The sequence below is a fragment of the Aquarana catesbeiana genome, linkage group LG13 (assembly GCF_042186555.1).
Source record: "Aquarana catesbeiana isolate 2022-GZ linkage group LG13, ASM4218655v1, whole genome shotgun sequence".
NCBI lineage: Eukaryota > Metazoa > Chordata > Amphibia > Anura > Ranidae > Aquarana > Aquarana catesbeiana.
This window is the reverse complement of record NC_133336.1, coordinates 145,665,843-145,737,931: the sequence shown is the minus strand read 5'-3', so window position 1 is coordinate 145,737,931 and position 72,089 is coordinate 145,665,843.

Sequence of the window (72,089 nt, the reverse complement as noted above, 5' to 3'; positions counted from 1 at the left end):
AGCTGCCCCAAGATTGTACCTTTTTGGATGGAGTCACAGCTCCTGCTATCCCGCTTTTTGGAAGTACAGGTCCCCTTGACCCCAAAACTATTTTTACTAGGGGTATCACCCTTTTGGATTTCCAAACCTTCCAAAAAATTGCTAAGACATATATTCTCACAGCTGCTCGATGCCTGGTCGCCCTCCACTGGAAACGGCACTCCCCCCTTCCCAAGAAGACCTGTACACTAGAATAAAAGATGTAGAACTCATGGAAAAGATGACATCCAGACTACAAGATAGGCTGGAAATGCATAATAAGGTCTGGGAGGAGTGGCACAGCTGGGAAGATCTGCCCTGAGCCGAGAGTCGAGCCTCTACCCCTACCCCCAATTCCCCCCCTCTTCTTAGTCCTTCCCCTTTATTCTCTTTCTAATTTGTCTATCCAGCTTCTTTTTACTCTTTCTTCTCTGTTCTTTTCTGGCCTTGTAATGGCCTGTGGCAGATTTCATTTCAGGGATGATATTTTATGCAGTGTGTCGGATATGATTATTCAGTTGAATGAAAAATGTAAAAACTCCACTGAATCCACTGCACTAGTAATTAAATTAATGAACCATGGCTGGTGCGTCTAATAAAGGGGATACCTCCTGTAATACCAATAGTTATGTGGAACTACAAAATGTTAAGACAGAGATGTCTCAAGAATGGTAAATAATCGGAGGGTCAGCTACAGTCTATGGTACAAATATATAAGATTTTATTGATGAAAAAAGGAAGATTGAAAGTGTGAGGTTCATCAGAGGTGACACAACTTAGGGCCTCAACACCGGTGAACCACACTATCACAATGTCAAAAAAACAATCAACTGAAACACAAAAGTCAGTAAAAACCACTGTGCTCGAATCACCTCCCCACACACTCCACAGACCAGATTCCCCCGTCACAGATGTGGGATATTCAATAGATGTTATGTGTTTGAAAAATATTCATTCAGGATAACTCATTGCTGTCCAGTAATGTGGTTTCAAAATAAATACTTGATGAACATATCATACAGAGCTAGTATTCCCATATAGCCATGAGTTGGCCACTAATATCTTGTGCACAGATCCTGATAGAATTATTTACTCCCTGCATTGATCAGTACAGATCATATATTTGAATGGAATGACTGCCCCACAGTCAGTCCCTATATTTTTTTGAGCGTGCTCCAACTTGCAGCTGAAAAGGAATTTAACCCCGTATCTTGTTATGTAGCTACATGATATCATGGAAGACAAGTCTTATAAGAATATAAGATTCCAGTCGTTTCCTTTTATCCTGGCACAAAGAGGCTGGTCGTCTGCTCAAAGTGTGGGCAATGGTGAATCACAAACAATATAGCAAAGCTGTATATGGACAATGTCTCTCAGTAAGCAAATATCCTTCCTCCGCCTCAATCAATTTTTGGATATGACAGGCGGGGTGTAGCAGTAGAGATTCATTGAATGAAAAGCAGAGCAGTATCCAGCCTAATCTTTGAATATCGCTATAATTAGTATAGAAGTATGAAAAGTTCACCTTGCAAAGGTGCTTACCCCTCCTTGGGTCATGCAGTTTGTTGCAGCGATTTCACAGGAAAAAGGCTCTGTATGGTCGCTCTGTGCGATTTCCCTTTCACAGCTGTTGTTAGAATGTTGGTGTTCAGTTGTAGGGAGATTGGCTGTATAGCTGACAAGAGCCCTTCCTTATAGTAATCAATCTCTATAAGGCTAGGTGCAGGGGCAAAGTGTCGCCATATCCCACAATGAAAAAACACAAGGAGTCACCTCATGGGTCAGTGAGGGGGGACTGGAAGAGAGAGCAGGGGTGAGCCGCCATCACCCGCGTCGACACTTGCGTTTCGTGCAGTTCACCTGCACTTCATCTGGACGCCACACTAGGGTTGCTGTAGACTATTTATAGGAGCTTGTGCCTAATCAAAGCTCACCTATGTGTTTAAAACTTTATACTGCCATCTTGTGGTGAATTAGATGTGTTACAAATACATTAATAAACTACCCAGACCAACAGAGTCATCCCATAGTGAAAAAGTCTAATATTTAACAATTTAAGAATGTCTTCTATTCATAATCTATTAACACACCCAGGTACATGGCTTTAGATGCTCAATATACACTGATTGATACGATCAATAAAAAAATGTTATTTGAAAAAAAAAAAGTTATTCACGTTAAGCTATATTTTACAATGCTAAAACATTTAATTGGGCGGTACAGTGGCGCAGTGGGTAGCACTCTCGCCTAGCAGTAAGAAGGGTCGCTGGTTCGAATCCCGACCACGACACTACCTGCCTGGAGTTTGCATGTTCTCCCTGTGTCTGCGTGGGTTTCCTCCGGGTACTCCGGTTTCCTCCCACACTCCAAAGACATGCTGGTAGGTTAATTGGATCCTGTAAATTGGCCCTAGTATAGGTATGAATGTGAGTTAGGGACCTTAGATTGTAAGCTCCTTGAGGGTATAGGGACTGATGTGAATGTATAATATATATATGTAAAGCGCTGCGTAAATTGACGGCGCTATATAAGTACCTGAAATAAATAAATAAATAAATAATGTGAAACTAGCTTAATGTAGCTTAATGCGCAATAAGGTGCCTAAACCTCAATCAAGTGCCCTGAAACTTTGCACAGCCTAAGATTTCAACTTCCCAACCCTATCCTATAAGTTTCATGCTATTAGGTGTTCCACAAGGCAAACTAGGGACATTAAGCTTGTTTCTCTTTCGTTCATTGATGGACACAGCACTCTAATCTTGACCTTAGGGTTATATCGCCACCTTTAGGAGAGGACTAGGCAGAACATAGCAAAAAAAGCAAAAACACAGCACCGCCTAGGGGGCGGTCCTACTGGCTATAACCCCTCACTCTGCTCCCAGCAGCTCAGTTTTTTTTCTGCCTAGTCTAGAAGGACCTGGCTCCCTATGGGGACCAGTGGTTCTTTGAAGATATTTTTCTTTTTGCTTCCTGTGATCTACAATCAACAGCCTACAATCTACAATCAATAACCCACTTAGCCTAGTATAGCTACCAGGGCCATACAGTGAGAAACACATTCAAAGCTGACTGGGAGGGATGCCTCCCGAGTACCAGTTGAGCCCAGCCATGGGACACAACAGACGGGTGATGTAAAATAAGATATTCATATTATCTGACAAGACCAGCCCACGACTGGGAGCAATTTGGGGAAGGGAGGACTAGGGGAAAGAGGAAGGGCGGGGGGGATAGGACTCCCCGCATGGTGGGGGGAAAGTGAGGGGAAGGCAAGAAGGTAGTGGGGTAGAGAGGTGAAGAGGGGGGGAGAAAGGAAGATGGAGACGGTGCCCCCCGACTAGGGAGTAACCCGAGCCCCAGGGATTATTTAGGCTGTGCAACCTCACGGAGGTATGCTTCAGTGTAGATGTAATGTTGCCATGGTTGCCATGTCTACCGGAAGGCCTCCTCCCTCCCGTACAAGGTGGCAGTGAGATCCTCCATGTTTCTTAGTTCATTCACCTTGGCAAACCACTGGGATTTCATTTGTGGAGTCTCCGATCTCCAACACAAAGGGATGCATGCCTTGGCGGCGTTTAATAACTGGATGGTAAGGGAGGCTTTGTATTTCTTGATGGGTCACTTAGAGAGGTGCAGCAAGCAATCCCCAGGATCCCCCTCCAGAGTGACATCAGTCAGGTGCTTGATCGTGCCTGCCACCTCCAGCCAGTAGAGTTTGATATTTGGGCTGTCCCAAAAGATGTGAAGCATCGTTCCCTCTCCCACACCACAACGCCAGCAAAGACTGGGGACCTGCGGGAAGAAATGGTGCAGAGTAGTAGGCATTCTATACCATTGGGTCATAATTTTATAGCATGTCTCTTGGACTCTGGTAGCTAAGGATGACTTCCGGGCAAAGTGCAGGATCTTCTCCCTCTGTGAGTCATTGAATCGAACTCCTAAATCCGCTTCCCACTTATAGAGGAAGGGGGGGACAAACCCTTCTGCTGGTGAAATCAGGGAGGAATAGATTAGAGATAGACAGTGGCGGATCGGTTCTCTGCAGTGGCAAATTTGTTCCAGTTCCGTGAGCTGGCGTGATATGCCTGGGGTCCATGCGCACCGGCGTAAGAAGTTACGCAGTTGGAGACCGCTCCAGAAGTCCAGTGGGTGGTCTGCAGCCGACATCCCTGCTTCTGCTGTGAGTTGGCCATCCAGGCCCAGAAAGTCGTGGAGGTGAAGCCGCCCCCGGAGTCAAACGCCTAAAAATAGGACCTTGACGTCCGGGTTACCGAAGATTGGCACCATAGGGGTGGGCATCGGGGATACTGAGGAGTGTCGGAAGGCATCTCTGGCCACCTGTATTGTGCTTCCTAACATGGGATGGTCAGTGATGTGCCTCAGCAGAGGGGTGGCGATCCACGGCCAGCTCTTGGCCATTCCGTCTGAGTCCTCCAACTCCATTGCCACCCACTGTTTTGCCTCTGCTTGGCAATGCCAGTCGACCACTCTAGTGAGATGTGCCGCCCTGTAGTAGGCCTTCATGTCTGGGAGGCCGACTCCGCTCCTGTGCTTTACCATATGGAGGAGTTGCAGTCTAATACGCGGTTTTCAATGCAACCAAAGTTGCGAAACATCAAGTCGATTTTGTTTAAAGAATGGAGGAGGGAGGCGGATGGGAAGGGCTTGTAGCAGGTAAAGCACCCTAGGCAGGGTGGTCATCTTAATGGCATTGCATCGTCCAAACCATATTAAAGTAAGGGAATGCCAGTGGTGAAGGTCCGTTTTGAGACGTAGGAGTAATGAGGCGACGTTCGCCTGATACAAGTCGGCAGGGTCAGGGGTAATGTTGACTCCCAGATAGGGAATAGTGTTGGTCACCCAGCGTAGCTGGTATTCTGAGTGCAGGCGGCGAACAATGTCTTTGCCCATTGTGATGTTAAGTAGGGAGGATTTGGTTAGGTTGATTTGAAACAGAGAGCCCCATACAACTGTATGGAATGAAGTAGGTTAGGGAGCGAGGTGAGTGGGTCTGTTAGGAAGAAGATGAGGTCATCCGCAAAGGTGGCTACTTTATGGGACCCAGAAGATTTGTGGTAACCGATAATGCCTGAATTTGCCCTTATCCTGCATAAGAGGGGTTCCAGTGAGAGTATGAAGATCAGCGGGGACAGGGGGCAGCCCTGTCGTGTACCGTTGCGAATGTTAAAGTAGCTGGACCTTGTCTCGTTGACCGTGACCGCAGCCGTAGGGTGGGAGTAAAGGGATAGGATCCAACTGAGCATCAACGAACTAAGTCCGATGTGCTCTAGGGTGGCCTGTATAAAAGACTAGTCTACACGGTCGAAAGCCTTCTCCGCGTCTGTTGACAGCAGGAGAAGGGGTCGCCCTGATGTCTTGGCAGCATGGATTCGGTGTACAACCCTGATGGTGTTATCACGGGGTTCCCATTGCGGTACGAAACCCGCTTGGTCCTTATGGATTAGGCTTGGTATATGTAAGAGTATCCTATTGGCCAGTATCTTGGCAAACAATTTTAGGTTGGTGTTCAAGAGAGCTATCGACCCACTGCAGTGGGTCCTTCCCTTCGGGATAAGAGATATGTAGGCTCTTAAGGTATCTATTGGAAAGGAATTGCCTTCTGTGATCTAGTTGAGGGCAGATACCAAAGTTTAAGAAAGCGTCTCAAAAAAGGCCTTGTAGTATGTTGGTGTGAAGCCGTCGGGACCTGGGGCTTTCTTTGGTTTCGAATTTGCCAGTGCTACACCCAGCTCCGCTGTTGTAATAGGTTCCTCCAGTTCTTCCTGAACCGCGATCGGGAGTGAGGGCATGCCAGATGTGGCTAGTTATCACCATGGGGTGAATCCCCCAGCGGAGTTAGGGTCATCAGGAGGTGGCCTGTCTAAATTATAGAGGCCTTCATAGAATAACCGTAACTCCGCTGCCATATACGATGATGTGGTCACTTTTTGGCCAGAGGACATCAGGATGTGGGAGATATAAGTTTTGGTGCGGAGACCTCGCAGTGCTCTGGCTAGCAACGTGCCGGGTTTATTTGAGAATTCATACATCGTATGGCGTGCCCATGCTAGTTTTTTTCGTTTTGTGAAATAGAAGTGCGTGAAGTTCTTTGCGTGCTTTGAGGAGTTCCTGGTGGGTAGAACGTGCAAGACTAGCTTTATGGGAGCACTCTAGAGTACAGATCTGAGTAAGGAGTTCGTCTGTGCGATGTGTTCTCTCCCGTTTAAGGCAGGCCCCTATTTTAATTAAGGTGCCCCTTATAACCATCTTGTGGGCCTCCCATACCATCAGGGGGTTGGTAACTGAGGCTTTGTTGATAGAGAAATACTCCTGCAACGTGGCCAGTACCTCTGAGCGGGTCTCCTCCGATTGTATCCGAGCCTCATTAAGTCTCCACGAAGGAGGAGTCCGGGTCACCGGGCCCAACTGAAGTGTCAGGTGTATTGGCGCATGGTCCGAGAAAGAGATGACATCAATGGATGTAGACACCACCCTAGATAAGTCTTTATGTGACAGCAGCAAATAGTCCAGTCTCAAATAGGAGTGATGGACTTGGGGAAAAAAATGAATAGTCCCGATCCTGGGGATGTAACAGTCACCCGGAGTCTATTAGACGCAAGGCGTGAAGATCTGTTTTCATCCTCTTAAGACGGGCATACGAGAGATGGGATGCACCGCGTGAGGCGTCCAATGATGGATCCATTGTAAAATTGAGATCCTCCCGAAGATGAGCATCCCCTCCGAGAACTCTAGCAGCTAAGGTAGCAGCTTCCGCAAGAATTGCGGGTGATCCACATTGGGGAAGTATACATTGGCAAAGGTGACCTGCACATCAAACACCCTCCCCTTCAGGAGAAGGAAGCGGCCCTGTGGATCTACCCACTGCACCTCAAAGGCGGCCCCTGTTCGGACGCTTCAGAGGCCAAGGACCATGACCCTTCAGACAGTGAAGAGGAATCTTCCGCGTCCATTTCAACGCATGAAAAAGCGCTAGTGGGGGGCACTTATCACAGCAGTGCGAGATACCCTAAAGATAGAGGAGGTGGCTGTGACATCTGCACAGGTGTCGGTCCCTTTTGGGTCCCACAAGCCAGTCTGCACCGCTAAGGTGTTTTTCCTACTTAACTTATTTTGATAAGTTTATTTACAGACGTTGGGAATGCCCGCAACGTGCCTTTTCAGTCCCGAGGCGATTGGTGGTGCGTTACCTTTTTGAGGAGAGTTTCCTGAAAAAATGGACATCTCCTCCGGTACCCAGGTTAAATAAATAACTAATAAGTGAAGGGACAGGGGATTATAGCGGTGCTAAAGTATAAAATGTGAAAAGGAGAAGGGAATATAAAATTACAAAATTTTATTTAACAATATTAAATACATGAAAAGAGCAATAAAATGGTTAACAACCAACAGACATATATATATTGCGTGCAACCCAAATGCGATAGGGTGGGCTGGATGGAGACAGCCATCAAAGTGAAGGCTCGGTTTCCTACATGTTTCGCCAAGGCATTGGCTTCCTCAGGGAACAAGAGCTCTAGTTCAATATAAAGAAATCTGTGCATAGGGATACAAAGAACATCATATGAACAAGCGGAAACGCCGAAAAATGGACTGTTTTACGCATAACTGAATATTGGAATATTGTGGCTGGACAGTCCCACACAGAGAGGTGGCCCCAATGGCCCCGGGATCCCAAACGTACCTGAACAGCCTACACCCAGGGGAGGCACGAGAGATGTCCCCCAAGGGGGAAGGGCAGGCTGCACCATATTAGTGCTTGCAGGGGGCACGCAGTTAACCTGGCAATGGAATATATTGAAGGTTAGAGATAAATGATGAGTAGGTGAGTATTGGGTATGTATTAAACATTACGTTAAGAGAACACGAGGGGTGATGCGTTATACATCAATTAAATAGGGCAAAAAAGCCTCTATAAAACTCACACTATTTGTTAAAAGAAAGTTGATTGGTGGAGGGGAAAAGAGCCTGTAGATGGATTCGAAGACACACAGGAGCAATTGGCAAAATTGGCAATTGATTAACTAATGACCTATATGGGAGAACATAAATGAATTAACATTGTAGATAGACCTGGCAGTCATCTTAAAAAGGTAGAGGAAATCGCAAAGAAAAGGCTTACCTAATAGGCTATATTGTAGGGCATATGACTAACTTCAGACCCCAATGTTCCCATGATTTGTGTGGACATAAGAGATGGTGGTAAAAAATCAATGAGTCCTGGAAGGGGATAAGTGAAAAGGAACTATATTTAGAAATGAAGAAACAGTGTATTTGGGGATGGAGGATAGAATAAATGGCAGGGAGTAGCTTACCTGGTAAACTAAGCATATGACTGTTAGGAGATCGGTGTTAACAGGCTGCCAGGGGGGTCGCAGATTAGGTAGTAGCCACAAGTTAGTAAATCCTAAAAAGAAGTAAATGGAAGCTGAGTAAAAATAAGGGGGCAGTTAGTTAGAAGTGATAAATAAAATGGCCATCCAAGATTACCTAGCTGATGTGTATAGAGTGAAGACAGGCATGTCCCTCGTCCAGCATGTTAACCAGGGACAGGCCGGTTACTTAAGTACCCCCCACACCTGATCAAATAGTGATCAGGTGTGCGGACGCGAGATAGAGGTGTCCGCGCATGCGCACTGAGCAACATCCCGGAGCCTACAAGCTCCGGCGTGCACCGCGCGCGCACGCTCAAACAGCGGCCGCCACATGGCCAATGGGAGGACGGATCGCCGTGGAGCAGGCGGTCCCAAGGCGCCGTCAACGCCCATCCGCTGATGGTGTGTGGGAGGCCAGGAAGTGTGAGCAGTGTGCGGACACCAGAGGCAGACAGAATATGTACTGCCCCGGGCGTCCGTACAAGCACCAGCAGCGCTGACTCTGCCCATCCCAAGAGGGGGCAGAGACGCGCCCCCCCCCCGCGGGATGCAGGAGAAACAGTGAACGAGAGCAATCCAGGGGTGGAACTCCCCCAATAGTGAGATGAAAAGCGGGCGGGGGCGCAGGGTGAGGGGATTAATCCCCAACCGACCCAACGGTCCACAGGGGTCTCTAGGGGCCGAGGGAGTATCCCTGCGCCCCAGCCCACAATGTCCAGCCACAAAGACCAAATCAGACATAGAGAACCACAGGGTCCTGGTTAAACAAAAAAATAGATAAAAATAAGAGGAATAATACAAACAAATTCAAAAATTATACTGATACACGTATGATGTATTTCTCAAGGCAAAAGGCAACGGAATTGACAAATAACGGTAGAGCAATGTTATAAAATGCGTATACAATAATACATATTAACATGAACATATTGCATAGATTGCTAATATTGTTGAGATCAAGTATCTAGAGCTATGCAAGAAAAACACAACAGCATCCCATGGCAGGAAGAATAGCAAAGAAAAAGAACACTAGAAGGAAAGGAAAAGAATAGAGACTGGGAGGAAAAGGGAAAGAGGGAGGAAAAATGAAAGGGAATAGAAAAGAGGAAGAAGAAAAAGAAACTATAAATGGCGTGGGTTGGAAAGGAGCACAAGATATTTGAGTAGATAGCGTATTGTGATGAAAGAGTTGAAAATAAACTGGTAGATATGCAAGCTCACAAAAAGGGTTTAAAACTTATGTGTTCATTAAGCCCAGGAAAATTGGTAGCCTTGTAAGATCTGAATCCATTTTGTTTCAAGCTGTAGTAATCTGTTGTCAATGCTTCCGCCTCTGGCATGTGAGGGAACATGCTCGAGTGCGGAAAATAGGATAACGTGAGGGTCAGAGTTGTGCTGGGCGGCAATATGCCGATTAATAGCTGTGGTGGTAGTATTTTTGTATAACGGTTTGATGTGGTCTCGGATACGAACCTGGAAGGGACACTTAGTTTTTCCGATGTAGTACGAGCCACATTGGCATTGAGCCAAGTATACGACTCCTACGGTAGCGCAAGTGACCCGATGTCTAATGGTGTGGGTATCTCCATTAGGCAGAGTCACTACCCTGGAGTTGGTTACAAAGGCACAAACGTCACATTTGCCACACTGGTATGTTCCAGTAGCAGTGGGCGCATGTGGAGTGTCGATTGAATGGTGACTTTTAAATTAGTCGGTCTCGAAGTGAGGGAGATCGACGGTATGTGATATCAGGGTACGTTTTAACATATTTAGAGATTGTGGGATCTGCCGTTAGTAAGGGCCAGAATTGATTGAGAATGTGTTTAATTTGGGTATGCTGTTTTGAGTATTGGGTAATTAGTCGTACTGGTTGTCTAGTATCTGGAGATTTGTCAGAGAAGACAAGGTCCTTTCTGTTGAATTTTTTCGCCTTATTGAAGGCTTTTTTGAAAAGGGAGTGGCTATAGCCTCTGTCCAGGAGTCTACTATAAAGTTCTTGTGCTGCTTGAAGAAATTCTTCCTCAAGAGTACAATTTCTTTTTAATCTGAGATATTGGCTGAACGGGATGCTTCTGAGAAGGGGTTTGGGATGGGCACTGCTGGCGTGCAAAATCGTATTGCCCGAAGAGGGCTTACGATATAGAGCAGTGTGGATTTGACCGTTGGAGTGCAGACTAATCTGGAGGTCCAAAAAATGGATCTGCGGCTGGCTGCACTCCATGGTAAATTTGAGATTGAACACATTCTGGGTAAGATGCTGAACAAAAAGCACAAGTTCATCTTTGGTACCTGACCAAAACAGTAGTATATCATCTATATACCTGTACCAGGATATGACCTTGGACAGATAAGGAGTGGAGTGGGCCGGGTCGAACAGTTCTCTCTCCCACCCCCCCAGGTACAGGTTGGCGTAGGAAGGGGCACACTTGGTCCCCATAGCCACGCCCTGCACCTGGAGGTAGTGGGAGGAGCCGAACATGAAATAGTTGCGTGTTAGTATAAACCTCAGTAGTTCTAAAACAAAATCTCCGTAAGCATCGTATTTGGGACCTCTCTCTCGAAGTAATTTTTCAATCACCAAAGTGCCTCTCTTATGTGGAATGATGTTATATAGACTTTCAACGTCTAGGGCTACCAACCAGGTGTCTTTTGGTAGACATTTGCCATCAAGTATCCGGAGAAGATGGATAGTATCTTTTATATAAGAAGGCAGGGAAGTTACATGGGGCACCAAATATTTGTCAACTAGTGCACTAGCATGTTCAGCGAGGCATTGCCATCCAGACACAATTGGGCGGCCTGGTGGATGATCGAGAGATTTATGAAGTTTAGGTAGGGAGTAGAAGGTGGGAGTTTTAGGTTCCCTGACGTTAAGAAATTTCCATGTATTGGAGTCAATGGTGCCCATCTGATATGCTGCAAAAATCAGCTGATTGTATTTGGAAATGACACATTTGTTCATAAAAGGGCACATCCATCACCACCACATTGCCACCCTTGTCGGCTGGCTTGTCCACAAACCCCAACATCTGGGCTTTTGTGCAACAGGTTACTACAGCTATCGAAGGATTCAATCCCACCTCTCCCTCTCCTTCAAACCTAACCCCTGCCTTGACCAAAGCCATAAAATCTCTTCAAAATCATCCAGAACTAGTCATCAAGCTAGCCGACAAGGGTGGCAATGTGGTGGTGATGGATGTGCCCTTTTATGAACAAATGTGTCTCGATATCTTAAACAACCGTGATTGGTATAGACCCATATCTAAATCACTTATTGATCACTACATTTCCGAATACAATCAGCTGATTTTTGCAGCATATCAGAAGGGCACCATTCACTCCAATACATGGAAATTTCTTAACGTCAGGGAACCTAAAACTCCCACCTTCTACTCCCTATCTAAACTTCATAAATCTCTCGATCATCCACCAGGCCGCCCAATTGTGTCTGGACGGCAATGCTGTGTTTTTGCTTTTTCTGCTATGTTCTGCCTAGTCCTCTCCTAAAGGTGGCGATATAACCCTAAGGTCAAGATTAGAGTGCTGTGTCCATCAATGAACTTCAGAGAAAGGGATTTTACGGTAAGTATAAAAAATCCCATTTTTTTGGGGAGCTTAAAGACCTTTTAAATGTTAACCAATTCCCCCCAAACTTCACACAATTGAAGATTTTATCCATGGCAACATATTCTGAAAATTTCAGCTCATTTGGTTAATCACAGCAAAAGTTATTCGCGTTAAGTTACATTAAGCCATTTTCACATTAAATGTTTTAGCATTGTAAAACATAGCTTAACGTGAATAACTTTTGGTATTAACCAAATGAGCTGAAATTTTCAGAATATGTTGACGTGGATAGAATCTTCAATTGTGTGAAGTTTAGGGGTTAATTGGTTAACATTTAAGGTCTTTTTTTGTACGTTAAGCTACATTAAGCCCTTGTCGACCGTTGCACGCCGATGTACGTCGGCAGAATTGCACGGGCAGGCATATGGGCGTACCTGTACCTCCCTGCCTCCCAGCGGGCAGGGGGCCCTATTGGCCCCCCCCCCGTGCCTGCGGTGATCGTAATCGTTACAGGAGTGATCCGTGCTGAGGAGGCCATCGATTCATGGCCACCCCCTCACGATCGCTCCTGACGAATGAGAAGCTTCCTCTGCTCCTGTAATGTAAACAGAAGCAGGGGAAGTGATGTCATCTCTCCTTGTGTCGGTCTTTTCGTTCTGGCGCCCGAGGGGAGAAGACGTCAAGTCTGCACCAACACTACACTAACAGTAGAACACGTAGGCACACAAATCACCCCCCCCCCCGCAGCCCCTGTCACAGTGACACCAGTAGCAGTTTTTTTTTTTTTACTGATTACTGCATTGGTGTCATTTGTGACTGTTATAAGTGTTAGGGCAGTTAGTGGTAGGCCCCTTTAGGTCTAGGGTACCCCCCTAACCCCACCTAATAAAGGTTTAACCCCTTGATCACCCCTTGTTGCCAGTGTCGCTAAGCGATCTTTTTTCTGATCTCCGTATTAGTTTCACAGGTGACGCTAGTTAGCCAGGTAAGTATTTAGGTTCACCGTCAGCTTTTTTTTATAGCGTCAGGTACCCCCATATACTACCTAATAAAGGTTTTAACCCCCTGATTGCCCCCTAGTTAACCCTTTAACCAGTGATCACCGTATAACTGTTACGGGTGACGCTGGTTAGTTTGTTTTTTTATACCCGGCATTTATTACCCAATAAAGGTTTAACCACCTGATCGCCCGGCGGGTGATATAAGTTTGGTTTTAGTGTCAGATAGGGTCTGCGTCGCCCTAGGCAGCGTCAGATTAGTGCCAGTACCGCTAACACCCACGCACGCAGCATACACCTCCCTTAGTAGTATAGTATCTGAACGGATCGATATCTGATCAGATCTATACTAGCGTCCCCAGCCATTTAGGGTTCCCAAAAACACAGTGTTAGCGGGATCAGCCCAGATACTTGCTAGCACCTGCGTTTTGGCCCTCCGCCCAACCCAGTCCTCACAAGTGCAGTATCGATCAATCACTGTCATTTACAAAACACTAAACACACATAACTGCAGCGTTCGCAGTCTCAGGCCTGATCCCTGCGATCGCTAACAGTTTTTTTGTAGCGTTTGTTACATTTGATGACAGTCTAGGAGCTTTTTTACCTGTGAGTCTCACTACTGTACCAGTAAATTTAGAGCCCAAAATGGCAAATCGAAGGTACAGTAGTGAAGAGGCCTTCACGTTTCTGAGCATGAGAGATAGTGAAGAGGAAGTCACTCATCTGTCAGATTCAGACTCAGAAATACGATCCTGTAGACGACAGCGGCTCCATGACAGATAGCTCTGACAATGGAGTTGTGGTCCCTGCCAAGGTCAGGCGTACTAGACCCCAATCTTCTTCTGCTGTTGAGGTGCAAGAACCGCAGGGCTCTCGTATGGAGCAGAGAAGTACTAACGCTATTACTTCTGGTGAACTGGCAAGCACCAGTGGCCTAGTACACCCTGGTCGTACATCCAGCACTGCAGTAACACGTGGCGAGTCCCATAAGTGCAGTTCAAGCTGGCGAGGTGGCAAGCACAAGTAGTGTCCTGCTGACACCAAGAAGAAGACAAAGACAGGCCCGTAGTGCCCATAGTTTTGTTCCTGTTTAATTCGCCAATCCTAATTGGGAGCCCACCGCTTCTGCAGCACCCGTACTTCCCCCATTCACTGGCCAACCCGGCATTCAGGTGAAAACAGTTGATTGTACGTCACTTGATTTTTATTCGCTGTTTTTCACCGAAGATCTCTATAGATCTATTGTGGACCAAAGCAATTTGTATGCTGGTCAATACATCACCACTATACCCAAGTCCTCCCTTGCCAGAGATTTGAAACCAATTACGCTTTCCGAATTTAAGACCTTTCTGGGCCTACAGTATCCCTAGACATGGGCATAACTAAGAAGAGTGAGTTGAGGTCATATTGGTCCACTGACCCAATTCGCCGTATGCCCATGTTCTCTGCTTCCATGGCCAGGGCACGATACGAGCAGATTTTGCAGTTCATGCACTTCAACAACAATGAACTCTGTCGTCCTCGTGGAGACCCTGGATACGATCAGCTCTACAAAATTCGGCCCCTCGTAAACCACTTCAAGCAACGTTTTGCAGACTTGTTTACTCCCCATTAAGTTGTCTGCGTTGATGAGTCCCTGATTAAGTTTTCTGGCCGCTTGTCATTTAAACAGTATCTTCCCAGCAAGTGTGCCAGATACGGGGTCAAGATGTATAAGCTCTGTGACAGGGCCACAGGCTATACATGTAGTTTTATGGTTTACGAGGGAAGAGATCGTCACGTAGAGCTGACAAACTGCCCTGACTACATAGGAAGCGCTGGCAAGATTGTGTGGGACTTGGTGTCACCCTTATTCGGAAAGGGGTACCATTTGTATGTGGACAATTATTACTCGAGCGTGCCACTTTTTTGTCACTTGTTTGATCTTCAGATTGGAGCATGTGGCATCGTGCAATCTAATCGCCGGGGCTTTCCCCAGCGGCTTGTAGATTCCCATCTTAGGCTGGGGGAGAGAGCCTGCTTGAAGTGTAATAACTTGCTCGCTATGTAGTGGAGAGATAATAAAAATGTTTTGGTTCTTACCTCCCTTCATGCAGACAGGACAGTCCAAATTACTACGCCAACTGGTGTTGTGGAGACACCCCTCTGTGTCCACAAATATAACCATAATATGGGAGGGGTGGACCTCAACGACCAGTTGTTGGCGCCGTACCTGGTTGCCCGTAAGGCCAGATGCTGGTATACTTATTTCAGTTGGCTTTGCTGAACGCTCATGTGCTATACAGAGCTTCAGGACGGACTGGATCCTTCCTTAAATTCCAGGAAGAGATTGTCAGAGCCCTTCTGTTTCCAGACGGTGCTCCACCTCGCCTTCCCAATCCAAATGCAGTAAGCCGGCTGCATGAGAGGCATTTTCCTTATGTCCTCCCGAGTACCCCTACCCAACGAGCCCCCCAAAGAAAATGTCATGTTTGTAGAAAGCGTGGATATAAGGCGTGACACCCACTATTTTTGTCCCTCCTGTCCTGACAATCCTGGTCTTTGCATTGGTGAATGTTTTGAACGCTACCATGCACTAATTGAGTGTTAGCGTAGGATATAGCATTGCACAGACTAGGCACACTAGTGATTTCACCACCACAGTTAACAAAAAAGAGCATATATGCCGAACCATGGGGGCAGCAGGGGTGGAGGAACGATTTGTTCCTAACTTTTGGGGCGGATGCCCCCCATATATTTTAGCCACAGGTTGCGTTAAATGTTTAATTTTTTACTATGTTTTTTTTTTTAATTTGCTTTACAGGTATGGTAAGTCTTACTGTTATACTGTAATGTTACTGTTCTATTAACCATCATTTGCTTAGCAGGTACACCATTCGGCTGCAGCGCAGATTTATTTTTCTTGACAGCAACAGTGTTTGCTCCCACGATACATAAAGCTGCGACTCCAGCGCTGTAGGAGGTGATTTCACCACCACAGTTAAAAACAAAATGGTGCATGTATGCCCATCATTAGAAGTGGGTGGAAGAAGGGAGGTATTCTAATGGTGGGCATACCCATCAATCAATCTTTTTTTCGTTCAGCCCACAGGCTGCATGAGAAAAAAATTACAATATATGCCCAACAAGGACCAGCAACGTACTGGTATGTTGCTGGACTTTGAGTGGTTATACCAGAATGATGCCTGCGGGTTTAGGTATCATCTTTGTATCATTCTTTTCAGCTAAGGGTTGGCTTTCATGTAAAAGCAATCCTAGCGCTAATTAGCCTCTAGACTGCTTTTACAAGCAGTGGGAGGGAATGTCCCCCCCCCCCCCCCACCGTCTTCCATGGTTTTCTCTGGCTCTCCTGTCCCAACAGGGAACCTGGGAATGCAGCCAGTGGTTCCACCAAGCTGACCGTAGAGCTGATCAGAGACCAGAATGGCTCCAATCATCTCTATGGCCTAAGAAACCGGAAGCTACGAGCATTTCGTGACTTAGATTTTGCCGGATATAAACCGCGCCATTGGGAAAGCATTTTATCATACCGATCTTGGTGTGGTCAGATGCTTTGAGGGCAGAGGAGAGATCTAGGGTCTAATAGACCCCAATTTTTTCATAAAAGAGTACCTGTCACTACCTATTGCTATCATAGTGGATATTTACATTCCCTGAGATAATAATAAAAATATATATAAATGAAAGGAACAGTTTAAAAATAAAATAAAAGTGCAAAATACATTTTTTTTTTAAAAAGCACCCGTCCCCCCTGCTCTCGCGCAAAGGTGAACGCAAGCGTTGGTCTGGTGTCATATGTAAACAGCAATTACACCATGCATGTGAGGTATCACTGTGAAGGTCAGATCGAGGGCAGTAATTTTAGCAGACCTCCTCTGTAAATCTAAAGTGGTAACCTGTAAAGGTTTTTAAAAATGTATGTAGTTGTCGCAGCTGCACATTTGTGCGCAATTTTAAAGCATGTTGTGTTTGGTATCCATGTACTTGGCGTAAGATCATCTTTTTTATGTCATCAAACATTTGGGCAATATAGTGTGTTTTAGTGCATTAAAATTAAAAAAGTGTGTTTTATCCAAAAGAAATGCGTTTGAAAAATTTCTGCGCAAATACTATGTGAAAAAAAAATGAAACACCCACCATTTTAATCTGTAGGGCCTTTGCTTTAAAAAATATATATAATGTTTGGGGGTTCAAAGTAATTTTCTTGAAAACATTATTTTTTTTTTCATGTAAACAAAAAGTGTCAGAAAGGGCTTTGTCTTCAAGTGGTTAGAAGAATAGGTGATGTGTGACATAAGCTTCTAAATGTTGTGCATAAAATGCCAGGACAGTTAACCCAATCCCCACCCCACCCCCCCAAATGACCCCATTTTGGAAAGTAGACACCCCAAGCTATTTGCTGAGAGGCATGTCGAGTCCATGGAATATTTTATATTTTAATACATGTTGCGGGAAAAGACAATTTTTTTTTTTTTTTTGCACAAAGTTGTCACTAAATGATATATTGCTCAAACGTGCCATGGGCATATGTCAAATTACACCCCAAAATACATTCTGTTGTTTGTCCTGAGTACGGGGATACCACATGCGTGAGACTTTTTGGGAGCCTAGCCGCGTACGGGACCCCGAAAACCAAGCACCACCTTCAGGCTTTCTAAGGGTGTCAATTTTTGTTTTCACTTCTCACTGCCTATCACAGTTTTGGAGACCATGGAATGCCCAGGTGGCATAAACAACCACCCCCCCCCAAATGACCCCATTTTGGTAAGGAGACACCCCAAGCTATTTGCTGAGCGGTATGGTGAGTATTTTGCAGATCTCGCTTTTTGTGACAGAGTTTTGAAAATTGAAAAAAAAAATACATTTTTCTTTTCTTCATTTTCAAAAACAAATGAGAGCTGCAAAATACTCACCATGCCTCTCAGCAAATAGCAGCTAAGCATTTAACCAGGGGTAACATCCCTTCTTCCCCCTTCCACCACACAATGTTAGAAGCGGAGGCGGGGGCCCTCTTTCCTTCCCCCCCATGTTGGTCCATGTACCCCCCGTAGGCCACCCTTTTTTGGGTACCAATCCACATTGGGATCTTTGGCTGAGGTTCGGGCTCCCCCCCCTTATAGTGGGCGGGGTCCCGAACATGGCCTCTAGCCGTTCAATATGTTCAGATGGCTTCGGCCACTCTGTGCTGCTTATGTCTTACATATTTATCTCATGTGTCTTTTTTTTATTTCCTTCTTCCACCTCCCCTCCTTTTCCCTTCTCTTCCCTCCCCTCACAGGAGCGCTCTACCGCATCGTCACCCACACCGAGCACGCCACCGGCTAGAACACTTCAACCACCTCCACCTCTTCCTATGGCTACACTACTGGTAAGCACATATAACGTCAGGGGTCTCTCTTCCCCTCATAAACGCAGCAAATTATGGTGGGAGTTAAAAAGGTTAAAAACACAGGTGGTCTTCCTTCAAGAGACTCACTTCACATCCCAGTCCCTTCCTAAACTACCCACTCAAATCTTTAATCAGTGATTCCTCAGCACCTCCCCGACACCAAAATCTAGGGGGACGGCCATCGCAATATACAAGTCTTGCCCCTTCCAGCCCTTAGACAAAAAAATAGATCCCCTGGGCAGATACGTTTTCTTGAAAGGGAGTATTCCTGGCCAAACATATACATTTGTGATGATTTATGCCCCTAATGCCGACCAACTCACTTTCAATGATTCCTTTTTGGAACGCCTTTGCAGACTTTAGAGAAGGCTGCTTGATCCTTGGGGGAGACTTTAACATAAGCCCTGACCCTTTGCTCGACACATCCCACGCAAGACCCCCCACATTTCCTATGTGTTTCTCAAACACCTCCGCAAGACCCTCCAATCTCACCTACTGGTAGACTGCTGGCGGATACTACACCCCTCAGACCGAGACTTTAGTTACTACTCTAAAGTGCATGACGTTTATACACGTATAGATCACATATATGTGGATTACAATACCTTCGAACTCCTGCAGACTGCATCCATTGGGACCATCTCCATTTCAGACCACGCCCCAGTCATGATGGCCTTCGCCCTACCTTTGGGCACGCATAGGGCCTGAACGTGGAGACTGAACGTCAACTTACTAGACGATGTGGTGGTGGTGAAGATCTCTGACACCCTGTGACCCATTACTTTAGAGAAAATTCTACCGACGATACAAATGAGGGTGTAGTTTGGGAGGCCCATAAGGCTGTGGTCTGAGGAGAGCTAATCTCTCAAGGGTCCAGACTTAAAAAGGAGCACCGGTCAGACTTTCTGAGGGTACACACAGCCCTACAAAAGGCTGAACTCCAGCATAAGGCAGATGGGAGCTCCGAAGCGTTGAAGACACTCACCGAGCTGCGGGAACTGTTCCTATGCGTTCTAGATCACCAAACTTGTAAACAGTTTCGTTATATGTCCCACAAATGCGGGCGGATGCTGGCGTGGGCACTCAGGAAACGACATGCACAGACGTGTACATAAAAAAACTGCACTCCATCTCAGGGGAGCTAACAGTATAATCCTCTGAAATTGCTTCGGGGTTCCAAGATTATTACGCCATACTGTATAACTTAGACTCCGAACTTCCTCCTACTGCACAAGATACTAGACACCAAGCGACCCAAGACTGTCCTCGGCTGGCCTTCCCCCGCTCACAGATGACCAATCTTCGGCCTTGGAACTCCCAATCACAGCAACTGAGCTCAGGGCGACGGTGAGGTCCTTGCCCAATGAAAAAAGCCCCGGTCCAGACGGGTTTACTAAGGAGTATTATAAGACCTTTCTTTCCCAATTGTGTAAATACTTCAACTCTATAGCAGGGGGTAAAGAAATCCCCCCGGAGGCTCTACTGGCCCACATCACTGTGATTCCAAAAGAAGGCAAGGACCCCACCATCCCCCAAAGCTATCACCCCGTCTCTCTCCTTAATTTGGATATAAAACTCCTAGCAAAAATCCTAGCCAACAGACTTAAACACCTCATACCGGAGATTATCCACCCAGACCAAACGGGTTTCATAACGGGCAGGGAGGCTAGAGATAATTCCCTTAGAGCAGTCCAGCTCATTCATTGGGCCCGCACCCGTCCAGACTCACAGCCCTATTTTATTCTATCTACAGACACGGAAAAAGCTTTCGACCGTGTTGACTGGTCATATCTGAAAGCGGTACTTGGGTCTTTAGGTCTAGGCCCGCGAATGATGACGTCGATTTTAGCCCTGTACTCTACACCTTGCGTACAGGTCAAAGCAAACGGGACCCTATTCTCGCTTCCCCATTAGAAACGGCACGTGGCAAGGGTGTCCCCTTTCGTCCCTGTTGTTTGCCTTAGTGCTGGAGCCATTGCTCCGCACCATACGAGCTAGTCAAGACATTGGAAATATGGAACACAAGCTCTTGGCATATGCTGATGATGTCTTATTCCACCTCTCAGACCCCCTGCTCTCATTGCCCAACCTAATAAAGGAACTGAAGCTTTTTGGGTCACTCTCCAACTTCAAAATCAATTTCACAAAGTCAGAAATTCTCCCCATCTGTCTGCCCCCCGCCTGGTCACGAACCTTAAAGCTGCCTTCCCTTTCGTCTGGACCGCGACATCCCTGTGATGCTTGGGTGTGCAACTCGCGGATCGCTTGGACACCTATACAGCTAATTACCCCCCACTGCTAACCGCGGTCAAGAAAGACCTCTCGCAGTGGACACAGAACGCTTTTACATGGCTGGGCCGGGTGAACATTATAAAAATTAACATTTTGCCCCCAATACTTTTCTACTTGCCGATGCTACCGATTCCCCTACCCAGACTCTTTTTTTGACCGTTTGTCTAGCATGCTGTCCAAGTTTATCTGGAACGCACGTAAACCTAGAATAGCCCTGAGAGTGCTGCGGCGCCCGAAACAGGAGGGCGGCTTGGGAATCCCAGAAATAAGACGATATTACCGAGCTGTAGTCCTTCAGAGGATACTTAACTGGCATTTCCACAAGCACTCGAAACTCTGGTCCCCCTGGAGAAATGCCTGGTGGGTAGGAACTTGTCCTATGCACCATGGCTGTGCCAGGAACGTAGGAGGCTTTCTGAGACGACCTCCCCACTGACGGCTCAGGTGCTGTCAGTCTGGGACAGAATTAACCCAGTGCTGAATTTAGCCCCCCCATGTCCCCGCTGGCCCCGCTAGGCGGATTCCTGTGGTTCCCTCTGGGCGAATAGATGGCGTTTTTTTGCGCCGTGGATAGATGATGGAAACGCCAGCTGTGGAAAACTCATGAGGGACGGCAAGCTTGTGAGCTACGAGGCTTTACCAGTCGGACATCAGGGCCCGCAACTGAATTTTTGGAAATACAGACAATTGCACCACTTCTTCAAGACGAACGGCCACACAATTAGGGACTCTTCCTCCCCCACTCCGTTTGAGCGCCTCTTCATCAATGAAGAGCCTGTCCCTCATATGGTGTCGGAATTATACCGACTTCTGTGTTCTGCTGCCCCTCAGCTTAAACCTGCTTATATTCGGCGGTGGGAAAATGACTTGGGGCAGGAACTTATGGACACGCAATTGACTCACCTGCATTACCTCACCCACTCATCCTCTATGGACTCCAAAACGCAAGAAACAAATTTTAAGATAATGTCCCGCTGGTACCCCGTACCGGCAGACTTAGCTCGTGTGTCAGAACTATGCTTACCCATCTGTGTCAGAACTATGCTGGCACGGCTGCGGACACCGAGGTACACTTATTCACACATGGTGGGAATGCCCCCTAATCAAACCCTACTGGGAAGACATACGAGACCACATAAAAAGTATAACAGGTATAGAGGTTCCTCTCTCCAATGCGTTTTCTACTGCATGTCCCCCCGACTTCACTCAGCCAATATAAAAAAAATGTGCTGCCCCACCTACTAAATGACGCTTACTTCCAATTTGCCGGAAAAAAATCTGGAGTCCCCACCCGGGAGTGGTGGATCAGTGGGGTAAATGCAGTCCGAGAGACTGAGGACTGGGTAGCGACCTGCCGGGGCTTTTGAGACCGGTTTACTGGTATCTGTTTCCGACCTTAAGTATGTACCCTCTAGCTTAGACGTTGCCTTACTAGAACTGGCGGACCCCTCCCTTAAATCCCGCAGGCCGATGAGACCTTAGAATGCAGAGACCCAACCCCTGACGAGCTGTAGAAACTGGGGTTCGACCATGTGGATGGTGTGCTCGGTGGGGACATGAACGAAGCTCCATATTGGATTGCAGGTACGCTTAGACCCACACACACACACCTCTCTCCCCCTCTTTCCACCTCCTACTCTTTCTTTTCTGCATACTCCAAAAATTGAATGTTTTTATTATTACACTGTTGCTGGTCGGAGGATAAAATGATCTGATGTTGGTAGATATAACTACATAGAGCCTATGTGCTCAAGGGAAAGGCCCCCGACTTTAAAGGGCCACTAGTAGTCCCGTTTGAGTATACATTGTAGCTTTTTGGTTCCCCTGGCGTGTGGGGGGCGGTTTGATGGAGGCTATTATGCCCCCCCTCTTCCCTGGCCACGTGCCACAGGACCGTATATCTAATGTATTTTTGTGGACAACCCCCCCTGGCCAGTATGGCCCAGTACTAGGGGCTGGGTTTTCCCATGACTGGCCAAAATACTCTACCCTTCACACCTCCACAGCTATTTTTGACATTGCCCTCCCTGGTCTTCCTACTTATCCTTCTATCCGTTAGAACCATTGGATCATCTTACACGATACCCACTACGATCGCTTCTGTAGTTGTATGCATATTTCTGTTCAACCTTGTTTATTTGTACCGTTTATGTTTACACAACCTTGCGAGGTCGGAGACCTTATTTTACCACAGACTGTTGGACATGTCCTGTTATGTGTTCTATTTTACAAAATAAAATACTGATTACGTTAAAAAAATACCATCAAAAGAAAGCTCTATTTGTGGGAAAAAAAGGACGCAAATTTTGTTTGGGTACAACATTGCATGACCGCGCAATTACCAGTTAAAGCAGCGCAGTGCCAAATTGTAAAAATTCAGCCAAATGGTCCGGGGCTGAAGTGGTTAAGCTGCCCAAAAAACAAACTTACTGTCCCTAGTTTGCCTTGTGGAACATCAAATCGCATGAAACTTCTTGGATAGGTTTGTAAACTTGAGCTTTTAGGCTGTGCAAAGTTTCAGGGCAATTGATTGAGGATTAGGCACTTTATGATACGTTAAGCTACATTAAGCCATTTTCACATTAAATGTTTTAGCATTGTAAAATATAGCTTAAACGTGAATAACTTTTGGTGTGATTAACCAAATGAGCTGAAATCTTCAGAATATTAACCACTTGCCGACCGCTGCACTCCGATGTATATCCACAGAATGGCAAGGGCAGGCATATGGGCGTAACTGCCTCCCAGTGGGCGGGGGGCCTGATCTATACTAGCGTCCCCAGCAGTTTAGGGTTCCCAAAAACGCAGTGTTAGCGGGATCAGCCCAGATACCTGCTAGCACCTGCGTTTTGCCCCTCAGACCAGCCCACCCAAGTGCAGTATCGATCGATCACTGTCACAAAACACTAAACACACATAACTGCAGCGTTCGCAGAGTCAGGCCTGATCCCTGTGATCACTAAGTTTTTTTGGTAGCGTTTGTTACATTTGCTGACAGTCTAGTAGCTTTTTTACCTGTGAGTCTCACTACTGTACCAGTGAATTTAAGAGCCCAAAATGGCAAATCGAAGGTACAGTAGTGAAGAGGCCTACACGTTTCTGAGCATGACAGATAGTGAAGAGGAAGTCACTCATCTGTCAGATTCAGACTCAGAAATACGATCCTGTAGACGACAGCGGCTCCATGACAGATAGCTCTGACGATGGAGTTGTGGTCCCTGCCAAGGTCAGGCGTACCAGACCCCAATCTTCTGCTGTTGAGGTGCAAGAACCGCTGGGCTCTCGTATGGAGCAGAAAAGTACTAGTGCTGCCATTCCTTCTGGTGAACTGGCAAGCACCAGCGGCCTAGTACACCCTGGTCGTACATCCAGCACTGCAGTAACACATATGATGACGTGGCGAGGCCCATAAGTGCAGTTCAAGCTGGCGTAGCAAGCACAAGTAGTGTCCTGCTGCCACCAAGAAGACTAAGACAGGCCCGTCGTGTCCATAGTGTCCTTCCTGCAGAATTCGCCAATCCTAATTGGGAGCCCACCACTTCTGCAGCACCCGTACTTCCCCCATTCACTTGCCAACCTGGCATTCAGGTGGAAACAGTTGATTTTACGTCACTTGATTTTTATTTGCTGTTTTTCACTGAAGATCTCTATAGATCTATTGTGGACCAAAGCAGTTTGTATGCTGGTCAATACATCGCCGCTAATCCCCAGTCCTCCCTTGCCAGAGATTGGAAACCAATTACGGTTTCCGAATTTAAGACCCTTGTGGGCCTATCCCTTGACATGGGCATAACTAAAAAGAGTGGGTTGCGGTCATATTGGTCCACTGACGCAATTCACCAAATACCCGTGTTCTCTGCTTCCATGGCCAGGGCACGAAATTAGCAGATTTTGCAGTTCATGCACTTCAAGAACAATGAGCTCTGTCGTCCTCGTGGAGACCCTGGATACGATTGGCTCTACAAAATTCGGCCCCTCGTAAACCACTTCAACCGTTTTGCAGCCTTGTTGTCTGCGTTGATGAGTCCCTGATTAGGTTTTCTGGCCGCTTGTCATTCAAACAGTATCTTCCCAGCAAGCGTGCAGATACGGGGTCAAGATGTATTAGCCCTGTGACAGGGCCACAGTTTACAAGGGAAGAGATAGTTACGTAGAGCCAACAAACTGCCCTGACTACATAGGAAGCGCTGGCAAGATTGTGTGGGACTTGGTGTCACCCTTATTCGGAAAGAAATGAAACAAGATCCCCAGGTGGCTGACTTTTAAGGCACAAAATGGTAAAAAGGTATATTCTAATATGAAAAGTATTTGTTGAAATATGAAAAATACGCAACATTTTAACCACTTGCCGCCCGCCATATAGCAGAATGACGTCGGCAAAGTGGTTTCAATAACCTGACTGGGCGTCATATGACGTCCTCAGGATATTAAGCTGCTGCGCGCTCCCGGGGGCGCACCGCGGCAATCTCTGTTGCGGTGTGTCTCAGTGCCCAGCAGTGCCGCCTATCAGTGCCACCCATAAGAACCCATCTTTGCATCCTTTCAGTGTCAGCTATCAGTGCCCACCTGTGCCACCCATGAGTACCCATCAGTGCCGCATATCAGTGCCCGCTCATTGGTGCCACCTCATCGGTGCCGCCTTATGAGTGCCTGTCAGTGCCGCCTTATTAGTGCCCATCTGTGAAAGAGAAAACTTACTTATTTACAAAATGTTATAACAGAAACAAAAGCAAAACACTTTTATTTAGCAAAAAATAAAAACCGCAGAGGTGATCAAATACCACCAAAAGAAAGCTCTATTTGTGGGAACAAAATGATAAAAATTTAGTTTAGGTACAGTGTTGTATGACCACGCAATTGTCATTCAAACTGTGACAGTGCTGAAACCTGAAAATTGGTCTGGGCAGGAAGATGTCTAAGTGCACTGTATTGAAGTGGTTAATAAAAAACATGTTGAGAATAAACATTCCAGTGTTGTCATACAAATCAAAATACATATAACAAACTAGTGTTTCCTGTACCCAACATGTTACAGAGTGAAAATGTAATCCTCCTTCAGGGGTATAGTTTAAACAAGAAACTCAATATTATAGACTGGAAGTCACAATTGTTTAAAAACATAGAGGTGCCAAGAGGAGTTGTTTCCAAATTGCTTGAGCCACAGAGTTCAATATGCAGTCATACCTCAAGAACAGGAAAATGCCTGGCCCGTATGTGCTGCTCCAGCTCCCCCACATCCACACAACACCAAGCCAGAGGACCCACTGGGGCCGAAAAGCAGGAAGGGACCCTGTGGGAATAATGTGACCGTTCGCTCCAGCACCCAGCCCAGGATTGAACTGATCAAAATACATATAACTAGTCCGTTATATGTATTTGATTTGTATGACAACACTGGAATGTTTATTCTCAAAAAAAAGAGCATATATGCTAAAGCACGGGGGCAGCAGGTGTGGAGGAGTGATCTGCTCCTAACTTTTGGGGTGGATGCCCCCTTGCTTTGGCATATATATATTTTAGGCACAGGTTGCGTTAATGTGAGTTATTTTTTTTTGTATTTGCTTTGCAGGTATGGTATGTCTTACTGTTATGCTCTAATGTTACTTTGTTTTATTGTCAACCATCATTTGCTTAGCAGGTACGCCATTGAGCTGCAGCGCGGATTTATTTATCTTGACAGCAACAGCGTTTGCTCCCACGATACTCCAGCGCTGTCGGAGGTGATTTCACCACCTCAGTTAAAAACAAAATGATGCATGTATGCCCATCATTAGAAGTGGGTGGATGAAGGGAGGTATTCTAATGGTGGGCATACCCACGATCAATCTTTTTTTCGTCCAGCCCACAGGCTGCATGAAAACAAAATTACAATACGTGCCCAAAAAGGACCAGCAATGTACTGGTATGTTGCTGGACTTTGAGTGGGTTATACTAGAATGATGCTTTCATGTAAAAGCAATCTTAGCGGCTGATTAGCCTCTAGACTGCTTTTACAAGCAGTGGGAGGGAATGTGTGTGTCCCCCCCCACCATCTTCCATAGTTCCGCCAGCTGACCATAGAGCTTATCAGAGACCAAATGAGAGCTGCAAAATACCCAGAATGGCTCCAATTAGCAGCGCTGTTCCAAGGGATGCAACCCGCCCCACTAGGCCTCACTGGAGCCTCGAGCACACAGTGCATGATGGATGCCTTTCCACAGCTGCTGCGCACTGCCTCAGACCCAGGCATATCTGCAGAGGCCCACCGGCTCCCCTGCTTCATCAGACGAATCAGAGGACTTTCCCCCACTGCCAGCCCCCCCTCTATATGCACGGAACATTGAGCCTACCTTAGCTGCTCTCCAGGGGCTACACACGCCACAGCAGGCTTACTATCAGGCCCCAGTCCCCCTAAATCACAAAGGCAATCCCGCCCCAGGAACTCAGATACCGCAGGATAGGATGCGGACCATACTGCTGCCTACGCCCAGGCTGCTAGGTCCCCGATCCCCACTGATGCAGAGGATCCACTGATGCGGCCTTCTTTACAGCTACAGCTCCCAAGAAGGAATGGAGCACGGGGCCCCCAGCCGCAGCCTCCTGCACAGACCCAAACCGAGACCTTCCTGCGCTATCAGCAGCCACCCCTCGCCTACCAATATGCCCCTCACCAGATTGTACCGGACCCCCAGCACCAGCCACCTCCCTATTGGCAAGCTTACTTCCAAGCTATCCCAACCAAGGAGGATTTTAAACAATTAATCAGATGTTAAATCTACCTGCCAAGCTGAAATTCAAGTACTTCAAACGAACTTTAAGCACCTGTCTGTTTTATTGCTGTTTCTGGACTTCACTTCTGGCTGATCGGACCTACTGGAACTTGCCTAATCCTGCATTTTGCAGGCTATGCAGAGTTTAAATGCAATGTCTACCATGTTTACAATGTGTATGTGTAATAACCTGTCTGTCTTTTCTCTCCCTGCCTTTGCTTTCCCTCCTCTTATCCTCTCCCTGGCTCAACCCAGGTTCTTGGCAACTATCCGGATCCCTCCTTAGCTCTCGGCATCCTCCCTACCTTGGCAACATGGCAATCCAGCGGCTGGACGAGATAAGTATCTTTATCTTTGCACATACCCATCACTATGGCTAAGGCAATATCATTGAATGTACACAGGTTAAACTCCAACAGGAAGAGACATCTGGCGCTCAGAGAGGTCAGGCATTCCGGGGCAAATATTATCATGATTCAGGAGACTCACTTCAATAAGGGGAACTTCTTTACGTTCGCCTCCAGACGTTACCCTCAGATTGATCAGGCGTTTAACCCTCGCAAATGCGCGGGAGTAGCTATCCTTTTCAAGCATGGATCCCCCTTTCAATGCTCTGAGTCCTACATTGACCCGAGGGGACACTATATTATACTCCGCGGACAGTGGCAGACTCAGACGATCACCCTGTTGCACCCTCTATGCTCCAAACACTAATCAGGTCAACTTTCTCCCTAAGGTGTTTGCACGCTTGTTTTCGAACGACTAACCTGACTAATTCCTGACTTAAATCTGTCCCACTCATCGTGTAAGTCCCAGGTACTCACAGAACAGGACCTCTAGAGATTTGAAACTTTTTTGGCAGATCACTAGACGCTATGCCCTGTTTGACTCTTGGCGGACCCTCCAACCCGGGGAGCGACAGTACACGTTCTACTCTGCACCCCATCACATGCACACTCATATTGATTATCTCTTCGTTAACAATGCCACGCTTACGGGTTCATACAATGGAAGATTCTGTCTGTGGCCAGCCTATTCTGTGAGTTTCAGCTAATTTGGTTGATCACAATAATAGTTAACTGATTCCCCCCAAACAGCACGCAATGGATAATTCTGCCCATAGGCAGCCTATTCTGTGACTTTCAGCTCATTTGGTTGAACACAACAAAATGTGGTCACCAATTCCCCCCAAACTGCAGTGAACTGAAACTAACAGAATAGGCTGCCCATGGGCACAATTATCCATTGCGTGCCGTTTGGGGAAATCGGTGACCAACTTTTGTTATGATCAACCAATTCCTCCCAAGCTGCACACACTGGAGGATTCTGCCCATGGATTCTGTGACTTTCAGTTCAGTTTGGGGGGAATCTGTGACCAAATTTTGTTGTGTTCTACCAAATGAGCTGAAAGTCACAGAAAAGGCTGCCCATAGGCAGAATTATTCATTGCCTGCAGTTTGGGGGGAATTGGTTGATCACCAAAATAGTTTGTCACCGATTCCTCCCAAACAGCACGCAATGCATAATTCTGCCCATGAGCAGCCTATTCTGTGACTTTCAGCTCAGTTGGTGACCAACTTTTGTTGTGATCAACCACATCCCCCCAAACTGCATACACTGCATATTTCTTCCCATTGGGCAGCCTATTCTGTGACTTTCCCCAAATTTGGTTTATCTTGCTCACCACAAACTGCTAGCAATGGATATTTCTTCCCAAGGACAGCCTGTTTTGTGACTTTCAGCTTAATTGGTTGATCAAAAAAAAAGTTTGTCACCGAATTCCCCCAAATTGCACGCAATGGATATTTCTTCCCATGGGCAGCCTATTCTGTGACTTTCAGCTCAATTGGTTGATCAAAAAAAAAGTTATTCACCAAATCCCCCCAAATTGCACGCAATGGATATTTCTAACCATGTGCAGCGTATTCTGTGAATTTTCATCTCAATTGGTTGATCAAAGAAAAACTCTCACGAAATCCCCCCAAACTGCACTTAATGGATATTTCTTTCCATGGGTGGGCAGCCTATTCTGTGACTTTCAGCAAATTTGGTTTATCTTGGTCACCACAAAATTTTTTCACCGATTCCCCCGAAACTGCTAGCAGTGGATATCTCTTCCCATAGGCAGCCTATTCTGTGACTTTCAGCTCATTTGGTGACCAACTTTTGTTGTGATCAACCAAATCCCCCCAAACTGCACACAATGGATATTTCTTGTCATGGGCAGCCTATTCTGTGACTTTCAGCAAATTTGGTTTATCTTGGTCACAAAATTTTGTCACCGATTCCCCCGAAACTGCTAGTAATGGATATTTCTTCCCAGCATAAACAGCATAAACTTTTTTTCTTTATTGTATTTCTACACTACTATAGCTGTGCATATTTTTTCCTGTTTGGATGTTCTTGATAAACAGTTTCTCTGTGTTTCTTCTTAAAAAGGTTTCTTTGGTGCTTTACACAGTACACAAAACGACTTCAATCTGCAATATAAATGGATAAAGATCCATCTTCAGCTAAGGTTTGACATCAGCTAGCAACAATCTGCTTCTAGTGCAGCTGTGGAACAGTTTACAAGACCTGGCTAACTGACTATTCTGTGACTTTCAGCTTATTTGGTGAGTAACTTTTGTTGTGATCAACCAAATCCCCCCAAACTGCACACAATGGATATTTCTAACCATGCCTATTCTGTGAATTTTATCTCAATTGGGTGATCAAAAAAAAAGTTTGTCACCAAATTCCCCCAAACTGCACACAATGGATATTTCTTCTCATGGGCAGCCTATTCTGAGAATTTCAGCTCAATTGGTTGATCAACTTTTGTTATGATCAACCAAATCCCCCGAAACTGCACACAATGGATATTTCTTCCCGTGGGCAGCCTATTATGTGACTTTCAGCTTAATTGGTTGATCAAAAAAAAAGGTTTGTCACCAAATTCCCCCAAATTGCACACAATGGATGTTTCTTCCCATGGGCAGCCTATTCTGTGACTTTCAGCAAATTCGGTTTATCTTGGTCACCACAAAATTTTGTCACCGACTTTCAGCTCAATTGCTGGATCAAAAAAAAAGGTTTGTCACCAAATTCCCCCAAATTGCACACAATGGATGTTTCTTCCCATGGGCAGCCTATTCTGTGACTTTCAGCAAATTCGGTTTATCTTGGTCACCACAAAATTTTGTCACCGATTCCCCCGAAACTGCTAGTAATGGATATTTCTTCCCATGGGCAGCGTATTCTGTGACTTTCAGCTCAATTGCTGGATCAAAAAAAAAGTTCCTCACCAAACCCCCACAAACTGCACACAATGGATATTTCTTCCCATGGGCAGCCTATTCTGTGACTTTCAGCTCAATTGGTTGATCAAAAAAACAGTTTCTCACCAAATCCCCCGAAACTGCTAGTAATGGATATTTCTTCCCATGGGCAGCCTATTCTGTGACTTTCAGCTCAATTGGTTGATCAAAAAAAAGTTCCTCACAAAATCCCCCCAAACTGCACACAATAGATATTTCTTCTCATGGGTAGCCTATTCTGTGACTTTCAGCTCAATTGGTTGATCAAAAAAAAAGTTCCTCACCAAATCCCCACAAACTGCACACAATGGATATTTCTTCCCATGGGCAGCCTATTCTGTGACTTTAAGCTCATTTGGTGACCAAATTTTGTTGAATCAACCAAATCCCTCCACACTGCACACAATGGATATTTCTTCCACTGGGCAGCCTATTCTGTGACTTTCAGCTCAATTGGTGACCAACTTTTGTTGTAATCAACCAAATCCCCCCACACTGCACACAATGGATATTTCTTCCTATGGGCAGCCTATTCTGTGACTTTCAGCTCAATTGGTTGATCAAAAAAAAAGTTCCTCACAAAATTCCCCCAAACTGCACACAATGGATATTTCTTCCACTGGGCAGCCTATTCTGTGACTTTCAGCTCATTTGGTGACCAACTTTTGTTGAATCAACCAAATCCCCCCAAACTGAACACAATGGATATTTATTCCCATGGGCAGCCTATTCTGTGACTTTCAGCTCAATTGGTTGATCAAAAAAAAAGGTTTGTCACCAAATTCCCCCAAATTGCACACAATGGATGTTTCTTCCCATGGGCAGCCTATTCTGTGACTTTCAGCAAATTCGGTTTATCTTGGTCACCACAAAATTTTGTCACCGATTCCCCCGAAACTGCTAGTAATGGATATTTCTTCCCATGGGCAGCGTATTCTGTGACTTTCAGCTCATTTGGTGACCAACTTTTGTTGAATCTACCAAATCCCCCCAAACTGAACAAAATGGATATTTCTTCCCATGGGCAGCGTATTCTGTGACTTTCAGCTCAATTGGTTGATCAAAAAAAAAGTTCCTTACAAAATCCCCCCAAACTGCACACAATGGATATTTCTTCCACTGGGCAGCCTATTCTGTGACTTTCAGCTCATTTGGTGACCAACTTTTGTTGTAATCAACCAAATCCCCCCACACTGCACACAATGGATATTTCTTCCTATGGGCAGCCTATTCTGTGACTTTCAGCTCAATTGGTTGATCAAAAAAAAAGTTCCTCACAAAATTCCCCCAAACTGCACACAATGGATATTTCTTCCACTGGGCAGCCTATTCTGTGACTTTCAGCTCATTTGGTGACCAACTTTTGTTGAATCAACCAAATCCCCCCAAACTGAACACAATGGATATTTATTCCCATGGGCAGCCTATTCTGTGACTTTCAGCTCAATTGGTTGATCAAAAAAAAAGGTTTGTCACCAAATTCCCCCAAATTGCACACAATGGATGTTTCTTCCCATGGGCAGCCTATTCTGTGACTTTCAGCAAATTCGGTTTATCTTGGTCACCACAAAATTTTGTCACCGATTCCCCCGAAACTGCTAGTAATGGATATTTCTTCCCATGGGCAGCCTATTCTGTGACTTTCAGCTCAATTGGTTGATCAAAAAAAAGTTCCTCACAAAATCCCCCCAAACTGCACACAATAGATATTTCTTCTCATGGGTAGCCTATTCTGTGACTTTCAGCTCAATTGGTTGATCAAAAAAAAAGTTCCTCACCAAATCCCCACAAACTGCACACAATGGATATTTCTTCCCATGGGCAGCCTATTCTGTGACTTTCAGCTCATTTGGTGACTAACTTTTGTTGAATCAACCAAATCCCCCCACACTGCACACAATGGATATTTCTTCCTATGGGCAGCCTATTCTGTGACTTTCAGCTCAATTGGTTGATCAAAAAAAAAGTTCCTCACAAAATTCCCCCAAACTGCACACAATGGATATTTCTTCCACTGGGCAGCCTATTCTGTGACTTTCAGCTCATTTGGTGACCAACTTTTGTTGAATCAACCAAATCCCCCCAAACTGAACACAATGGATATTTCTTCCACTGGGCAGCCTATTCTGTGACTTTCAGCTCAATTGGTTGATCAAAAAAAAAGGTTTGTCACCAAATTCCCCCAAATTGCACACAATGGATGTTTCTTCCCATGGGCAGCCTATTCTGTGACTTTCAGCAAATTCGGTTTATCTTGGTCACCACAAAATTTTGTCACCGATTCCCCCGAAACTGCTAGTAATGGATATTTCTTCCCATGGGCAGCGTATTCTGTGACTTTCAGCTCAATTGGTTGATCAAAAAAAAAGTTCCTTACAAAATCCCCCCAAACTGCACACAATGGATATTTCTTCCCATGGGCAGCCTACTCTGTGACTTTCAGCTCATTTGGTGACCAACTTTTGTTGAATCAACCAAATCCCCCCAAACTGAACACAATGGATATTTCTTCCCATGGGCAGCCTATTCTGTGACTTTCAGCTCAATTGGTTGATCAAAAAAAAAGGTTTGTCACCAAATTCCCCCAAATTGCACACAATGGATGTTTCTTCCCATGGGCAGCCTATTCTGTGACTTTCAGCAAATTCGGTTTATCTTGGTCACCACAAAATTTTGTCACCGATTCCCACGAAACTGCTAGTAATGGATATTTCTTCCCATGGGCAGCGTATTCTGTGACTTTCAGCTCATTTGGTGACCAACTTTTGTTGAATCTACCAAATCCCCCCAAACTGAACAAAATGGATATTTCTTCCCATGGGCAGCCTATTCTGTGACTTTCAGCTCAATTGCTGGATCAAAAAAAAAGGTTTGTCACCAAATTCCCCCAAATTGCACACAATGGATGTTTCTTCCCATGGGCAGCCTATTCTGTGACTTTCAGCAAATTCGGTTTATCTTGGTCACCACAAAATTTTGTCACCGATTCCCCCGAAACTGCTAGTAATGGATATTTCTTCCCATGGGCAGCGTATTCTGTGACTTTCAGCTCATTTGGTGACCAACTTTTGTTGAATCTACCAAATCCCCCCCAAACTGAACAAAATGGATATTTCTTCCCATGGGCAGCCTATTCTGTGACTTTCAGCTCAATTGCTGGATCAAAAAAAAAGTTCCTCACCAAACCCCCACAAACTGCACACAATGGATATTTCTTCCCATGGGCAGCCTATTCTGTGACTTTCAGCTCAATTGGTTGATCAAAAAAACAGTTTCTCACCAAATCCCCCGAAACTGCTAGTAATGGATATTTCTTCCCATGGGCAGCCTATTCTGTGACTTTCAGCTCAATTGGTTGATCAAAAAAAAGTTCCTCACAAAATCCCCCCAAACTGCACACAATAGATATTTCTTCTCATGGGTAGCCTATTCTGTGACTTTCAGCTCAATTGGTTGATCAAAAAAAAAGTTCCTCACCAAATCCCCACAAACTGCACACAATGGATATTTCTTCCCATGGGCAGCCTATTCTGTGACTTTAAGCTCATTTGGTGACCAAATTTTGTTGAATCAACCAAATCCCTCCACACTGCACACAATGGATATTTCTTCCACTGGGCAGCCTATTCTGTGACTTTCAGCTCAATTGGTGACCAACTTTTGTTGTAATCAACCAAATCCCCCCACACTGCACACAATGGATATTTATTCCCATGTGGGCAGCCTATTCTGTGACTTTCAGCTCAATTGGTTGATCAAAAAAAAAGGTTTGTCACCAAATTCCCCCAAATTGCACACAATGGATGTTTCTTCCCATGGGCAGCCTATTCTGTGACTTTCAGCTCAATTGGTTGATCAAAAAAAAAGTTCCTCACCAAATCCCCACAAACTGCACACAATGGATATTTCTTCCCATGGGCAGCCTATTCTGTGACTTTAAGCTCATTTGGTGACCAAATTTTGTTGAATCAACCAAATCCCTCCACACTGCACACAATGGATATTTCTTCCACTGGGCAGCCTATTCTGTGACTTTCAGCTCAATTGGTGACCAACTTTTGTTGTAATCAACCAAATCCCCCCACACTGCACACAATGGATATTTCTTCCTATGGGCAGCCTATTCTGTGACTTTCAGCTCAATTGGTTGATCAAAAAAAAAGTTCCTCACAAAATTCCCCCAAATTGCACACAATGGATGTTTCTTCCCATGGGCAGCCTATTCTGTGACTTTCAGCAAATTCGGTTTATCTTGGTCACCACAAAATTTTGTCACCGATTCCCCCGAAACTGCTAGTAATGGATATTTCTTCCCATGGGCAGCCTATTCTGTGACTTTCAGCTCAATTGGTTGATCAAAAAAAAAGGTTTGTCACCAAATTCCCCCAAATTGCACACAATGGATGTTTCTTCCCATGGGCAGCCTATTCTGTGACTTTCAGCAAATTCGGTTTATCTTGGTCACCACAAAATTTTGTCACCGATTCCCACGAAACTGCTAGTAATGGATATTTCTTCCCATGGGCAGCGTATTCTGTGACTTTCAGCTCATTTGGTGACCAACTTTTGTTGAATCTACCAAATCCCCCCAAACTGAACAAAATGGATATTTCTTCCCATGGGCAGCCTATTCTGTGACTTTCAGCTCAATTGCTGGATCAAAAAAAAAGGTTTGTCACCAAATTCCCCCAAATTGCACACAATGGATGTTTCTTCCCATGGGCAGCCTATTCTGTGACTTTCAGCAAATTCGGTTTATCTTGGTCACCACAAAATTTTGTCACCGATTCCCCCGAAACTGCTAGTAATGGATATTTCTTCCCATGGGCAGCGTATTCTGTGACTTTCAGCTCAATTGCTGGATCAAAAAAAAAGTTCCTCACCAAACCCCCACAAACTGCACACAATGGATATTTCTTCCCATGGGCAGCCTATTCTGTGACTTTCAGCTCAATTGGTTGATCAAAAAAACAGTTTCTCACCAAATCCCCCGAAACTGCTAGTAATGGATATTTCTTCCCATGGGCAGCCTATTCTGTGACTTTCAGCTCAATTGGTTGATCAAAAAAAAAGGTTTGTCACCAAATTCCCCCAAATTGCACACAATGGATGTTTCTTCCCATGGGCAGCCTATTCTGTGACTTTCAGCTCATTTGGTGACCAACTTTTGTTGAATCTACCAAATCCCCCCAAACTGAACAAAATGGATATTTCTTCCCATGGGCAGCCTATTCTGTGACTTTCAGCTCAATTGCTGGATCAAAAAAAAAGGTTTGTCACCAAATTCCCCCAAATTGCACACAATGGATGTTTCTTCCCATGGGCAGCCTATTCTGTGACTTTCAGCAAATTCGGTTTATCTTGGTCACCACAAAATTTTGTCACCGATTCCCCCGAAACTGCTAGTAATGGATATTTCTTCCCATGGGCAGCGTATTCTGTGACTTTCAGCTCATTTGGTGACCAACTTTTGTTGAATCTACCAAATCCCCCCCAAACTGAACAAAATGGATATTTCTTCCCATGGGCAGCCTATTCTGTGACTTTCAGCTCAATTGCTGGATCAAAAAAAAAGTTCCTCACCAAACCCCCACAAACTGCACACAATGGATATTTCTTCCCATGGGCAGCCTATTCTGTGACTTTCAGCTCAATTGGTTGATCAAAAAAACAGTTTCTCACCAAATCCCCCGAAACTGCTAGTAATGGATATTTCTTCCCATGGGCAGCCTATTCTGTGACTTTCAGCTCAATTGCTGGATCAAAAAAAAAGGTTTGTCACCAAATTCCCCCAAATTGCACACAATGGATGTTTCTTCCCATGGGCAGCCTATTCTGTGACTTTCAGCAAATTCGGTTTATCTTGGTCACCACAAAATTTTGTCACCGATTCCCCCGAAACTGCTAGTAATGGATATTTCTTCCCATGGGCAGCGTATTCTGTGACTTTCAGCTCATTTGGTGACCAACTTTTGTTGAATCTACCAAATCCCCCCACACTGCACACAATGGATATTTCTTCCTATGGGCAGCCTATTCTGTGACTTTCAGCTCAATTGGTTGATCAAAAAAAAAGTTCCTCACAAAATTCCCCCAAACTGCACACAATGGATATTTCTTCCACTGGGCAGCCTATTCTGTGACTTTCAGCTCATTTGGTGACCAACTTTTGTTGAATCAACCAAATCCCCCCAAACTGAACACAATGGATATTTATTCCCATGTGGGCAGCCTATTCTGTGACTTTCAGCTCAATTGGTTGATCAAAAAAAAAGGTTTGTCACCAAATTCCCCCAAATTGCACACAATGGATGTTTCTTCCCATGGGCAGCCTATTCTGTGACTTTCAGCTCAATTGGTTGATCAAAAAAAAAGTTCCTCACCAAATCCCCACAAACTGCACACAATGGATATTTCTTCCCATGGGCAGCCTATTCTGTGACTTTAAGCTCATTTGGTGACCAAATTTTGTTGAATCAACCAAATCCCTCCACACTGCACACAATGGATATTTCTTCCACTGGGCAGCCTATTCTGTGACTTTCAGCTCAATTGGTGACCAACTTTTGTTGTAATCAACCAAATCCCCCCACACTGCACACAATGGATATTTCTTCCTATGGGCAGCCTATTCTGTGACTTTCAGCTCAATTGGTTGATCAAAAAAAAAGTTCCTCACAAAATTCCCCCAAATTGCACACAATGGATGTTTCTTCCCATGGGCAGCCTATTCTGTGACTTTCAGCAAATTCGGTTTATCTTGGTCACCACAAAATTTTGTCACCGATTCCCCCGAAACTGCTAGTAATGGATATTTCTTCCCATGGGCAGCCTATTCTGTGACTTTCAGCTCAATTGGTTGATCAAAAAAAAAGGTTTGTCACCAAATTCCCCCAAATTGCACACAATGGATGTTTCTTCCCATGGGCAGCCTATTCTGTGACTTTCAGCAAATTCGGTTTATCTTGGTCACCACAAAATTTTGTCACCGATTCCCACGAAACTGCTAGTAATGGATATTTCTTCCCATGGGCAGCGTATTCTGTGACTTTCAGCTCATTTGGTGACCAACTTTTGTTGAATCTACCAAATCCCCCCAAACTGAACAAAATGGATATTTCTTCCCATGGGCAGCCTATTCTGTGACTTTCAGCTCAATTGCTGGATCAAAAAAAAAGGTTTGTCACCAAATTCCCCCAAATTGCACACAATGGATGTTTCTTCCCATGGGCAGCCTATTCTGTGACTTTCAGCAAATTCGGTTTATCTTGGTCACCACAAAATTTTGTCACCGATTCCCCCGAAACTGCTAGTAATGGATATTTCTTCCCATGGGCAGCGTATTCTGTGACTTTCAGCTCAATTGCTGGATCAAAAAAAAAGTTCCTCACCAAACCCCCACAAACTGCACACAATGGATATTTCTTCCCATGGGCAGCCTATTCTGTGACTTTCAGCTCAATTGGTTGATCAAAAAAAAAGGTTTGTCACCAAATTCCCCCAAATTGCACACAATGGATGTTTCTTCCCATGGGCAGCCTATTCTGTGACTTTCAGCTCATTTGGTGACCAACTTTTGTTGAATCTACCAAATCCCCCCAAACTGAACAAAATGGATATTTCTTCCCATGGGCAGCCTATTCTGTGACTTTCAGCTCAATTGCTGGATCAAAAAAAAAGGTTTGTCACCAAATTCCCCCAAATTGCACACAATGGATGTTTCTTCCCATGGGCAGCCTATTCTGTGACTTTCAGCAAATTCGGTTTATCTTGGTCACCACAAAATTTTGTCACCGATTCCCCCGAAACTGCTAGTAATGGATATTTCTTCCCATGGGCAGCGTATTCTGTGACTTTCAGCTCATTTGGTGACCAACTTTTGTTGAATCTACCAAATCCCCCCCAAACTGAACAAAATGGATATTTCTTCCCATGGGCAGCCTATTCTGTGACTTTCAGCTCAATTGCTGGATCAAAAAAAAAGGTTTGTCACCAAATTCCCCCAAATTGCACACAATGGATGTTTCTTCCCATGGGCAGCCTATTCTGTGACTTTCAGCAAATTCGGTTTATCTTGGTCACCACAAAATTTTGTCACCGATTCCCCCGAAACTGCTAGTAATGGATATTTCTTCCCATGGGCAGCGTATTCTGTGACTTTCAGCTCAATTGCTGGATCAAAAAAAAAGTTCCTCACCAAACCCCCACAAACTGCACACAATGGATATTTCTTCCCATGGGCAGCCTATTCTGTGACTTTCAGCTCAATTGGTTGATCAAAAAAAAAGGTTTGTCACCAAATTCCCCCAAATTGCACACAATGGATGTTTCTTCCCATGGGCAGCCTATTCTGTGACTTTCAGCTCATTTGGTGACCAACTTTTGTTGAATCTACCAAATCCCCCCAAACTGAACAAAATGGATATTTCTTCCCATGGGCAGCCTATTCTGTGACTTTCAGCTCAATTGCTGGATCAAAAAAAAAGGTTTGTCACCAAATTCCCCCAAATTGCACACAATGGATGTTTCTTCCCATGGGCAGCCTATTCTGTGACTTTCAGCAAATTCGGTTTATCTTGGTCACCACAAAATTTTGTCACCGATTCCCCCGAAACTGCTAGTAATGGATATTTCTTCCCATGGGCAGCGTATTCTGTGACTTTCAGCTCATTTGGTGACCAACTTTTGTTGAATCTACCAAATCCCCCCCAAACTGAACAAAATGGATATTTCTTCCCATGGGCAGCCTATTCTGTGACTTTCAGCTCAATTGCTGGATCAAAAAAAAAGTTCCTCACCAAACCCCCACAAACTGCACACAATGGATATTTCTTCCCATGGGCAGCCTATTCTGTGACTTTCAGCTCAATTGGTTGATCAAAAAAACAGTTTCTCACCAAATCCCCCGAAACTGCTAGTAATGGATATTTCTTCCCATGGGCAGCCTATTCTGTGACTTTCAGCTCAATTGCTGGATCAAAAAAAAAGGTTTGTCACCAAATTCCCCCAAATTGCACACAATGGATGTTTCTTCCCATGGGCAGCCTATTCTGTGACTTTCAGCAAATTCGGTTTATCTTGGTCACCACAAAATTTTGTCACCGATTCCCCCGAAACTGCTAGTAATGGATATTTCTTCCCATGGGCAGCGTATTCTGTGACTTTCAGCTCATTTGGTGACCAACTTTTGTTGAATCTACCAAATCCCCCCCAAACTGAACAAAATGGATATTTCTTCCCATGGGCAGCCTATTCTGTGACTTTCAGCTCAATTGCTGGATCAAAAAAAAAGTTCCTCACCAAACCCCCACAAACTGCACACAATGGATATTTCTTCCCATGGGCAGCCTATTCTGTGACTTTCAGCTCAATTGGTTGATCAAAAAAAAGTTCCTCACAAAATCCCCCCAAACTGCACACAATAGATATTTCTTCTCATGGGTAGCCTATTCTGTGACTTTCAGCTCAATTGGTTGATCAAAAAAAAAGTTCCTCACCAAATCCCCACAAACTGCACACAATGGATATTTCTTCCCATGGGCAGCCTATTCTGTGACTTTAAGCTCATTTGGTGACCAAATTTTGTTGAATCAACCAAATCCCTCCACACTGCACACAATGGATATTTCTTCCACTGGGCAGCCTATTCTGTGACTTTCAGCTCAATTGGTGACCAACTTTTGTTGTAATCAACCAAATCCCCCCACACTGCACACAATGGATATTTCTTCCTATGGGCAGCCTATTCTGTGACTTTCAGCTCAATTGGTTGATCAAAAAAAAAGTTCCTCACAAAATTCCCCCAAACTGCACACAATGGATATTTCTTCCACTGGGCAGCCTATTCTGTGACTTTCAGCTCATTTGGTGACCAACTTTTGTTGAATCAACCAAATCCCCCCAAACTGAACACAATGGATATTTATTCCCATGGGCAGCCTATTCTGTGACTTTCAGCTCAATTGGTTGATCAAAAAAAAAGGTTTGTCACCAAATTCCCCCAAATTGCACACAATGGATGTTTCTTCCCATGGGCAGCCTATTCTGTGACTTTCAGCAAATTCGGTTTATCTTGGTCACCACAAAATTTTGTCACCGATTCCCCCGAAACTGCTAGTAATGGATATTTCTTCCCATGGGCAGCGTATTCTGTGACTTTCAGCTCATTTGGTGACCAAATTTTGTTGAATCTACCAAATCCCCCCAAACTGAACAAAATGGATATTTCTTCCCATGGGCAGCCTATTCTGTGACTTTCAGCTCAATTGGTTGATCAAAAAAAAAGGTTTGTCACCAAATTCCCCCAAATTGCACACAATGGATGTTTCTTCCCATGGGCAGCCTATTCTGTGACTTTCAGCAAATTCGGTTTATCTTGGTCACCACAAAATTTTGTCACCGATTCCCCCGAAACTGCTAGTAATGGATATTTCTTCCCATGGGCAGCCTATTCTGTGACTTTCAGCTCAATTGGTTGATCAAAAAAAAGTTCCTCACAAAATCCCCCCAAACTGCACACAATAGATATTTCTTCTCATGGGTAGCCTATTCTGTGACTTTCAGCTCAGTTGGTTGATCAAAAAAAAAGTTCCTCACCAAATCCCCACAAACTGCACACAATGGATATTTCTTCCCATGGGCAGCCTATTCTGTGACTTTAAGCTCATTTGGTGACCAAATTTTGTTGAATCAACCAAATCCCTCCACACTGCACACAATGGATATTTCTTCCACTGGGCAGCCTATTCTGTGACTTTCAGCTCAATTGGTGACCAACTTTTGTTGTAATCAACCAAATCCCCCCACACTGCACACAATGGATATTTCTTCCTATGGGCAGCCTATTCTGTGACTTTCAGCTCAATTGGTTGATCAAAAAAAAAGTTCCTCACAAAATTCCCCCAAACTGCACACAATGGATATTTCTTCCACTGGGCAGCCTATTCTGTGACTTTCAGCTCATTTGGTGACCAACTTTTGTTGAATCAACCAAATCCCCCCAAACTGAACACAATGGATATTTATTCCCATGGGCAGCCTATTCTGTGACTTTCAGCTCAATTGGTTGATCAAAAAAAAAGGTTTGTCACCAAATTCCCCCAAATTGCACACAATGGATGTTTCTTCCCATGGGCAGCCTATTCTGTGACTTTCAGCAAATTCGGTTTATCTTGGTCACCACAAAATTTTGTCACCGATTCCCCCGAAACTGCTAGTAATGGATATTTCTTCCCATGGGCAGCGTATTCTGTGACTTTCAGCTCAATTGCTGGATCAAAAAAAAAGTTCCTTACAAAATCCCCCCAAACTGCACACAATGGATATTTCTTCCCATGGGCAGCCTACTCTGTGACTTTCAGCTCAATTGGTGACCAACTTTTGTTGTAATCAACCAAATCCCCCCACACTGCACACAATGGATATTTCTTCCTATGGGCAGCCTATTCTGTGACTTTCAGCTCAATTGGTTGATCAAAAAAAAAGTTCCTCACAAAATTCCCCCAAACTGCACACAATGGATATTTCTTCCACTGGGCAGCCTATTCTGTGACTTTCAGCTCATTTGGTGACCAACTTTTGTTGAATCAACCAAATCCCCCCAAACTGAACACAATGGATATTTATTCCCATGGGCAGCCTATTCTGTGACTTTCAGCTCAATTGCTGGATCAAAAAAAAAGTTCCTCACCAAACCCCCACAAACTGCACACAATGGATATTTCTTCCCATGGGCAGCCTATTCTGTGACTTTCAGCTCAATTGGTTGATCAAAAAAACAGTTTCTCACCAAATCCCCCGAAACTGCTAGTAATGGATATTTCTTCCCATGGGCAGCCTATTCTGTGACTTTCAGCTCAATTGCTGGATCAAAAAAAAAGGTTTGTCACCAAATTCCCCCAAATTGCACACAATGGATGTTTCTTCCCATGGGCAGCCTATTCTGTGACTTTCAGCAAATTCGGTTTATCTTGGTCACCACAAAATTTTGTCACCGATTCCCCCGAAACTGCTAGTAATGGATATTTCTTCCCATGGGCAGCGTATTCTGTGACTTTCAGCTCATTTGGTGACCAACTTTTGTTGAATCTACCAAATCCCCCCCAAACTGAACAAAATGGATATTTCTTCCCATGGGCAGCCTATTCTGTGACTTTCAGCTCAATTGCTGGATCAAAAAAAAAGTTCCTCACCAAACCCCCACAAACTGCACACAATGGATATTTCTTCCCATGGGCAGCCTATTCTGTGACTTTCAGCTCAATTGGTTGATCAAAAAAAAGTTCCTCACAAAATCCCCCCAAACTGCACACAATAGATATTTCTTCTCATGGGTAGCCTATTCTGTGACTTTCAGCTCAATTGGTTGATCAAAAAAAAAGTTCCTCACCAAATCCCCACAAACTGCACACAATGGATATTTCTTCCCATGGGCAGCCTATTCTGTGACTTTAAGCTCATTTGGTGACCAAATTTTGTTGAATCAACCAAATCCCTCCACACTGCACACAATGGATATTTCTTCCACTGGGCAGCCTATTCTGTGACTTTCAGCTCAATTGGTGACCAACTTTTGTTGTAATCAACCAAATCCCCCCACACTGCACACAATGGATATTTCTTCCTATGGGCAGCCTATTCTGTGACTTTCAGCTCAATTGGTTGATCAAAAAAAAAGTTCCTCACAAAATTCCCCCAAACTGCACACAATGGATATTTCTTCCACTGGGCAGCCTATTCTGTGACTTTCAGCTCATTTGGTGACCAACTTTTGTTGAATCAACCAAATCCCCCCAAACTGAACACAATGGATATTTATTCCCATGGGCAGCCTATTCTGTGACTTTCAGCTCAATTGGTTGATCAAAAAAAAGGTTTGTCACCAAATTCCCCCAAATTGCACACAATGGATGTTTCTTCCCATGGGCAGCCTATTCTGTGACTTTCAGCAAATTCGGTTTATCTTGGTCACCACAAAATTTTGTCACCGATTCCCCCGAAACTGCTAGTAATGGATATTTCTTCCCATGGGCAGCGTATTCTGTGACTTTCAGCTCATTTGGTGACCAAATTTTGTTGAATCTACCAAATCCCCCCAAACTGAACAAAATGGATATTTCTTCCCATGGGCAGCCTATTCTGTGACTTTCAGCTCAATTGGTTGATCAAAAAAAAAGGTTTGTCACCAAATTCCCCCAAATTGCACACAATGGATGTTTCTTCCCATGGGCAGCCTATTCTGTGACTTTCAGCAAATTCGGTTTATCTTGGTCACCACAAAATTTTGTCACCGATTCCCCCGAAACTGCTAGTAATGGATATTTCTTCCCATGGGCAGCCTATTCTGTGACTTTCAGCTCAATTGGTTGATCAAAAAAAAGTTCCTCACAAAATCCCCCCAAACTGCACACAATAGATATTTCTTCTCATGGGTAGCCTATTCTGTGACTTTCAGCTCAGTTGGTTGATCAAAAAAAAAGTTCCTCACCAAATCCCCACAAACTGCACACAATGGATATTTCTTCCCATGGGCAGCCTATTCTGTGACTTTAAGCTCATTTGGTGACCAAATTTTGTTGAATCAACCAAATCCCTCCACACTGCACACAATGAATATTTCTTCCACTGGGCAGCCTATTCTGTGACTTTCAGCTCAATTGGTGACCAACTTTTGTTGTAATCAACCAAATCCCCCCACACTGCACACAATGGATATTTCTTCCTATGGGCAGCCTATTCTGTGACTTTCAGCTCAATTGGTTGATCAAAAAAAAAGTTCCTCACAAAATTCCCCCAAACTGCACACAATGGATATTTCTTCCACTGGGCAGCCTATTCTGTGACTTTCAGCTCATTTGGTGACCAACTTTTGTTGAATCAACCAAATCCCCCCAAACTGAACACAATGGATATTTATTCCCATGGGCAGCCTATTCTGTGACTTTCAGCTCAATTGGTTGATCAAAAAAAAAGGTTTGTCACCAAATTCCCCCAAATTGCACACAATGGATGTTTCTTCCCATGGGCAGCCTATTCTGTGACTTTCAGCAAATTCGGTTTATCTTGGTCACCACAAAATTTTGTCACCGATTCCCCCGAAACTGCTAGTAATGGATATTTCTTCCCATGGGCAGCGTATTCTGTGACTTTCAGCTCAATTGGTTGATCAAAAAAAAAGTTCCTTACAAAATCCCCCCAAACTGCACACAATGGATATTTCTTCCCATGGGCAGCCTACTCTGTGACTTTCAGCTCAATTGGTGACCAACTTTTGTTGTAATCAACCAAATCCCCCCACACTGCACACAATGGATATTTCTTCCTATGGGCAGCCTATTCTGTGACTTTCAGCTCAATTGGTTGATCAAAAAAAAAGTTCCTCACAAAATTCCCCCAAACTGCACACAATGGATATTTCTTCCACTGGGCAGCCTATTCTGTGACTTTCAGCTCATTTGGTGACCAACTTTTGTTGAATCAACCAAATCCCCCCAAACTGAACACAATGGATATTTATTCCCATGGGCAGCCTATTCTGTGACTTTCAGCTCAATTGGTTGATCAAAAAAAAAGGTTTGTCACCAAATTCCCCCAAATTGCACACAATGGATGTTTCTTCCCATGGGCAGCCTATTCTGTGACTTTCAGCAAATTCGGTTTATCTTGGTCACCACAAAATTTTGTCACCGATTCCCCCGAAACTGCTAGTAATGGATATTTCTTCCCATGGGCAGCGTATTCTGTGACTTTCAGCTCAATTGGTTGATCAAAAAAAAAGTTCCTTACAAAATCCCCCCAAACTGCACACAATGGATATTTCTTCCCATGGGCAGCCTACTCTGTGACTTTCAGCTCAATTGGTGACCAACTTTTGTTGTAATCAACCAAATCCCCCCACACTGCACACAATGGATATTTCTTCCTATGGGCAGCCTATTCTGTGACTTTCAGCTCATTTGGTGACCAACTTTTGTTGAATCAACCAGATCCCCCCAAACTGAACACAATGGATATTTCTTCCACTGGGCAGCCTATTCTGTGACTTTCAGCTCAATTGGTGACCAACTTTTGTTGTAATCAACCAAATCCCCCCACACTGCACACAATGGATATTTCTTCCTATGGGCAGCCTATTCTGTGACTTTCAGCTCAATTGGTTGATCAAAAAAAAAGTTCCTCACAAAATTCCCCCAAACTGCACACAATGGATATTTCTTCCACTGGGCAGCCTATTCTGTGACTTTCAGCTCATTTGGTGACCAACTTTTGTTGAATCAACCAAATCCCCCCAAACTGAACACAATGGATATTTATTCCCATGGGCAGCCTATTCTGTGACTTTCAGCTCAATTGGTTGATCAAAAAAAAAGGTTTGTCACCAAATTCCCCCAAATTGCACACAATGGATGTTTCTTCCCATGGGCAGCCTATTCTGTGACTTTCAGCAAATTCGGTTTATCTTGGTCACCACAAAATTTTGTCACCGATTCCCCCGAAACTGCTAGTAATGGATATTTCTTCCCATGGGCAGCCTATTCTGTGACTTTCAGCTCATTTGGTGACTAACTTTTGTTGAATCAACCAAATCCCTCCACACTGCACACAATGGATATTTCTTCCACTGGGCAGCCTATTCTGTGACTTTCAGCTCAATTGGTGACCAACTTTTGTTGTAATCAACCAAATCCCCCCACACTGCACACAATGGATATTTCTTCCTATGGGCAGCCTATTCTGTGACTTTCAGCTCAATTGGTTGATCAAAAAAAAAGTTCCTCACAAAATTCCCCCAAACTGCACACAATGGATATTTCTTCCACTGGGCAGCGTATTCTGTGACTTTCAGCTCATTTGGTGACCAACTTTTGTTGAATCTACCAAATCCCCCCAAACTGAACAAAATGGATATTTCTTCCCATGGGCAGCCTATTCTGTGACTTTCAGCTCAATTGCTGGATCAAAAAAAAAGGTTTGTCACCAAATTCCCCCAAATTGCACACAATGGATGTTTCTTCCCATGGGCAGCCTATTCTGTGACTTTCAGCAAATTCGGTTTATCTTGGTCACCACAAAATTTTGTCACCGATTCCCCCGAAACTGCTAGTAATGGATATTTCTTCCCATGGGCAGCGTATTCTGTGACTTTCAGCTCAATTGCTGGATCAAAAAAAAAGTTCCTCACCAAACCCCCACAAACTGCACACAATGGATATTTCTTCCCATGGGCAGCCTATTCTGTGACTTTCAGCTCAATTGGTTGATCAAAAAAACAGTTTCTCACCAAATCCCCCGAAACTGCTAGTAATGGATATTTCTTCCCATGGGCAGCCTATTCTGTGACTTTCAGCTCAATTGGTTGATCAAAAAAAAAGGTTTGTCACCAAATTCCCCCAAATTGCACACAATGGATGTTTCTTCCCATGGGCAGCCTATTCTGTGACTTTCAGCTCATTTGGTGACCAACTTTTGTTGAATCTACCAAATCCCCCCAAACTGAACAAAATGGATATTTCTTCCCATGGGCAGCCTATTCTGTGACTTTCAGCTCAATTGCTGGATCAAAAAAAAAGGTTTGTCACCAAATTCCCCCAAATTGCACACAATGGATGTTTCTTCCCATGGGCAGCCTATTCTGTGACTTTCAGCAAATTCGGTTTATCTTGGTCACCACAAAATTTTGTCACCGATTCCCCCGAAACTGCTAGTAATGGATATTTCTTCCCATGGGCAGCGTATTCTGTGACTTTCAGCTCATTTGGTGACCAACTTTTGTTGAATCTACCAAATCCCCCCCAAACTGAACAAAATGGATATTTCTTCCCATGGGCAGCCTATTCTGTGACTTTCAGCTCAATTGCTGGATCAAAAAAAAAGTTCCTCACCAAACCCCCACAAACTGCACACAATGGATATTTCTTCCCATGGGCAGCCTATTCTGTGACTTTCAGCTCAATTGGTTGATCAAAAAAACAGTTTCTCACCAAATCCCCCGAAACTGCTAGTAATGGATATTTCTTCCCATGGGCAGCCTATTCTGTGACTTTCAGCTCAATTGCTGGATCAAAAAAAAAGGTTTGTCACCAAATTCCCCCAAATTGCACACAATGGATGTTTCTTCCCATGGGCAGCCTATTCTGTGACTTTCAGCAAATTCGGTTTATCTTGGTCACCACAAAATTTTGTCACCGATTCCCCCGAAACTGCTAGTAATGGATATTTCTTCCCATGGGCAGCGTATTCTGTGACTTTCAGCTCATTTGGTGACCAACTTTTGTTGAATCTACCAAATCCCCCCCAAACTGAACAAAATGGATATTTCTTCCCATGGGCAGCCTATTCTGTGACTTTCAGCTCAATTGCTGGATCAAAAAAAAAGTTCCTCACCAAACCCCCACAAACTGCACACAATGGATATTTCTTCCCATGGGCAGCCTATTCTGTGACTTTCAGCTCAATTGGTTGATCAAAAAAAAGTTCCTCACAAAATCCCCCCAAACTGCACACAATAGATATTTCTTCTCATGGGTAGCCTATTCTGTGACTTTCAGCTCAATTGGTTGATCAAAAAAAAAGTTCCTCACCAAATCCCCACAAACTGCACACAATGGATATTTCTTCCCATGGGCAGCCTATTCTGTGACTTTAAGCTCATTTGGTGACCAAATTTTGTTGAATCAACCAAATCCCTCCACACTGCACACAATGGATATTTCTTCCACTGGGCAGCCTATTCTGTGACTTTCAGCTCAATTGGTGACCAACTTTTGTTGTAATCAACCAAATCCCCCCACACTGCACACAATGGATATTTCTTCCTATGGGCAGCCTATTCTGTGACTTTCAGCTCAATTGGTTGATCAAAAAAAAAGTTCCTCACAAAATTCCCCCAAACTGCACACAATGGATATTTCTTCCACTGGGCAGCCTATTCTGTGACTTTCAGCTCATTTGGTGACCAACTTTTGTTGAATCAACCAAATCCCCCCAAACTGAACACAATGGATATTTATTCCCATGGGCAGCCTATTCTGTGACTTTCAGCTCAATTGGTTGATCAAAAAAAAAGGTTTGTCACCAAATTCCCCCAAATTGCACACAATGGATGTTTCTTCCCATGGGCAGCCTATTCTGTGACTTTCAGCAAATTCGGTTTATCTTGGTCACCACAAAATTTTGTCACCGATTCCCCCGAAACTGCTAGTAATGGATATTTCTTCCCATGGGCAGCGTATTCTGTGACTTTCAGCTCATTTGGTGACCAAATTTTGTTGAATCTACCAAATCCCCCCAAACTGAACAAAATGGATATTTCTTCCCATGGGCAGCCTATTCTGTGACTTTCAGCTCAATTGGTTGATCAAAAAAAAAGGTTTGTCACCAAATTCCCCCAAATTGCACACAATGGATGTTTCTTCCCATGGGCAGCCTATTCTGTGACTTTCAGCAAATTCGGTTTATCTTGGTCACCACAAAATTTTGTCACCGATTCCCCCGAAACTGCTAGTAATGGATATTTCTTCCCATGGGCAGCCTATTCTGTGACTTTCAGCTCAATTGGTTGATCAAAAAAAAGTTCCTCACAAAATCCCCCCAAACTGCACACAATAGATATTTCTTCTCATGGGTAGCCTATTCTGTGACTTTCAGCTCAGTTGGTTGATCAAAAAAAAAGTTCCTCACCAAATCCCCACAAACTGCACACAATGGATATTTCTTCCCATGGGCAGCCTATTCTGTGACTTTAAGCTCATTTGGTGACCAAATTTTGTTGAATCAACCAAATCCCTCCACACTGCACACAATGAATATTTCTTCCACTGGGCAGCCTATTCTGTGACTTTCAGCTCAATTGGTGACCAACTTTTGTTGTAATCAACCAAATCCCCCCACACTGCACACAATGGATATTTCTTCCTATGGGCAGCCTATTCTGTGACTTTCAGCTCAATTGGTGACCAACTTTTGTTGAATCAACCAAATCCCCCCAAACTGAACACAATGGATATTTATTCCCATGGGCAGCCTATTCTGTGACTTTCAGCTCAATTGGTTGATCAAAAAAAAAGGTTTGTCACCAAATTCCCCCAAATTGCACACAATGGATGTTTCTTCCCATGGGCAGCCTATTCTGTGACTTTCAGCAAATTCGGTTTATCTTGGTCACCACAAAATTTTGTCACCGATTCCCCCGAAACTGCTAGTAATGGATATTTCTTCCCATGGGCAGCGTATTCTGTGACTTTCAGCTCAATTGGTTGATCAAAAAAAAAGTTCCTTACAAAATCCCCCCAAACTGCACACAATGGATATTTCTTCCCATGGGCAGCCTACTCTGTGACTTTCAGCTCAATTGGTGACCAACTTTTGTTGTAATCAACCAAATCCCCCCACACTGCACACAATGGATATTTCTTCCTATGGGCAGCCTATTCTGTGACTTTCAGCTCAATTGGTTGATCAAAAAAAAAGTTCCTCACAAAATTCCCCCAAACTGCACACAATGGATATTTCTTCCACTGGGCAGCCTATTCTGTGACTTTCAGCTCATTTGGTGACCAACTTTTGTTGAATCAACCAAATCCCCCCAAACTGAACACAATGGATATTTATTCCCATGGGCAGCCTATTCTGTGACTTTCAGCTCAATTGGTTGATCAAAAAAAAAGGTTTGTCACCAAATTCCCCCAAATTGCACACAATGGATGTTTCTTCCCATGGGCAGCCTATTCTGTGACTTTCAGCTCAATTGGTTGATCAAAAAAAAAGTTCCTTACAAAATCCCCCCAAACTGCACACAATGGATATTTCTTCCCATGGGCAGCCTACTCTGTGACTTTCAGCTCAATTGGTGACCAACTTTTGTTGTAATCAACCAAATCCCCCCACACTGCACACAATGGATATTTCTTCCTATGGGCAGCCTATTCTGTGACTTTCAGCTCAATTGGTTGATCAAAAAAAAAGTTCCTCACAAAATTCCCCCAAACTGCACACAATGGATATTTCTTCCACTGGGCAGCCTATTCTGTGACTTTCAGCTCATTTGGTGACCAACTTTTGTTGAATCAACCAGATCCCCCCAAACTGAACACAATGGATATTTCTTCCACTGGGCAGCCTATTCTGTGACTTTCAGCTCAATTGGTGACCAACTTTTGTTGTAATCAACCAAATCCCCCCACACTGCACACAATGGATATTTCTTCCTATGGGCAGCCTATTCTGTGACTTTCAGCTCAATTGGTTGATCAAAAAAAAAGTTCCTCACAAAATTCCCCCAAACTGCACACAATGGATATTTCTTCCACTGGGCAGCCTATTCTGTGACTTTCAGCTCATTTGGTGACCAACTTTTGTTGAATCAACCAAATCCCCCCAAACTGAACACAATGGATATTTATTCCCATGGGCAGCCTATTCTGTGACTTTCAGCTCAATTGGTTGATCAAAAAAAAAGGTTTGTCACCAAATTCCCCCAAATTGCACACAATGGATGTTTCTTCCCATGGGCAGCCTATTCTGTGACTTTCAGCAAATTCGGTTTATCTTGGTCACCACAAAATTTTGTCACCGATTCCCCCGAAACTGCTAGTAATGGATATTTCTTCCCATGGGCAGCCTATTCTGTGACTTTCAGCTCATTTGGTGACTAACTTTTGTTGAATCAACCAAATCCCTCCACACTGCACACAATGGATATTTCTTCCACTGGGCAGCCTATTCTGTGACTTTCAGCTCAATTGGTGACCAACTTTTGTTGTAATCAACCAAATCCCCCCACACTGCACACAATGGATATTTCTTCCTATGGGCAGCCTATTCTGTGACTTTCAGCTCAATTGGTTGATCAAAAAAAAAGTTCCTCACAAAATTCCCCCAAACTGCACACAATGGATATTTCTTCCACTGGGCAGCGTATTCTGTGACTTTCAGCTCATTTGGTGACCAACTTTTGTTGAATCTACCAAATCCCCCCAAACTGAACAAAATGGATATTTCTTCCCATGGGCAGCCTATTCTGTGACTTTCAGCTCAATTGCTGGATCAAAAAAAAAGGTTTGTCACCAAATTCCCCCAAATTGCACACAATGGATGTTTCTTCCCATGGGCAGCCTATTCTGTGACTTTCAGCAAATTCGGTTTATCTTGGTCACCACAAAATTTTGTCACCGATTCCCCCGAAACTGCTAGTAATGGATATTTCTTCCCATGGGCAGCGTATTCTGTGACTTTCAGCTCAATTGCTGGATCAAAAAAAAAGTTCCTCACCAAACCCCCACAAACTGCACACAATGGATATTTCTTCCCATGGGCAGCCTATTCTGTGACTTTCAGCTCAATTGGTTGATCAAAAAAACAGTTTCTCACCAAATCCCCCGAAACTGCTAGTAATGGATATTTCTTCCCATGGGCAGCCTATTCTGTGACTTTCAGCTCAATTGGTTGATCAAAAAAAAAGGTTTGTCACCAAATTCCCCCAAATTGCACACAATGGATGTTTCTTCCCATGGGCAGCCTATTCTGTGACTTTCAGCTCATTTGGTGACCAACTTTTGTTGAATCTACCAAATCCCCCCAAACTGAACAAAATGGATATTTCTTCCCATGGGCAGCCTATTCTGTGACTTTCAGCTCAATTGCTGGATCAAAAAAAAAGGTTTGTCACCAAATTCCCCCAAATTGCACACAATGGATGTTTCTTCCCATGGGCAGCCTATTCTGTGACTTTCAGCAAATTCGGTTTATCTTGGTCACCACAAAATTTTGTCACCGATTCCCCCGAAACTGCTAGTAATGGATATTTCTTCCCATGGGCAGCGTATTCTGTGACTTTCAGCTCATTTGGTGACCAACTTTTGTTGAATCTACCAAATCCCCCCCAAACTGAACAAAATGGATATTTCTTCCCATGGGCAGCCTATTCTGTGACTTTCAGCTCAATTGCTGGATCAAAAAAAAAGTTCCTCACCAAACCCCCACAAACTGCACACAATGGATATTTCTTCCCATGGGCAGCCTATTCTGTGACTTTCAGCTCAATTGGTTGATCAAAAAAACAGTTTCTCACCAAATCCCCCGAAACTGCTAGTAATGGATATTTCTTCCCATGGGCAGCCTATTCTGTGACTTTCAGCTCAATTGCTGGATCAAAAAAAAAGGTTTGTCACCAAATTCCCCCAAATTGCACACAATGGATGTTTCTTCCCATGGGCAGCCTATTCTGTGACTTTCAGCAAATTCGGTTTATCTTGGTCACCACAAAATTTTGTCACCGATTCCCCCGAAACTGCTAGTAATGGATATTTCTTCCCATGGGCAGCGTATTCTGTGACTTTCAGCTCATTTGGTGACCAACTTTTGTTGAATCTACCAAATCCCCCCCAAACTGAACAAAATGGATATTTCTTCCCATGGGCAGCCTATTCTGTGACTTTCAGCTCAATTGCTGGATCAAAAAAAAAGTTCCTCACCAAACCCCCACAAACTGCACACAATGGATATTTCTTCCCATGGGCAGCCTATTCTGTGACTTTCAGCTCAATTGGTTGATCAAAAAAAAGTTCCTCACAAAATCCCCCCAAACTGCACACAATAGATATTTCTTCTCATGGGTAGCCTATTCTGTGACTTTCAGCTCAATTGGTTGATCAAAAAAAAAGTTCCTCACCAAATCCCCACAAACTGCACACAATGGATATTTCTTCCCATGGGCAGCCTATTCTGTGACTTTAAGCTCATTTGGTGACCAAATTTTGTTGAATCAACCAAATCCCTCCACACTGCACACAATGGATATTTCTTCCACTGGGCAGCCTATTCTGTGACTTTCAGCTCAATTGGTGACCAACTTTTGTTGTAATCAACCAAATCCCCCCACACTGCACACAATGGATATTTCTTCCTATGGGCAGCCTATTCTGTGACTTTCAGCTCAATTGGTTGATCAAAAAAAAAGTTCCTCACAAAATTCCCCCAAACTGCACACAATGGATATTTCTTCCACTGGGCAGCCTATTCTGTGACTTTCAGCTCATTTGGTGACCAACTTTTGTTGAATCAACCAAATCCCCCCAAACTGAACACAATGGATATTTATTCCCATGGGCAGCCTATTCTGTGACTTTCAGCTCAATTGGTTGATCAAAAAAAAAGGTTTGTCACCAAATTCCCCCAAATTGCACACAATGGATGTTTCTTCCCATGGGCAGCCTATTCTGTGACTTTCAGCAAATTCGGTTTATCTTGGTCACCACAAAATTTTGTCACCGATTCCCCCGAAACTGCTAGTAATGGATATTTCTTCCCATGGGCAGCGTATTCTGTGACTTTCAGCTCATTTGGTGACCAAATTTTGTTGAATCTACCAAATCCCCCCAAACTGAACAAAATGGATATTTCTTCCCATGGGCAGCCTATTCTGTGACTTTCAGCTCAATTGGTTGATCAAAAAAAAAGGTTTGTCACCAAATTCCCCCAAATTGCACACAATGGATGTTTCTTCCCATGGGCAGCCTATTCTGTGACTTTCAGCAAATTCGGTTTATCTTGGTCACCACAAAATTTTGTCACCGATTCCCCCGAAACTGCTAGTAATGGATATTTCTTCCCATGGGCAGCCTATTCTGTGACTTTCAGCTCAATTGGTTGATCAAAAAAAAGTTCCTCACAAAATCCCCCCAAACTGCACACAATAGATATTTCTTCTCATGGGTAGCCTATTCTGTGACTTTCAGCTCAGTTGGTTGATCAAAAAAAAAGTTCCTCACCAAATCCCCACAAACTGCACACAATGGATATTTCTTCCCATGGGCAGCCTATTCTGTGACTTTAAGCTCATTTGGTGACCAAATTTTGTTGAATCAACCAAATCCCTCCACACTGCACACAATGAATATTTCTTCCACTGGGCAGCCTATTCTGTGACTTTCAGCTCAATTGGTGACCAACTTTTGTTGTAATCAACCAAATCCCCCCACACTGCACACAATGGATATTTCTTCCTATGGGCAGCCTATTCTGTGACTTTCAGCTCAATTGGTTGATCAAAAAAAAAGTTCCTCACAAAATTCCCCCAAACTGCACACAATGGATATTTCTTCCACTGGGCAGCCTATTCTGTGACTTTCAGCTCATTTGGTGACCAACTTTTGTTGAATCAACCAAATCCCCCCAAACTGAACACAATGGATATTTATTCCCATGGGCAGCCTATTCTGTGACTTTCAGCTCAATTGGTTGATCAAAAAAAAAGGTTTGTCACCAAATTCCCCCAAATTGCACACAATGGATGTTTCTTCCCATGGGCAGCCTATTCTGTGACTTTCAGCAAATTCGGTTTATCTTGGTCACCACAAAATTTTGTCACCGATTCCCCCGAAACTGCTAGTAATGGATATTTCTTCCCATGGGCAGCGTATTCTGTGACTTTCAGCTCAATTGGTTGATAAAAAAAAAAGTTCCTTACAAAATCCCCCCAAACTGCACACAATGGATATTTCTTCCCATGGGCAGCCTACTCTGTGACTTTCAGCTCAATTGGTGACCAACTTTTGTTGTAATCAACCAAATCCCCCCACACTGCACACAATGGATATTTCTTCCTATGGGCAGCCTATTCTGTGACTTTCAGCTCAATTGGTTGATCAAAAAAAAAGTTCCTCACAAAATTCCCCCAAACTGCACACAATGGATATTTCTTCCACTGGGCAGCCTATTCTGTGACTTTCAGCTCATTTGGTGACCAACTTTTGTTGAATCAACCAAATCCCCCCAAACTGAACACAATGGATATTTATTCCCATGGGCAGCCTATTCTGTGACTTTCAGCTCAATTGGTTGATCAAAAAAAAAGGTTTGTCACCAAATTCCCCCAAATTGCACACAATGGATGTTTCTTCCCATGGGCAGCCTATTCTGTGACTTTCAGCTCAATTGGTTGATCAAAAAAAAAGTTCCTTACAAAATCCCCCCAAACTGCACACAATGGATATTTCTTCCCATGGGCAGCCTACTCTGTGACTTTCAGCTCAATTGGTGACCAACTTTTGTTGTAATCAACCAAATCCCCCCACACTGCACACAATGGATATTTCTTCCTATGGGCAGCCTATTCTGTGACTTTCAGCTCAATTGGTTGATCAAAAAAAAAGTTCCTCACAAAATTCCCCCAAACTGCACACAATGGATATTTCTTCCACTGGGCAGCCTATTCTGTGACTTTCAGCTCATTTGGTGACCAACTTTTGTTGAATCAACCAGATCCCCCCAAACTGAACACAATGGATATTTCTTCCACTGGGCAGCCTATTCTGTGACTTTCAGCTCAATTGGTGACCAACTTTTGTTGTAATCAACCAAATCCCCCCACACTGCACACAATGGATATTTCTTCCTATGGGCAGCCTATTCTGTGACTTTCAGCTCAATTGGTTGATCAAAAAAAAAGTTCCTCACAAAATTCCCCCAAACTGCACACAATGGATATTTCTTCCACTGGGCAGCCTATTCTGTGACTTTCAGCTCATTTGGTGACCAACTTTTGTTGAATCAACCAAATCCCCCCAAACTGAACACAATGGATATTTATTCCCATGGGCAGCCTATTCTGTGACTTTCAGCTCAATTGGTTGATCAAAAAAAAAGGTTTGTCACCAAATTCCCCCAAATTGCACACAATGGATGTTTCTTCCCATGGGCAGCCTATTCTGTGACTTTCAGCAAATTCGGTTTATCTTGGTCACCACAAAATTTTGTCACCGATTCCCCCGAAACTGCTAGTAATGGATATTTCTTCCCATGGGCAGCCTATTCTGTGACTTTCAGCTCATTTGGTGACTAACTTTTGTTGAATCAACCAAATCCCTCCACACTGCACACAATGGATATTTCTTCCACTGGGCAGCCTATTCTGTGACTTTCAGCTCAATTGGTGACCAACTTTTGTTGTAATCAACCAAATCCCCCCACACTGCACACAATGGATATTTCTTCCTATGGGCAGCCTATTCTGTGACTTTCAGCTCAATTGGTTGATCAAAAAAAAAGTTCCTCACAAAATTCCCCCAAACTGCACACAATGGATATTTCTTCCACTGGGCAGCCTATTCTGTGACTTTCAGCTCATTTGGTGACCAACTTTTGTTGAATCAACCAAATCCCCCCAAACTGAACACAATGGATATTTATTCCCATGGGCAGCCTATTCTGTGACTTTCAGCTCAATTGGTTGATCAAAAAAAAAGGTTTGTCACCAAATTCCCCCAAATTGCACACAATGGATGTTTCTTCCCATGGGCAGCCTATTCTGTGACTTTCAGCAAATTCGGTTTATCTTGGTCACCACAAAATTTTGTCACCGATTCCCCCGAAACTGCTAGTAATGGATATTTCTTCCCATGGGCAGCCTATTCTGTGACTTTCAGCTCATTTGGTGACTAACTTTTGTTGAATCAACCAAATCCCTCCACACTGCACACAATGGATATTTCTTCCACTGGGCAGCCTATTCTGTGACTTTCAGCTCAATTGGTGACCAACTTTTGTTGTAATCAACCAAATCCCCCCACACTGCACACAATGGATATTTCTTCCTATGGGCAGCCTATTCTGTGACTTTCAGCTCAATTGGTTGATCAAAAAAAAAGTTCCTCACAAAATTCCCCCAAACTGCACACAATGGATATTTCTTCCACTGGGCAGCCTATTCTGTGACTTTCAGCTCATTTGGTGACCAACTTTTGTTGAATCAACCAAATCCCCCCAAACTGAACACAATGGATATTTATTCCCATGGGCAGCCTATTCTGTGACTTTCAGCTCAATTGGTTGATCAAAAAAAAAGGTTTGTCACCAAATTCCCCCAAATTGCACACAATGGATGTTTCTTCCCATGGGCAGCCTATTCTGTGACTTTCAGCAAATTCGGTTTATCTTGGTCACCACAAAATTTTGTCACCGATTCCCCCGAAACTGCTAGTAATGGATATTTCTTCCCATGGGCAGCGTATTCTGTGACTTTCAGCTCAATTGGTTGATCAAAAAAAAAGGTTTGTCACCAAATTCCCCCAAATTGCACACAATGGATGTTTCTTCCCATGGGCAGCCTATTCTGTGACTTTCAGCAAATTCGGTTTATCTTGGTCACCACAAAATTTTGTCACCGATTCCCCCGAAACTGCTAGTAATGGATATTTCTTCCCATGGGCAGCGTATTCTGTGACTTTCAGCTCAATTGGTTGATCAAAAAAAAAGTTCCTTACAAAATCCCCCCAAACTGCACACAATGGATATTTCTTCCCATGGGCAGCCTACTCTGTGACTTTCAGCTCATTTGGTGACTAACTTTTGTTGAATCAACCAAATCCCTCCACACTGCACACAATGGATATTTCTTCCACTGGGCAGCCTATTCTGTGACTTTCAGCTCAATTGGTGACCAACTTTTGTTGTAATCAACCAAATCCCCCCACACTGCACACAATGGATATTTCTTCCTATGGGCAGCCTATTCTGTGACTTTCAGCTCAATTGGTTGATCAAAAAAAAAGTTCCTCACAAAATTCCCCCAAACTGCACACAATGGATATTTCTTCCACTGGGCAGCCTATTCTGTGACTTTCAGCTCATTTGGTGACCAACTTTTGTTGAATCAACCAAATCCCCCCAAACTGAACACAATGGATATTTATTCCCATGTGGGCAGCCTATTCTGTGACTTTCAGCTCAATTGGTTGATCAAAAAAAAAGGTTTGTCACCAAATTCCCCCAAATTGCACACAATGGATGTTTCTTCCCATGGGCAGCCTATTCTGTGACTTTCAGCAAATTCGGTTTATCTTGGTCACCACAAAATTTTGTCACCGATTCCTCCGAAACTGCTAGTAATGGATATTTCTTCCCATGGGCAGCGTATTCTGTGACTTTCAGCTCAATTGGTTGATCAAAAAAAAAGTTCCTCACCAAATCCCCACAAACTGCACACAATTGATATTTCTTCCCATGGGCAGCCTATTCTGTGACTTTAAGCTCAATTGGTTGATCAAAAAAAAAGTTCCTCACAAAATCCCCCCAAACTGCACACAATAGATATTTCTTCTCATGGGTAGCCTATTCTGTGACTTTCAGCTCAATTGGTTGATCAAAAAAAAAGTTCCTCACCAAATCCCCACAAACTGCACACAATGGATATTTCTTCCAATGGGCAGCCTATTCTGTGACTTTAAGCTCATTTGGTGACCAAATTTTGTTGAATCAACCAAATCCCTCCACACTGCACACAATGGATATTTCTTCCACTGGGCAGCCTATTCTGTGACTTTCAGCTCAATTGGTGACCAACTTTTGTTGTAATCAACCAAATCCCCCCACACTGCACACAATGGATATTTCTTCCTATGGGCAGCCTATTCTGTGACTTTCAGCTCAATTGGTTGATCAAAAAAAAAGTTCCTCACAAAATTCCCCCAAATTGCACACAATGGATGTTTCTTCCCATGGGCAGCCTATTCTGTGACTTTCAGCAAATTCGGTTTATCTTGGTCACCACAAAATTTTGTCACCGATTCCCCCGAAACTGCTAGTAATGGATATTTCTTCCCATGGGCAGCGTATTCTGTGACTTTCAGCTCAATTGGTTGATCAAAAAAAAAGTTCCTTACAAAATCCCCCCAAACTGCACACAATGGATATTTCTTCCCATGGGCAGCCTACTCTGTGACTTTCAGCTCATTTGGTGACCAACTTTTGTTGAATCAACCAAATCCCCCCAAACTGAACACAATGGATATTTCTTCCCATGGGCAGCCTATTCTGTGACTTTCAGCTCAATTGGTTGATCAAAAAAAAAGGTTTGTCACCAAATTCCCCCAAATTGCACACAATGGATGTTTCTTCCCATGGGCAGCCTATTCTGTGACTTTCAGCAAATTCGGTTTATCTTGGTCACCACAAAATTTTGTCACCGATTCCCCCGAAACTGCTAGTAATGGATATTTCTTCCCATGGGCAGCGTATTCTGTGACTTTCAGCTCATTTGGTGACCAACTTTTGTTGAATCTACCAAATCCCCCCCAAACTGAACAAAATGGATATTTCTTCCCATGGGCAGCCTATTCTGTGACTTTCAGCTCAATTGCTGGATCAAAAAAAAAGTTCCTCACCAAACCCCCACAAACTGCACACAATGGATATTTCTTCCCATGGGCAGCCTATTCTGTGACTTTCAGCTCAATTGGTTGATCAAAAAAACAGTTTCTCACCAAATCCCCCGAAACTGCTAGTAATGGATATTTCTTCCCATGGGCAGCCTATTCTGTGACTTTCAGCTCAATTGGTTGATCAAAAAAAAGTTCCTCACAAAATCCCCCCAAACTGCACACAATAGATATTTCTTCTCATGGGTAGCCTATTCTGTGACTTTCAGCTCAATTGGTTGATCAAAAAAAAAGTTCCTCACCAAATCCCCACAAACTGCACACAATGGACTTTCAGCTCATTTGGTGACCAACTTTTGTTGAATCAACCAAATCCCCCCAAACTGAACACAATGGATATTTATTCCCATGTGGGCAGCCTATTCTGTGACTTTCAGCTCAATTGGTTGATCAAAAAAAAAGGTTTGTCACCAAATTCCCCCAAATTGCACACAATGGATGTTTCTTCCCATGGGCAGCCTATTCTGTGACTTTCAGCAAATTCGGTTTATCTTGGTCACCACAAAATTTTGTCACCGATTCCTCCGAAACTGCTAGTAATGGATATTTCTTCCCATGGGCAGCGTATTCTGTGACTTTCAGCTCAATTGGTTGATCAAAAAAAAAGTTCCTTACAAAATCCCCCCAAACTGCACACAATGGATATTTCTTCCCATGGGCAGCCTACTCTGTGACTTTCAGCTCATTTGGTGACCAACTTTTGTTGAATCAACCAAATCCCCCCAAACTGAACACAATGGATATTTCTTCCCATGGGCAGCCTATTCTGTGACTTTCAGCTCAATTGGTTGATCAAAAAAAAAGGTTTGTCACCAAATTCCCCCAAATTGCACACAATGGATGTTTCTTCCCATGGGCAGCCTATTCTGTGACTTTCAGCAAATTCGGTTTATCTTGGTCACCACAAAATTTTGTCACCGATTCCCCCGAAACTGCTAGTAATGGATATTTCTTCCCATGGGCAGCCTATTCTGTGACTTTCAGCTCAATTGGTTGATCAAAAAAAAAGTTCCTCACCAAATCCCCACAAACTGCACACAATGGATATTTCTTCCACTGGGCAGCCTATTCTGTGACTTTCAGCTCAATTGGTGACCAACTTTTGTTGTAATCAACCAAATCCCCCCACACTGCACACAATGGATATTTCTTCCTATGGGCAGCCTATTCTGTGACTTTCAGCTCAATTGGTTGATCAAAAAAAAAGTTCCTCACAAAATTCCCCCAAACTGCACACAATGGATATTTCTTCCACTGGGCAGCCTATTCTGTGACTTTCAGCTCATTTGGTGACCAACTTTTGTTGAATCAACCAAATCCCCCCAAACTGAACACAATGGATATTTATTCCCATGTGGGCAGCCTATTCTGTGACTTTCAGCTCAATTGGTTGATCAAAAAAAAAGGTTTGTCACCAAATTCCCCCAAATTGCACACAATGGATGTTTCTTCCCATGGGCAGCCTATTCTGTGACTTTCAGCAAATTCGGTTTATCTTGGTCACCACAAAATTTTGTCACCGATTCCTCCGAAACTGCTAGTAATGGATATTTCTTCCCATGGGCAGCGTATTCTGTGACTTTCAGCTCAATTGGTTGATCAAAAAAAAAGTTCCTTACAAAATCCCCCCAAACTGCACACAATGGATATTTCTTCCCATGGGCAGCCTACTCTGTGACTTTCAGCTCATTTGGTGACCAACTTTTGTTGAATCAACCAAATCCCCCCAAACTGAACACAATGGATATTTCTTCCCATGGGCAGCCTATTCTGTGACTTTCAGCTCAATTGGTTGATCAAAAAAAAAGGTTTGTCACCAAATTCCCCCAAATTGCACACAATGGATGTTTCTTCCCATGGGCAGCCTATTCTGTGACTTTCAGCAAATTCGGTTTATCTTGGTCACCCCAAAATTTTGTCACCGATTCCCCCGAAACTGCTAGTAATGGATATTTCTTCCCATGGGCAGCCTATTCTGTGACTTTCAGCTCAATTGGTTGATCAAAAAAAAAGTTCCTCACCAAATCCCCACAAACTGCACACAATGGATATTTCTTCCACTGGGCAGCCTATTCTGTGACTTTCAGCTCAATTGGTGACCAACTTTTGTTGTAATCAACCAAATCCCCCCACACTGCACACAATGGATATTTCTTCCTATGGGCAGCCTATTCTGTGACTTTCAGCTCAATTGGTTGATCAAAAAAAAAGTTCCTCACAAAATTCCCCCAAACTGCACACAATGGATATTTCTTCCACTGGGCAGCCTATTCTGTGACTTTCAGCTCATTTGGTGACCAACTTTTGTTGAATCAACCAAATCCCCCCAAACTGAACACAATGGATATTTATTCCCATGGGCAGCCTATTCTGTGACTTTCAGCTCAATTGGTTGATCAAAAAAAAAGGTTTGTCACCAAATTCCCCCAAATTGCACACAATGGATGTTTCTTCCCATGGGCAGCCTATTCTGTGACTTTCAGCAAATTCGGTTTATCTTGGTCACCACAAAATTTTGTCACCGATTCCCCCGAAACTGCTAGTAATGGATATTTCTTCCCACGGGCAGCGTATTCTGTGACTTTAAGCTCATTTGGTGACCAACTTTTGTTGAATCTACCAAATCCCCCCAAACTGAACAAAATGGATATTTCTTCCCATGGGCAGCGTATTCTGTGACTATCAGCTCAATTGGTTGATCAAAAAAAAAGGTTTGTCACCAAATTCCCCCAAATTGCACACAATGGATGTTTCTTCCCATGGGCAGCCTATTCTGTGACTTTCAGCAAATTCGGTTTATCTTGGTCACCACAAAATTTTGTCACCGATTCCCCCGAAACTGCTAGTAATGGATATTTCTTCCCATGGGCAGCCTATTCTGTGACTTTCAGCTCATTTGGTGACCAACTTTTGTTGAATCTACCAAATCCCCCCCAAACTGAACAAAATGGATGTTTCTTCCCATGGGCAGCCTATTCTGTGACTTTCAGCTCAATTGGTTGATCAAAAAAAAAGTTCCTTACAAAATCCCCCCAAACTGCACACAATGGATATTTCTTCCCATGGGCAGCCTACTCTGTGACTTTCAGCTCATTTGGTGACCAACTTTTGTTGAATCAACCAAATCCCCCCAAACTGAACACAATGGATATTTCTTCCCATGGGCAGCCTATTCTGTGACTTTCAGCTCAATTGGTTGATCAAAAAAAAAGGTTTGTCACCAAATTCCCCCAAATTGCACACAATGGATGTTTCTTCCCATGGGCAGCCTATTCTGTGACTTTCAGCAAATTCGGTTTATCTTGGTCACCACAAAATTTTGTCACCGATTCCCCCGAAACTGCTAGTAATGGATATTTCTTCCCATGGGCAGCGTATTCTGTGACTTTCAGCTCATTTGGTGACCAACTTTTGTTGAATCTACCAAATCCCCCCCAAACTGAACAAAATGGATATTTCTTCCCATGGGCAGCCTATTCTGTGACTTTCAGCTCAATTGCTGGATCAAAAAAAAAGTTCCTCACCAAACCCCCACAAACTGCACACAATGGATATTTCTTCCCATGGGCAGCCTATTCTGTGACTTTCAGCTCAATTGGTTGATCAAAAAAACAGTTTCTCACCAAATCCCCCGAAACTGCTAGTAATGGATATTTCTTCCCATGGGCAGCCTATTCTGTGACTTTCAGCTCAATTGGTTGATCAAAAAAAAGTTCCTCACAAAATCCCCCCAAACTGCACACAATAGATATTTCTTCTCATGGGTAGCCTATTCTGTGACTTTCAGCTCAATTGGTTGATCAAAAAAAAAGTTCCTCACCAAATCCCCACAAACTGCACACAATGGATATTTCTTCCCATGGGCAGCCTATTCTGTGACTTTAAGCTCATTTGGTGACCAAATTTTGTTGAATCAACCAAATCCCTCCACACTGCACACAATGGATATTTCTTCCACTGGGCAGCCTATTCTGTGACTTTCAGCTCAATTGGTGACCAACTTTTGTTGTAATCAACCAAATCCCCCCACACTGCACACAATGGATATTTCTTCCTATGGGCAGCCTATTCTGTGACTTTCAGCTCAATTGGTTGATCAAAAAAAAAGTTCCTCACAAAATTCCCCCAAACTGCACACAATGGATATTTCTTCCACTGGGCAGCCTATTCTGTGACTTTCAGCTCATTTGGTGACCAACTTTTGTTGAATCAACCAAATCCCCCCAAACTGAACACAATGGATATTTATTCCCATGGGCAGCCTATTCTGTGACTTTCAGCTCAATTGGTTGATCAAAAAAAAAGGTTTGTCACCAAATTCCCCCAAATTGCACACAATGGATGTTTCTTCCCATGGGCAGCCTATTCTGTGACTTTCAGCAAATTCGGTTTATCTTGGTCACCACAAAATTTTGTCACCGATTCCCCCGAAACTGCTAGTAATGGATATTTCTTCCCATGGGCAGCGTATTCTGTGACTTTCAGCTCATTTGGTGACCAAATTTTGTTGAATCTACCAAATCCCCCCAAACTGAACAAAATGGATATTTCTTCCCATGGGCAGCCTATTCTGTGACTTTCAGCTCAATTGGTTGATCAAAAAAAAAGGTTTGTCACCAAATTCCCCCAAATTGCACACAATGGATGTTTCTTCCCATGGGCAGCCTATTCTGTGACTTTCAGCAAATTCGGTTTATCTTGGTCACCACAAAATTTTGTCACCGATTCCCCCGAAACTGCTAGTAATGGATATTTCTTCCCATGGGCAGCCTATTCTGTGACTTTCAGCTCAATTGGTTGATCAAAAAAAAGTTCCTCACAAAATCCCCCCAAACTGCACACAATAGATATTTCTTCTCATGGGTAGCCTATTCTGTGACTTTCAGCTCAATTGGTTGATCAAAAAAAAAGTTCCTCACCAAATCCCCACAAACTGCACACAATGGATATTTCTTCCCATGGGCAGCCTATTCTGTGACTTTAAGCTCATTTGGTGACCAAATTTTGTTGAATCAACCAAATCCCTCCACACTGCACACAATGAATATTTCTTCCACTGGGCAGCCTATTCTGTGACTTTCAGCTCAATTGGTGACCAACTTTTGTTGTAATCAACCAAATCCCCCCACACTGCACACAATGGATATTTCTTCCTATGGGCAGCCTATTCTGTGACTTTCAGCTCAATTGGTTGATCAAAAAAAAAGTTCCTCACAAAATTCCCCCAAACTGCACACAATGGATATTTCTTCCACTGGGCAGCCTATTCTGTGACTTTCAGCTCATTTGGTGACCAACTTTTGTTGAATCAACCAAATCCCCCCAAACTGAACACAATGGATATTTCTTCCACTGGGCAGCCTATTCTGTGACTTTCAGCTCAATTGGTGACCAACTTTTGTTGTAATCAACCAAATCCCCCCACACTGCACACAATGGATATTTCTTCCTATGGGCAGCCTATTCTGTGACTTTCAGCTCAATTGGTTGATCAAAAAAAAAGTTCCTCACAAAATTCCCCCAAACTGCACACAATGGATATTTCTTCCACTGGGCAGCCTATTCTGTGACTTTCAGCTCATTTGGTGACCAACTTTTGTTGAATCAACCAAATCCCCCCAAACTGAACACAATGGATATTTATTCCCATGGGCAGCCTATTCTGTGACTTTCAGCTCAATTGGTTGATCAAAAAAAAAGGTTTGTCACCAAATTCCCCCAAATTGCACACAATGGATGTTTCTTCCCATGGGCAGCCTATTCTGTGACTTTCAGCAAATTCGGTTTATCTTGGTCACCACAAAATTTTGTCACCGATTCCCCCGAAACTGCTAGTAATGGATATTTCTTCCCATGGGCAGCCTATTCTGTGACTTTCAGCTCATTTGGTGACTAACTTTTGTTGAATCAACCAAATCCCTCCACACTGCACACAATGGATATTTCTTCCACTGGGCAGCCTATTCTGTGACTTTCAGCTCAATTGGTGACCAACTTTTGTTGTAATCAACCAAATCCCCCCACACTGCACACAATGGATATTTCTTCCTATGGGCAGCCTATTCTGTGACTTTCAGCTCAATTGGTTGATCAAAAAAAAAGTTCCTCACAAAATTCCCCCAAACTGCACACAATGGATATTTCTTCCACTGGGCAGCCTATTCTGTGACTTTCAGCTCATTTGGTGACCAACTTTTGTTGAATCAACCAAATCCCCCCAAACTGAACACAATGGATATTTATTCCCATGGGCAGCCTATTCTGTGACTTTCAGCTCAATTGGTTGATCAAAAAAAAAGGTTTGTCACCAAATTCCCCCAAATTGCACACAATGGATGTTTCTTCCCATGGGCAGCCTATTCTGTGACTTTCAGCAAATTCGGTTTATCTTGGTCACCACAAAATTTTGTCACCGATTCCCCCGAAACTGCTAGTAATGGATATTTCTTCCCATGGGCAGCGTATTCTGTGACTTTCAGCTCAATTGGTTGATCAAAAAAAAAGTTCCTTACAAAATCCCCCCAAACTGCACACAATGGATATTTCTTCCCATGGGCAGCCTACTCTGTGACTTTCAGCTCATTTGGTGACTAACTTTTGTTGAATCAACCAAATCCCTCCACACTGCACACAATGGATATTTCTTCCACTGGGCAGCCTATTCTGTGACTTTCAGCTCAATTGGTGACCAACTTTTGTTGTAATCAACCAAATCCCCCCACACTGCACACAATGGATATTTCTTCCTATGGGCAGCCTATTCTGTGACTTTCAGCTCAATTGGTTGATCAAAAAAAAAGTTCCTCACAAAATTCCCCCAAACTGCACACAATGGATATTTCTTCCACTGGGCAGCCTATTCTGTGACTTTCAGCTCATTTGGTGACCAACTTTTGTTGAATCAACCAAATCCCCCCAAACTGAACACAATGGATATTTATTCCCATGTGGGCAGCCTATTCTGTGACTTTCAGCTCAATTGGTTGATCAAAAAAAAAGGTTTGTCACCAAATTCCCCCAAATTGCACACAATGGATGTTTCTTCCCATGGGCAGCCTATTCTGTGACTTTCAGCAAATTCGGTTTATCTTGGTCACCACAAAATTTTGTCACCGATTCCTCCGAAACTGCTAGTAATGGATATTTCTTCCCATGGGCAGCGTATTCTGTGACTTTCAGCTCAATTGGTTGATCAAAAAAAAAGTTCCTTACAAAATCCCCCCAAACTGCACACAATGGATATTTCTTCCCATGGGCAGCCTACTCTGTGACTTTCAGCTCATTTGGTGACCAACTTTTGTTAATCAACCAAATCCCCCCAAACTGAACACAATGGATATTTCTTCCCATGGGCAGCCTATTCTGTGACTTTCAGCTCAATTGGTTGATCAAAAAAAAAGGTTTGTCACCAAATTCCCCCAAATTGCACACAATGGATGTTTCTTCCCATGGGCAGCCTATTCTGTGACTTTCAGCAAATTCGGTTTATCTTGGTCACCACAAAATTTTGTCACCGATTCCCCCGAAACTGCTAGTAATGGATATTTCTTCCCATGGGCAGCCTATTCTGTGACTTTCAGCTCAATTGGTTGATCAAAAAAAAAGTTCCTCACCAAATCCCCACAAACTGCACACAATGGATATTTCTTCCACTGGGCAGCCTATTCTGTGACTTTCAGCTCAATTGGTGACCAACTTTTGTTGTAATCAACCAAATCCCCCCACACTGCACACAATGGATATTTCTTCCTATGGGCAGCCTATTCTGTGACTTTCAGCTCAATTGGTTGATCAAAAAAAAAGTTCCTCACAAAATTCCCCCAAACTGCACACAATGGATATTTCTTCCACTGGGCAGCCTATTCTGTGACTTTCAGCTCATTTGGTGACCAACTTTTGTTGAATCAACCAAATCCCCCCAAACTGAACACAATGGATATTTATTCCCATGTGGGCAGCCTATTCTGTGACTTTCAGCTCAATTGGTTGATCAAAAAAAAAGGTTTGTCACCAAATTCCCCCAAATTGCACACAATGGATGTTTCTTCCCATGGGCAGCCTATTCTGTGACTTTCAGCAAATTCGGTTTATCTTGGTCACCACAAAATTTTGTCACCGATTCCTCCGAAACTGCTAGTAATGGATATTTCTTCCCATGGGCAGCGTATTCTGTGACTTTCAGCTCAATTGGTTGATCAAAAAAAAAGTTCCTTACAAAATCCCCCCAAACTGCACACAATGGATATTTCTTCCCATGGGCAGCCTACTCTGTGACTTTCAGCTCATTTGGTGACCAACTTTTGTTGAATCAACCAAATCCCCCCAAACTGAACACAATGGATATTTCTTCCCATGGGCAGCCTATTCTGTGACTTTCAGCTCAATTGGTTGATCAAAAAAAAAGGTTTGTCACCAAATTCCCCCAAATTGCACACAATGGATGTTTCTTCCCATGGGCAGCCTATTCTGTGACTTTCAGCAAATTCGGTTTATCTTGGTCACCACAAAATTTTGTCACCGATTCCCCCGAAACTGCTAGTAATGGATATTTCTTCCCATGGGCAGCCTATTCTGTGACTTTCAGCTCAATTGGTTGATCAAAAAAAAAGTTCCTCACCAAATCCCCACAAACTGCACACAATGGATATTTCTTCCACTGGGCAGCCTATTCTGTGACTTTCAGCTCAATTGGTGACCAACTTTTGTTGTAATCAACCAAATCCCCCCACACTGCACACAATGGATATTTCTTCCTATGGGCAGCCTATTCTGTGACTTTCAGCTCAATTGGTTGATCAAAAAAAAAGTTCCTCACAAAATTCCCCCAAACTGCACACAATGGATATTTCTTCCACTGGGCAGCCTATTCTGTGACTTTCAGCTCATTTGGTGACCAACTTTTGTTGAATCAACCAAATCCCCCCAAACTGAACACAATGGATATTTATTCCCATGTGGGCAGCCTATTCTGTGACTTTCAGCTCAATTGGTTGATCAAAAAAAAAGGTTTGTCACCAAATTCCCCCAAATTGCACACAATGGATGTTTCTTCCCATGGGCAGCCTATTCTGTGACTTTCAGCAAATTCGGTTTATCTTGGTCACCACAAAATTTTGTCACCGATTCCTCCGAAACTGCTAGTAATGGATATTTCTTCCCATGGGCAGCGTATTCTGTGACTTTCAGCTCAATTGGTTGATCAAAAAAAAAGTTCCTTACAAAATCCCCCCAAACTGCACACAATGGATATTTCTTCCCATGGGCAGCCTACTCTGTGACTTTCAGCTCATTTGGTGACCAACTTTTGTTGAATCAACCAAATCCCCCCAAACTGAACACAATGGATATTTCTTCCCATGGGCAGCCTATTCTGTGACTTTCAGCTCAATTGGTTGATCAAAAAAAAAGGTTTGTCACCAAATTCCCCCAAATTGCACACAATGGATGTTTCTTCCCATGGGCAGCCTATTCTGTGACTTTCAGCAAATTCGGTTTATCTTGGTCACCACAAAATTTTGTCACCGATTCCCCCGAAACTGCTAGTAATGGATATTTCTTCCCACGGGCAGCGTATTCTGTGACTTTAAGCTCATTTGGTGACCAACTTTTGTTGAATCTACCAAATCCCCCCAAACTGAACAAAATGGATATTTCTTCCCATGGGCAGCGTATTCTGTGACTTTCAGCTCAATTGGTTGATCAAAAAAAAAGTTCCTTACAAAATCCCCCCAAACTGCACACAATGGATATTTCTTCCCATGGGCAGCCTACTCTGTGACTTTCAGCTCATTTGGTGACCAACTTTTGTTGAATCAACCAAATCCCCCCAAACTGAACACAATGGATATTTCTTCCCATGGGCAGCCTATTCTGTGACTTTCAGCTCAATTGGTTGATCAAAAAAAAAGGTTTGTCACCAAATTCCCCCAAATTGCACACAATGGATGTTTCTTCCCATGGGCAGCCTATTCTGTGACTTTCAGCAAATTCGGTTTATCTTGGTCACCACAAAATTTTGTCACCGATTCCCCCGAAACTGCTAGTAATGGATATTTCTTCCCATGGGCAGCCTATTCTGTGACTTTCAGCTCATTTGGTGACCAACTTTTGTTGAATCTACCAAATCCCCCCCAAACTGAACAAAATGGATGTTTCTTCCCATGGGCAGCCTATTCTGTGACTTTCAGCTCAATTGGTTGATCAAAAAAAAAGTTCCTTACAAAATCCCCCCAAACTGCACACAATGGATATTTCTTCCCATGGGCAGCCTACTCTGTGACTTTCAGCTCATTTGGTGACCAACTTTTGTTGAATCAACCAAATCCCCCCAAACTGAACACAATGGATATTTCTTCCCATGGGCAGCCTATTCTGTGACTTTCAGCTCAATTGGTTGATCAAAAAAAAAGGTTTGTCACCAAATTCCCCCAAATTGCACACAATGGATGTTTCTTCCCATGGGCAGCCTATTCTGTGACTTTCAGCAAATTCGGTTTATCTTGGTCACCACAAAATTTTGTCACCGATTCCCCCGAAACTGCTAGTAATGGATATTTCTTCCCATGGGCAGCGTATTCTGTGACTTTCAGCTCATTTGGTGACCAACTTTTGTTGAATCTACCAAATCCCCCCCAAACTGAACAAAATGGATATTTCTTCCCATGGGCAGCCTATTCTGTGACTTTCAGCTCAATTGCTGGATCAAAAAAAAAGTTCCTCACCAAACCCCCACAAACTGCACACAATGGATATTTCTTCCCATGGGCAGCCTATTCTGTGACTTTCAGCTCAATTGGTTGATCAAAAAAACAGTTTCTCACCAAATCCCCCGAAACTGCTAGTAATGGATATTTCTTCCCATGGGCAGCCTATTCTGTGACTTTCAGCTCAATTGGTTGATCAAAAAAAAGTTCCTCACAAAATCCCCCCAAACTGCACACAATAGATATTTCTTCTCATGGGTAGCCTATTCTGTGACTTTCAGCTCAATTGGTTGATCAAAAAAAAAGTTCCTCACCAAATCCCCACAAACTGCACACAATGGATATTTCTTCCCATGGGCAGCCTATTCTGTGACTTTAAGCTCATTTGGTGACCAAATTTTGTTGAATCAACCAAATCCCTCCACACTGCACACAATGGATATTTCTTCCACTGGGCAGCCTATTCTGTGACTTTCAGCTCAATTGGTGACCAACTTTTGTTGTAATCAACCAAATCCCCCCACACTGCACACAATGGATATTTCTTCCTATGGGCAGCCTATTCTGTGACTTTCAGCTCAATTGGTTGATCAAAAAAAAAGTTCCTCACAAAATTCCCCCAAACTGCACACAATGGATATTTCTTCCACTGGGCAGCCTATTCTGTGACTTTCAGCTCATTTGGTGACCAACTTTTGTTGAATCAACCAAATCCCCCCAAACTGAACACAATGGATATTTATTCCCATGGGCAGCCTATTCTGTGACTTTCAGCTCAATTGGTTGATCAAAAAAAAAGGTTTGTCACCAAATTCCCCCAAATTGCACACAATGGATGTTTCTTCCCATGGGCAGCCTATTCTGTGACTTTCAGCAAATTCGGTTTATCTTGGTCACCACAAAATTTTGTCACCGATTCCCCCGAAACTGCTAGTAATGGATATTTCTTCCCATGGGCAGCGTATTCTGTGACTTTCAGCTCATTTGGTGACCAAATTTTGTTGAATCTACCAAATCCCCCCAAACTGAACAAAATGGATATTTCTTCCCATGGGCAGCCTATTCTGTGACTTTCAGCTCAATTGGTTGATCAAAAAAAAAGGTTTGTCACCAAATTCCCCCAAATTGCACACAATGGATGTTTCTTCCCATGGGCAGCCTATTCTGTGACTTTCAGCAAATTCGGTTTATCTTGGTCACCACAAAATTTTGTCACCGATTCCCCCGAAACTGCTAGTAATGGATATTTCTTCCCATGGGCAGCCTATTCTGTGACTTTCAGCTCAATTGGTTGATCAAAAAAAAGTTCCTCACAAAATCCCCCCAAACTGCACACAATAGATATTTCTTCTCATGGGTAGCCTATTCTGTGACTTTCAGCTCAATTGGTTGATCAAAAAAAAAGTTCCTCACCAAATCCCCACAAACTGCACACAATGGATATTTCTTCCCATGGGCAGCCTATTCTGTGACT